At 46.0% G+C, this 72,089-nt stretch overlaps 1 long non-coding RNA gene, 1 other non-coding gene and 1 pseudogene across 2 annotated transcripts; 2 read left to right on the top strand and 1 right to left on the bottom strand.

Annotated features, from left to right (window-relative positions):
* Window positions 1-15,740: 15,740 nt before the first annotated feature.
* LOC103886503 lies at window positions 15,741-48,058 on the top strand. Its single transcript, XR_650182.4, has 4 exons — window positions 15,741-21,363; window positions 21,814-21,902; window positions 46,132-46,230; window positions 47,878-48,058. It is a non-coding gene; the product is annotated as an uncharacterized LOC103886503 (long non-coding RNA).
* LOC116276289 lies at window positions 41,377-41,592 on the bottom strand. The gene has a single exon (XR_004185706.1). It is a non-coding gene; the product is annotated as a small nucleolar RNA U3 (small nucleolar RNA).
* A 10,336-nt stretch (window positions 48,059-58,394) lies between the features above and the next one.
* Window positions 58,395-59,062, top strand: LOC101005861 (annotated as a pseudogene).
* The last annotated feature ends 13,027 nt before the right edge of the window (window positions 59,063-72,089 follow it).

The following is a 72,089-nucleotide window of genomic DNA, read 5'->3' as shown; positions in this document are numbered from 1 at the left end:
ATGCCTGCAATTCCAGCATTTTGAGAGGCTGAGGTGGGCAGATCACTCGAGACCAGGAGTTCAAGACCACCCTGGCCAAATGATGAAACCCCGTGTCTATTAAAAATGCAAAAAGTAGCCCAGCGTGGTAGTGCATGCCTGTAATCCCAGCTACTCAGGTGGCTGAGGCTGAAGAATCACTTGAACCCGGGAGGTGGAATTTGTAGTGAACCAAGATGGTGCCACTGCACTCCAGTGACAGAGTGAGACTTTGTCTCAAAAAAAAGAAAGGAAAAAAAAAAACTGTAAAAAGAGACAAAGAAGATCACTATATAATGTACAATGGTAAAGAGGTCATCCCATTAACAAGACATAAGAATTGTAAATAAATATGCATCCAATATCAAAGCACCTAAATATATAAAGCAAATTTTAATAGATCTGAAGGGAGAGAGAGACTACAGTCCAATATTAGCAGGGGACTTCAGTACCCCACTTTCCACAGTAAAAAGGTCATCTAGACGGAAAGTAAAAAAGGAAACATTGGATTTGAACTACATTTTAGACCATATGGACATAGCAGACATATACAGAACAGTCCATCTAACAGCAGCAGCGCACATATTCTTCTTAAGCACAAATGGAACATCCTCCAGGAGAGATTGTATGTCAGGCCACAAAACAAGTCTTAGCAAACTTAAGATGACTGAAATTATATCAGGTAATTATTCTAACCAAAATGGTATGAAGCTAGAAATCAAGAACAGGAGGAATTTTGGAAAATTCACCAATATGTGGAAATTAAAACAACATCTTCCTGAAGAACTAGTGGATCAAAGAAGAAATTAAAAGGTTAACATAGAAATATCTTGAGACAAACAAAAATAGAAACAGAACACACCAAAACTTACTGGATGCAGCAAAAGCAGTTCTAAGAGGGAAGTTTACGGCAATAAACACCTACATCAAAAAATAAGAAAGATCTTAGATAAACAACTTAACTATACCTCAAGGAATAAGAAAAAGAAGAAAAAAATAAGTCCAAAGTTAGAAGAAGGAACAAAATAATAAAGACCAGAAAAGAAATAAGTGAAATAGACTAGAAAAACAATAGCAAAGATTAAAAAACTAAATGTTTGGGTTTTTTTTTAAATGGACAAACCTTTAGCTAGATTAAGAAAAAAGAGTGAAGACTCAAAATCAGAAAGAAAGAGGAGACATTGCAACTGATTACACAAAAGTACAAAGGATTATAAGGGACTGCTATGAACAATTATAGGCCAACACACTGAATAAGCTAGAAGAAATGAACAAATTCCTAGTCACATACCATGACCAAGAGTAAATCATGAAGAAACAGAAAATGTGAACAGACTAATAACAAGATTGAATTAGTAATAAAAAATCTCTCAGCAAAGAAAAGCCCGAGATCTGATGGCTTCACTGCTGAATTCTGCCAAATATTTAAAGAACAATGAATACTAATCCTTCTCAAACTCTTCGAAAAAATTGAAGGGAAGGGAATATCTCCACACGCATTTTATGAGGTCAGCATTACTGTGATATCAAAGCCAGAGAAGGGCACTACAAGAAAATAAATTTACAGGCTAGTATCTCTGATAAACATTCTAAAAAAAATACTGAAAAATCTAATTCAACAGCAGATTAAAAGGGTCACCCACCATGAGCAAGTGGGATTTATCCCTGGGATGCAAGTATAGTTTAGCATTTATAAATCAATAAATATAGTATATCACATTAACAGAATGAAGGACAAAAACCATATCTCAACAGATGCATGAAAGACACCCAACAAAATCCAACATCCTTTCATGATTAAAAAAAAAAAAAAAAAAAAACTCTCAACAAATTAGATATAGAAGGTGATATGGTTTGGCTGTGTCTCTACCTAAATCTCATCTTGAACTGTAGCTCCCGTAATTCTCTCATGTTGTGGGAGGGACCCAGTGGACAATAATTGAATCACGGGGGTGGTATCCGCCATACTGTTCTCGTGGCAGTGGATAAGTCTCACAGACCTGATGGTTTGATAAGGGGAAACCCTTTTCATTTGGCTCTCTCATTCTCTCTCTTGCTGTTGCCATGTAAGATGTGCCTTTTACCTTCTGCCATGATTTTGAGGCCTTCCCAGCTACGTGGAACTGAGAGTCCATTAAACTTCATTTTCTTTGTAAATTAGCCAGTCTCGAGTATGTCTTTATCAGCAGCATGAAAACGAACTCATACAGAAGGACTGTACCTCAACACAATAAAGGCCATACACAATAATCCCAAAGCTAATATTATACGTAACTGTGAAAAGTTGAAATATTTTCCTTTATAATCAGGAACAAGAAAGGGATGCCCACTTTCACCACTTCTATTCAACATAATACTAGTAGTTCTAGTCGGAGCAATAAGGAAAGAGAGAGAAATAAAAGACATCCAAGTTGGAAGGAAAGAAGTAAAATTGTCTCTAGAGACATGTTCTTCTATATAGAAAACCTTCAAGAATTCACCAAAAAAAGCTGCTAAACCAATACACAAATTCAGTAAAGTGGCAGGATGCAACACTCAACATATAAAAATCAGCAGTATTTCCATACACTGGTAACAAACCATCTGGAAAAAATCAAGAAAATAATCCCATTTATGATAGCTACAAAAATACTAAAATACTTAGAAATAAACTTAAGCACATGAAAGATCTGTGTAGTAGCCCGTTTTCACACTGCTGTAAAGAAATACCCGAGACTGGGTAATTTATAAACAAAAAAGGTTTAATTGGCTCATAGTTCCACATGGCTGGGCAGGCCTCAGGAAACTTACAATCATAGTGGAAGGCGAAGTGGAAGCTGGCACCTTCTTCACAAGGCAGCTGGCACCTTCTTCACAAGGAGAGAGGAGAGCAGGGGAAACTACTATTTATAAAACCATCCAGTCTCATGAGAACTCACTCACTTTCATGATGACAGCAAGGGGGAAAACACTCCCATGATCCAATCACTTCCCATCAGGTTCCTCCCTCAACACCTGGGAATTACAATTCGGATTACAATTCAAGATGAGATTTGAGTGGGGACACAGGGCCAAGCCATATCATTCTGTACACTGAAAACTATACAATATTGATGAAGGAAATTGAAGAAGACACAAAGAAATAAAATGATAACTCTTGTTCATAGATTGGAAGACTTAATCTTGTTAAAATATTTATACTACCCAAAGCAATCTGCAGTTTCAATGCATTACCATATTAAAATTCCAATGTAATTTTTCACACAAAGAGAAAAAAATAATCCTAAAATCTGTATGAAACAACAGAAAAAACCAAATAGCCAAAGTAAGCTTGACCAAAAAGAACAAACACAGAGGCATTGCACTACCTCATTTTAAAATCTACTACAAAGCTATAGTAATTAGAACAGCATAGTACTGGCACACATAAAAAGATACATAGACGAGTGGAACAACATAAAGAGCCTAGAAATAAATCCACATAGTTACAGTCAATTCATTTTCAGCAAAGGTATCAAGAACCACAATGGGGAAATAACAGTCTCTTCAACAAAGGGTGTTGGGAAAACTGGATATCCACATGCAGAAGAAGGAAATTAAAGCCTCATCTCCCAGCATATCTAACAGTTTCCTGCACTATCGATATGCAGTATGATACTCCCTTAAGACACAGGCCAGTAACAGGGAGCTGTAGCTTCCAGTCAGCCACACAATCGCGTGGTTAAATAACCAATACTCTACTGGGTACTGTGTTGCCAGCGTTCGGAGGATAATAATGAAAAGAGGAAACAAAGTGTGCTGTCAGAATTTGGTGTCTTCCCATGGGACACTTATGCCTGCTAATCCATTGACAAGTATGGATGCCCCAGTACCTTCCCCCAGTTTGTCTTGAGCCCCAACAGAAGAGAGAGAAATGGATGATCCTATGGCTGTAGCATCCCCACCATGCAGCAATTAATTGTAGTTCCATGCTTCCCACATTCTTCAGGCCCAGTGTGCTTTCAGCTGTGAACGTTCATTGAGGAACCAACCGTACAACCATTCTGTTTGTCATTTTCAGCACAGCCTTCAATAAACTACATGAGATATAGAACGCTTTCCTGTAAAATGGGCTACGGGCCAATGTCAGTGTTTGGAATGTGTTTAAGGCAGGCTAGGCTAACCTGTGAGGTTTGGTAGGTTAGCTGTATTAAATGCAATTTTTATTTATGGCATTTTTCAACTTACAGTATTTTCAACTCTCAACTTACAATCAGGATGTAGTCCCATTGTAAGCCAAAGAGCATCCGTATAGCAAAACATCATGTTACACACCATAAACATGCAATTTGTATCAGACAATCAAAAATAATACATAAGTAAATAAACAAAGGAATCCTCCAGGAGGGCAGATGACTCCTGGCAGTAAGGGACCTTGGGCAGGTTGCCCTCCTCTTTAGGCCTCAGTCTACCCAGCCCTGGGTGAATTAGTCTAGATCCCCGTGTCTGATGGGTTGGTCACTGCCATGGCTAGAAGGGGATGGTAAGAAGCCCCTGGACGAGGCAGACGCTTGCCTCAAATTCACTCTCTGGCTGACTGCCAAGCAGCACTGCTGGGGGACCGACACAGAGCCTGTTTCCACCTCCAAATAACTGCAAACCTAGCTTGCCTGGCCTGCAGTGGGGTTGGGTGGCCAGACACTGGGATGGGATTCTTGCTTCTCAAGAGACTCAGTGCCTTACCCTTCAGTTTCCTTATCTGTACAATGGAGTGACTCTGGGATCTCAGCATCACCGTGAGCATGGTATGCAAGCACCATCTGCGGACCAGAGCTGGACACGCACCCAGGGTGCCCCTAGCGCTCCCAGGAAACAAACAAAGGAATGCAAGCACGAGCTCAACACCCATGTGCAGCTGGCACCCGAAGGTCACTTACTCCATCCTCACCCTGGTCAGCCAGTCGAAGCTCAGGGCTGGGTAGGACAGCCTTGCTCCCGGAGCACAGGGCTCCCTGGCCTGGGCCATGCCTCATCCATTCCAGCAGCCACCTGGCCTCAGGGTTGCCCAGCCTCCAGAGCGCCCTCTCTCCACTTTCTCTGAGGCCTTGTGTGATTTTGGTAGTTGCTTCTCCCGGAGCTGATGGTGGAGCTGCTGACTCCCCACGGCGGCCGCACGCCTATCCAGACCGTCTCCTGTGCGAGAAAGCAGAGAGGTTGTCTCACTGGCCCTGGGCCCCATGCCCTGGAATTGACAGTGTCATACCCTCCCGCCTGTTCTGCCATTCCCCGGGCCCTTATCAGGTCCTGGAGATAGGCCAGTGTGCCCAGAGAGGCCCGTGCACTCAGGACCTGCCAGACTGTCCCGCCAGGGTGTCACATTTGCCCAGCCCAGTGGAGAAAAGCACATTGGTCTCCCAGAAAGGAAGAATCCTGGGAAACCAGAGATCCGCAGGCGTGTGCTGGGTGCTCTTGAGGCTGAGGAATGAGACACTTTGGAACGAATGTTCTTCCAAAGGCTCGCCTCCTACTTCGCTGAGATCCTCATGAAGGATTTGAGGATCAGGGAAGGGGAATAGGGAACGGCGTGCACCGGGCCCCCATTCCTGTTGGGAATGCCACCTGCACTTAGTCCTTGCCAGGTAGGAGGAGGGTCGATGCTACAGCCCATTTTACAGATGAAGAAACGGAGGCTCAGAGATGGGAAGTGAGTGGCAGTTGGTCTGAGGGAAAGCCAGGCATCACCTAATATGAACTTGGGAGGTGAGGCTGGTTCTCTGCTTGGGCCAGGGGCTGGGAACCACCCTTTTTTGCCCTAAGAACCCTGCAGGGCCTTGGGCCATGATAAATTCCGGATGCTCCCTCTCTGCTTATCCCACACCTGAAGAGCGGCTTGAGCAAAGGCTTGGAGGTGGGACGGCCCCTGTTTGTTCTGGGACTAGCACAGAGATGAGGCTAGCTGGAGTGGTGGGGAGGATCCTAAGCGCTGGGAGCCCGTGTAGCTGTGGGAATCGGGATGTTTTCAGAAGCCACCTGGCTGAGCAAGAGGAAGGTGATGAGGCAGGTCAGAAGAGGAGCTGCAGCAGCGGGGAGAGCTGTGCACAGGAGGAGGGGCCTGGGTGTGCTGTGAAAAAAACGGCTTCTGTAAGTGGGGGACCAAGGGTCTCCAGTGCGGCTGTGACTGGTAAGAGGAGGCCAGGGAAGGTGCCGGTGGGGACCTTGATGACAGTGGTGTTGGTAGAGTGCAGGGGGTGACAATGGCCTGGTGGGCAGACGGGGGACTGGAGATCTAGGCCTTCCTCCAGAGGTGGCAGGAGAGGACCTAGGGTCAGTGGCAAGCTTGGGGGACAGGGGCTGAGTGTGCTCAGGGCTGTGAGGGAGGCTCCAGCCCCAGTTCCCATTTCTCAGATGAGGACAATGAGGACCAAGCTCAGGGCCAGAGAGGAGGCCGTGCTCCCTCGGGTGACAGACCTGTAGCTGAGACCCTTTTCCGGACCCTTTTGGAGGAAGGCAGCAGGTCTGGGGTGGGGCCTGGAATGAGCATTTCTAAGAAGTTCCCAGCAGGGAACCACTTTGGGTAGAACACACACACACACAATCACACCCCCACAATCACACACACACACAGAGATAGATAGAGACACAGAGAGACAGAAAGAGAGGAACAGGCAGAGAAGGGGACAGAGGACACCTCGATGAACAGTGCCCAGCTGGTCCCTCTGCTGGCACCTGTTTTTGGCCTGGCTGTGAATCAGGGGAGTGACGGGAAGCAGGAGGGCTGGGGATACCAGGGGCCGCAGCGTCAGGGCCTGGGACTGACATGGAGAACAGGCACCCTCCAATGCCACATGCCAGGGCCTAGTTTTCCTGACCTGGGATGGTGGGGTGCAGGTGCCCAGGCCCACCGTGTCTGCAGGGGACTCTGGCTGGTGGGGGACAAGCAGGGATGCTCCGTGCCACCAGCAGTGCTCGGATCGGCTGCTGGGTGACCGAGGATGTGCTCTTGGCAGGCCCGGAAAGGGCGTTTTGTAGTGCTGGCTTACTCTGCTCCCATGAGACACCCCGTTGGGCCCAGCAGCCTTAGTGCCACCAGGGCAGGGCAGTTTGCCCAGAAGTGCTGGTTCCACCGCCCTCCCACCTCTGTCACCAGGTCTGTGACAGAGGTGGGAGGTCCCCAGCAGAGCAGGGGGAGCTCTGCCCCAGGGCTTCTGGGCCTCAGCCTGGGCACACTTTCCCAGGCTGACCCTGGTGGCCCAGGGCCCTGTAGGTGGGCAGCAGTGACCCCAGCCCGCCCTGGGGAGGGTGCAGTCTCACGTCTCCCGTGTGGCCCAGTGGGCCCCCCTTGGTGTCTATAATTGGCAGGGCCACAAAGAGGGTTTTGTTGACCCCTCCACGAGGGCAGGCGCATGGAGGGTGGGGGCGGTGGCCCCTTTCATCTTCCAGGCCCCTAATTACCCCTTTCTCTGGCCTGGACCAAGATGCCTTTAAATAGCAACAGTCAAGGGGCCGCGGAGGCTGATAGGGGCTGAGGGGTGCGGGGCCTCTGAGGCTGCTCACAAAGGAGGGAACATTCGCTCCTGGAGATCAAAGAGCTGGTGCCCAAAAATACCCTGAGAGGTTCTGGCCTCACCTCCTGGCCTGGGACCCCCTGAGCCTCCTCTCTGAGTGCGAGGCCCCTCTGAGCCCCCACCCTTCCTCAGGCAGGCATTGACCTGCGGACGTTCTGGAAAAGCCTGCTCGGCCCCGGGGCAGTGGCCGCTGTGCAGTGGGCATCAGCCAGTGAGGCCCCCCCTCTTTGCCCTTGCCCTTGCCCTTGCCTGTGCCATTTCCTAGGCCTGGACCGCCTCCCCCCTTCCCCTTCCTCCTTCACTGAGGAGCCCATCTTTGTCTTTTCAGGGCTGGCTCTGATGCCACCTGTTCCAGCCTTCCCTTACCACCCAGGCTGAGTTGGGGCTGGGGCCTCTGCCTTCCCCCTGCCTGGGGGCCACGCCCTGATGTCTGTCACTGTCTCCCACCAGCCCAGCACTCCTGGATGGCAGGGCTGTTGTCTTTGAGCTCTTGGCCCCAGAACAGTGCCTGGCACTCAGAGACGGAAGAAGGGAATGAAGGAGGTCCCAACCCTAAACCCCCAGGGCCGCGCCCCAGCCTCACCTTCTCTTTCTCTCCATGCCGGCGCCTCCCCAGGTCTGCCCCCTCTTCCTTGGCCCTGTCTGTGTCCCCCACCTTCAATACATGCTCTGCAGTCCCCACCCCTGGGGATGGGGACACTTCCAGGGCTCAAGGGGGCCCATTCTGGAGCTTGCCATGGTGTCTGCTGTGGCTGTGAAGGAAGTGGCCTCTGGGGAAACCCACCCCTACAGGCCTGTGCCCCTCACGATGCTTCTGCAGGGATGGCAGGCTGTGCCGAGTCCCCTCCGGCTCCTCTTCAGGGAGCAGGGGGAGCACATGGACAGGGACAGGGCCTTTCAGGACTATAGGGGTCCCGGGAACTGCCTGGGAACATGGCCTGGAGGGAGGGGTCCCAGGCGTTTGTGCCTTGAAGTGGCACAGTCCCTGTGGCTCACGCACACCTGCATGCTCAGAGGACGTGCAGGCACTGGACATGCCCTGTGCTGGGTTCTAAAGCCACAACAGTAAAGTGGACACCGTCCCTGCCTTGGTGGCCTCGGGGGCTGGTGGATCCACCTGACAGTGCAGGCAGCTGAGGCCCCCTCAGGGTGGTGCAGGGACCTGGCGATAGGGTAAGGGAAGTTCCGAGGCCCTGGAGGGACAGTCCAGGAAGCAAGAAGGATGTGGACCCTGCAGGGGCCTGCAAGCCCAGGCAGGTGGGCAAGGGGGCTGGTCTGCTTGCCGGTGAGGATGGTGTGTTGACAGAGATGAGGTGGGTGGGGCTGCAAGCTCCTGAAAGCAGGCATTGAGCCTAGCAGAGGTGGTAGCTATCCACTGACACCCTCCAGCCCCCTTGGGACAGACCCCTGCCAGAAACTGGATTTGGGGAGGTGGGAGCAGGGCTGTGCCTTGGCCTCCTGAGGGCCTCAGTGGTCCTGGAGATTGATCTGGTGGGAACAGATAAGTCCAGGGCAGAAGCTCAGGGCTGGGCAGATGGGGCTACCATCTCCTCCATCCTTGGCATCACCGGTGGTCACAGAATAAACGTCCCCCCCAACCATGTCCACACCCTAGTCCCCGGGACCTGGACATGTGCCACCTCACGTGTGAAAAGAGACTCCAGATGGGACTCACAGTCAGGACCCTGAGATGGGAGGTCATCCTGCGTCATCCAGGTGGGCCTCATGTCATCACCAGGATCCTTGTAAGAGAGACAGAGGCCAGAGGAGGAGATGTGACAGGGGAGGCAGAGGTCCGAGGGATGAGGTCATTGGCCAAGGAGTGCAGGCGGCCTCTAGATGCTGAAGAAGGCAAGGAAAGGGACTCTCCCCTGAAGCCTCTGGGAGGAACCAGCCCTGCCCACACCTGGAACATAGCCCAGGGAGAGCCACTTTGCATGTCCGACCTCAGAAGTGTAAGATAAAAAATCTGTGTTGTTTTAAGCCACTAAGTTTGTGGCAATTTGTTACAGCAGCCAGAGGAAAGTCACCCATCATCCCTCAGACCCACTCAGGCCTTTCCGGGACACCAGACTCCCTACGCTGGTCCCCGGGTGAAGCCACCTGCACAGCCACTCTCGAAGGCCAGAGTTTTAGGCTCCCCATGGCCAGGCCCAAACTCCCCGCTGCAGATGATGGGGCCATTATCCCCTGCAGGGCGGGTCTGGAAGAGCCTTCAGCACCTCTCCTGGCAGCTCCAGGCAGGGTTCCGCCCACGGGGGCTGGAGGGTGTCGGTGGATGACTGAGGTCTACAATGCAGCAAGAGGGCCTGTGCCTGCAGACCGTATTCTTCAGGCCATCAATCACAGGAGAGGCGCTGACAGTGTTCTTGGGCCCCTTTCAAGCCCTAAACCACCAAAATCCAAACAACGCTGGCCTCCAGATTCCACCCTGAGGTCAGGTTGCCACTGCTCCCTGGAGCCCCCAGGTCCCGGAGGCCAGCTCCACCAGGAACCTTCGTGGGAGCCTTCCCAGGCAGACCCAGACGTGCTCCCGGCCCCTGTCCTTTCCAGGAGTCCTGGAGCCTGGCCATTGGCTTCCTTCTGGAGCTCTGGCCTCCAGCTGTAATACTCAAGGGAAATTCAAAGAGAATTCCCCAGAGAGGTCCTTGGGGAATAAATGTGGCCCCAAATGCATTTGGGGGCAGAGCAGCAAATTTGGGAGGAGAGAGTCGGGATCCAGGAAGGCCCCGCTTCAATTGGTGATTACCTCCTAAGAGAACAGAGCCTCCGACTGGACCCCGACATCTGTTTCTGCAGGTAAGACGTCTGCCACGTTGTAGGAGGCTTCATCCTGAGGTGTGGAGTCTGGGGGCAGTGCCAGACTGGGGAGCTGCAGGCCACGTCACCCCAGCACCCCCTGGACGGTTCACAGGGTGGTCTAGGAGTGGCCTCTGCCTCAGGCCTCCTGATTGCTGGGCAGGGCCATGCACCTCCTTCTCCATCTCTCCACGGCTTGGGGCTCAGTGGAGAAAGCATGGTTGGGGTGGGGAGATCGGACAGACCATGCTCCAGTCCTGGTTCCCCCTTGCCTGGGAGCTCATCACCCACCTCTCTCACAACATCCTTCCCAAACACCAGGCTGCAGCCAACATCCAGCTTTGCTGCCTGGAGTCCCTAGCGCCCGTTCAGGGCCCCAGACACACTTGTCATCCGTCGTCCCCCACCCATCGTCCCCACTGGATGGTGTTCCCGTGGCTGGGCATGGCTCACAGTCCCTGCTGAGTGGTCAGGGTTCCACAGTCACCTTCCACACTGGGTCCCTTCCCTTTCCTGCTCAACCTGTCCTCATTTCCTTCTGCATTCAGGATAAACCTGGATCCGGTGTCCAGGCCCACCCAAGCACCCACGGTTGCTCCATTCCACACCTCCTCCTGTTGTCATCCTGTGGCCACCCGACCTCCCATCCAGTCCACAGTCAACTGCCTCCCAGTCTCAGGCCTTTGTCCCCACTGTCCCTCCTGCTGGAACTGCGTTCCCCACGTTCTCCTTGCAAGGCTCCCTGAGACTCCTTCTGCATCTTGTTCTGACTCAGCCGAAGCACGGCTCCTGCAGGAGGCTCTGCCCACAGCGGGCTTGTGCAGGTGCGCCGCTGGTTTCGCTCACAGCACACTCACGTCTTTTGCAGCAACATGGATGGAACTGGAGGCCATTATCTTAAGTGAAATATTGCAGACGCAGAAGGTCAAAGACCGCATGTTCGCACTTATAAGTGGGAACTAAATAATGCATACACATGGACGTAGGGTGTGGAGTGAGAGGCACTGGAGACTTGGAAGGGTGGGAGGGGATGCAGGACGAGAAACTGCTTAAAGGATACGACTGTATACTGCTTGGGTGATGGCTACACTAACGGTACAGACCTCACCACTGTACAACATTAATGGAATGCCCTGGACCCCTAATTCTATTTTTTTGAAGTGTAATGGCCTTTTGTGTCTTCTCGTTCCTCTATGTGGTCCCCTGGAAAGAATATCATTCTTGAGGGAAGAAGTGTCCCAGTTTGCTCCCTCCCATCTCCTCGGTGCCCGGTGCCCCTGGGTGGGAGGCAGGTGCCCAGGCAGCATTAGCGGAATGGGGGACCATGGAGGAAGAGCCAGTGAGTGGGCGGACAGGGAGCCTCCCAGCTAGGGACCCTACAAACACCTCTGGGGAAAATCACAGACTGGCGTCTGCTGCAGGCAACCTGGGTCTTTCAGCAAACTAAAATAGTTACCAAGTTGGCTCGAATCAAGACCTGAGCTGTCTAGAGTAGAGAGTATAGATAATTTGGTGGACAGGTGCAAAAACTAAGGCCGTTTCTCTGACGCAACAACAGTCCCTAGGGGAGAAGAGAGGGCCAGCCTCTGCCTCCAGGGCCTGTTTCACTGTTGGGGCACTGTCCCCTCTCTTTCCAGGGCTGCGGGAGGCCATGAAAGAGGCAAGGGAGGCAGAGGTGTGGTCCAGGTCTCCCTCCTTGCTCTCAGCACTCAGTGGCGCCTTAAGCTGTTGGGGGTGGGGGTGTCTGCAGGTTTTGTTTATTGCACAGCAATCGGTCAGCTCGAGAGTTCTATGGAAGGTATTTCAGAGCTGCTTCCTGGGATCACCAACTCTTTGGAGTTCAAGGGTGCAGAGGCATCTAACATGTGGGAATCCTACTGACTTGCGAGATTTTCTTTTCTCAGCAAAGGAGCACGACAGCGGAAGACACGGATGGGATGATAAATTGCAGGAGATGAGCACACACTCACAGTGGCCCTGCCGGTCTGCACAGGCAGCTGCTCCAGGACCCAGTTCTGTCTACCACTCACGGACGGTGAGTGACCCTCAAGCCCCCCTCCCTTCCCACTCCGAGCACTCCAAGCTCAGCACACTTGCAGCGCTGGTGGAACTGAAGTCACATTTTCAGAAGAGTCACGGATTCTGATGCTGAGGACTGGGGCTTTATGTCTGTGCTGCTGCCACCATTGTGCGCAAACCTCCGGATCCCAAACCTCTCAGGACAGGCTTGCGGCACCGTCTGACCTGACGGTGGAATAGCATCAGCTCCTCGCCCACCTGCCCTCCAGGAGTGGGGAATTCACAGGCCCAGACAGCTCCAGAGCTCTGCATCTCAGGCAAGAATTCCAGTTCTCTCCAGCAATGCTGGGCTCCTTCTTTCCCACCAGACTGCACAAAAGGAAGCTGAGTGTGGCGTGCCACCCGCCACCGTGGGCCTCCAGCAAGCTTGGCTTCCTGAGGCCACAGATGGAACTTGTTGCGGGAGAGGGGCCAGAAGGCTCGACTCTCCAGGACCAGGTCCTGTCTATCACTTGCAATCTGACCTTGGGCAAACCCTTGCTCTCTGAATTCCGGTTCCCCGGTCAGATAAGCAGAGATGATGTTCATCTCCAAGTAGTTATAAGGGTTAAATGAGGGTGTGGATATGTTTTGCAAATTGGGAAGGAATAGAAAAATGATGGTTATGGTTGTCTTTGTAAGTGACTGCTTCTCAAAAGCACACAGAGGCTACCTTAAGAGATTTATTTTCCTTCCCTTTTATTTTGTGCATGACTTTGGAGGACTGAAAAAATTCAGAGCCAGAAGGATCTGTGGAGGTTATTAAGCCTGAACTAAAGCCTTGACAGGTTGTGGTTTTAAAATTGCCAGCCAGTGAACAGGCCCACTCTCCTTCCCTCCCCCTTTCTCCCTATCTTCATGCATATCTCCCTGCATTTATATAATCATCCATCCGTTCGTCCTTCCATCCATTTGGCCCATCATCCGTCCATCCAACTCTTCATGTGTCCATCCATCCACTTAGCCATTGTGCTTCTTCTCTCCTTCGATGAGCCGACGATCGATGCCGAGATGAGAGATTTTTGCCGATCGACGATCGATCGACGGATCGATCGATCGATCGATCGACGCTGGATCGATCGAGTAGGATCGATCGATCGACATCGAGATCGATCGATCGATCGATCGACGCTGAGGAAACGACGACGACATTGACGAGCCTAGGCGCGATTTTTCGATGATTCGATGATCGATGCCGAGAGATGAGATGTTTTTATCGATCGACGATGCGATCGATCGATCTATCGATCGACGATCGATCGTGACGGATCGACGACGCGAGAGAAACGATCTATCTAGGACGACCGACGACGAGTTTCCATTATTCGATCGACACGATGCCGGAGAGCATTGAGAGATGCCGGATCGACGATCGATCGATCGATCGATCGACGCACGTGACACGAATGACGATCTGTCTTAGGTCGACGATCCATCGGACCGAGTTTATTCCAGCTCTTTCCATATCTCCTATCGACCGCCGAGAGATCGAGAGATTTGTTTAACGACGCCGAGAGATCTTGCCGACGTGATCCATCCATCCATCCATCCATCTCTCCAATTATACATCTCCTTCCACCTCTCCTTCCAGCACTCACAAACACTGCCTTCATGTTTGGCACAGGGAAACCAGACTTAGATCCATCCCCCCTTGAACCTGGACGGCCATAGCACATAGGCTTCAACTAAACATGAAATCTCAGAATGGGGAGTGGTTGTGGGGGAACCCACAGGGGTTCAGAGAGGAACTTTAGCACCAGCCAGGGAGGGGCTATGGTCCTAGAAGAGTTAACTCTACTCTTCTTGCAGCTACCCAAAGAGCTAGATAATCTGAGCACGTCCCTCCTCCCCCGTCCCTGGCCCACCTTGGCGTCTTTCTGCTCTGCCAAGGCGAAAGCCGCCTTCACTCTGCAATTTAATCCCAGTTCCCATAGCTCTGCAAGTTTCCCAGACTCGAAGACAAAGATAAAAACATCATAATAACCACAGTGAGACAAAAAATAATAACAATCCCAGTGCTGGAAAAAATGAGATGCTGTCGCTTACATCTCGATAAACTGTAAAATTTATCTTCTTGTGCCCATCTTCCTTTCTCTATTTCATTTACAGTGGGTTTTTAATAAAAAAAGTTGATAAAAATCAAAGCAACATAATCAAAATAGAAAAGTTTGACATTTATAGATGTTGTTTATTACTATAGTGTTTTAAAGTATTAAAAAGGCACACCAAAATTAGTTTCTTATCAAATGTCAAATTTTCATCAAGTTCTCGCCTACAAACTATTTAAACTTTGTTCTTTGGAACGGAGTTGAGTGTCTCCATGAGCATGTGGGGGAGAGTCCCTGAAGACATGCAGTGATGTTTTTCCCCGCATCGTCGCTCCACTAAAAGAGTGAACACGACATGTTGTCTTCCTAATAAGCTTTAAGAAGGACTTTTTTTTCTTGTTCTTTTTCCCCTGCTTTAGAGGCAGATCTGTTGCTGTTTGTGTATCTTATACCCTAGAAGGAAACTGCAATGGTGGAAAGGCCTCCTGACCTTGGCCCAGTCCAGAACTGTCCCAAATGACACCCTCTTGACTCCGAACGAGCCCATCCCTTCCGCATGTACAGCTGTGCAAAGAAAGACGCTGTCTCCATGGAGCCAACAGCAGCTCTGGGCGGTACCAGGGGCAGGGTCTCAGGTTGGAGTTTGATTGCTTGGAACAGAGATCAGCTTTAATCAGCTTGAGCAAGGAGGGAGGAGGCCCTAGACAAGGACCAGGCCCAGGAGGGCACAGTGAACATGGGGCACCTGGGAGCTGAGAGCGAGCCCCAGGAGCATGAAGATAGCGGGGCGTGGCCACGATGTGATGGGGCTGGGCTTTTTCTTCTTAGACGCGGGGGCCGGATCGCCGGGAGGGGCCAGCTCCGACGCAGGAGGCCAGGGCTGCCATCCTTCTTGAACATATCCATGGCCACTGTGAAGGTGTGGTCAGGGGCAGAGTGGGGCAGTCAGAGGAGCTGGAGTTTGCATCCTTCTTGTACCACTCCACATGCATCCTGACCAGATCACTTTCCCCGCTGAGTCTTAGTTTCCCAACTACCTGAACTCCCTCAACCTCAGTTTTCACATCTGTCAAATGAACAGGATGATTCTCTGGCCCGAAAGGGGAGCAAGCATCGGGTATTCATTCTTCCTGCATCTTGGGTCTCCTCTCATTTGGGGAACTGCAAGCCCATGGTTGAGCGGGATGTGAATTCACACCCCTGCCCCCAAAGGAGTCTTTCTCCTCCCCCCACCTCCTGCTTCCCTGTCTTGCTCGGCAGGCAGCGTTGGGCTGCAGAGGTGAGTCCTGCTTCTCTCTCTCTCCCACACCGTGCTTCCCGTCAACCCCCAGCCCCAAGGAGAGGCAGCAGTCTACATTTCAGAACCTTCTGAAGGGGGTTGTGTCCTTCCTCCAGAGCCAGCTCTCTTGAGAGCGCTCTGAGCTGGACAGCTGGTGGGTGGAAGACAGGCAAGACAGCGATGCCAAGAGACACAGCATTTCCAGATGATTAGAGGAAAAGACGCAAAGGATGTTGCTCGTCTCAGAAAAATCTGTGCAAACAGCCGTCAGGGAAATAGCTTCCCATGAAAGTCCCACGAATGAAAAACAAGAGGAACGAGGCGTCCACTGATCCCAGAATAGACAGGGGGAGCACGGCAGAGACAATCAGGATCGATTAGCCCTGTCTCTCTTCTAAACAACCACCGGAAGACAGCCTGTGCTGGGCCCAAGGACTCAGTGATGGCCAGACCAGCCCTGACCCTGCGTGACCACCACGTGCGGCTCAGGGTGACAGTACTCAAACTGCAGGGAACCGGCAGGTGCGTGACATCCAGGAGGGAAAGCCATGCACCGCGGAGGTTTAAAGGAGGCAGCAATAAACTCTGTGACTTTGGGTTTAGAAAACACAGTGTATTCAGAGACAGCCAGAGATGATTTATAACATGCCATATTAGGGAACTTATAATAGCATCTAACAAGCGAAACCTCCGCATTTCAGTGGCTTCGTGTAACACCGTTAACTCTTGCTTCCTGAACAGCTCCATGTGGTGCTCCTGGTGGGCAGGTGGGCCTCCTCCTGGGTGACTCAGGGACCCCTGTGGCTCTGCTATTCAGGGGTAGTCAGAGCCCTCTGTGTGCAGCTGGCAGAGGAAGAAAGTGGCCAGGGGGACGGCCCAGCCCTGTCTCAGAAACCCCAGCCTGGCAGTGGCCCTTGTTCCTTCCACTCACAGTCCCTTTGAGAACAAGCTTCGTGCCTGGAAGCGAGGAGGGTTGGAAGTGGGGCCCTGCTGGGAAGCCCTGTGTCTGCAGAACTCTGTCCCATGGGGGCCGGGGGGGCACAGATTTTTGCAGCTCTCTGATGCTGAAGACTTTCTGGGGCTGGGATGACCCAATGCCCACTTGGACCGTGCACTTCCTGGTGACCCTCTGAGACAACTTCCTGGGCAGAGGTGATCATCGTGGAGTCAACGCAAGTCTGGGAACAGTGGCCCGAAACTGTGCCCCTCCGGTGTGTCGGTCAGCACCGTCCTCGCAGGGATCAGGGGAGGGCAGATGAGAAACCAGAAGATCCGCAGGGCAGGAGGCTCCACTGGAGGCCCAAGCCAGGGCCACCCAGAGGAACGGGCCCTGGCCGGGGCAGAAGCCTGCTGGTGTGGTCGCTGCATTTCCTTCCCCTTTGTCCTCCTGCTTTTCAATGGGTTTGAGGAAGTCTCAGGACTACATCAGCTGTGCTAGGGGAGCCCATGAGGGCAACTGGGCTGAAGCGAGCAGTGAACTCGAGAGCAAGTCCAGGACGAGAGGCCCTCTGTGCCGCTGAACAGGGCTCCCTCCCTGGCTGCCCTTCACTCGGGCCCCTCTGTCTGAGCTCTTCTCCACCAGACTCCACCATGACCTGCTGAACTCAGTTTTAGCAGAGAATCCTAAGGGAGCCAATTGCGAATCCCCTCCCCTTGACAAATGATTGAATTCCACGTCATCATTTTCCATCCACGGCCCCTCCCTTTGCCCATGGGCTGTCAATCCCCAGGTGTCCCCACTGTGTTCAGAGCTGAGTCCATCTCTGCCCCTGCTGTAATGCTCTTGAGTCAAGTCTTCCTTGCCATTTATAGCTGGTGCAGGGCACCCCACCGAGAGTAGGAGACAGTTCTCCCCGTCTAGGACATTCCTCTCAGGCCCAGGACCGGTCTTGCCTGCTGGGGGATAGGGGATGCCAAGAGGGGCTTTTCCAACACAGGCAGTGGCATAGGAGCTTGGGCAGGCATTTTGGGTGGGAACGGTGCTCACCTAAGGCTCCTTCTACCGAGCCCCTTCTGGCCTCTGCCAGGACGGGTGCGAGAGCCTGCATCTGTGCCCGGCTGCTCAGGGCAGAGTGGGGCAGGGCAGCGTCCCTGGGGAGCAGGCTCCCGGGCCTCGGCATGAGAGTGCTTCAGGGGCACCCGGGCACCCTTCTTTGAAGGTTCTTTCTGTGTTTCAGCCTCTTTTAAACTGCCCAAGTGCCAGCTGAGGCTATTTTGGGATGAGCCATTCATCCCAGGGCCGTCTGGCCCTTCTGAAAACTCTCATTAAATTGTTCATCGACAGGAACCAAATACTTGGCCCCAGGGCCTCCAGGCTTCCCCTGATGTGTGGCCTCCTGGGGTCCTTGCCCGAAAGGCTGAGGGGGAACCTGGCTGGCCACCAAGGTCTTGTAAGTATCTTCTCCCTTAGAAATCCAAGTCTGTCTTCCAAAACCCCCCCACCCCCGCCACTGAGTTCATGAATATTCCCTCTGTGGACACAATGCGAACTTGCGTGCACACGGCCCACCCACCACCTGAGGGAGGGACGGCTTCCAGTAAGTAATTACTCAACACAGCGATCCCAGGACATGACCTCAGAATGCGAGTGAGGAGGCCTTTGTTGGTCCGGAGCGAAGGGGGGTGTTCCCAGGGCTGGAGAACTCAGGTGGCCCCTCCAGCAGTTCTGCCTCCTCGGGATCCCATGAGCTCAGCCTCTCAAGCGCAAGTGTTATCCAGAAATCTCTGGAATAGGATGAGAGGTGGTGAGAGGTCATTCCAGGGCCTTCCTCCCTGAGACCCTGGAGGGGCCCAAAGGAGCCTGCGGTGGGACTGGGCCCTAGATAGATCAAGGCCAGCACTGGGACGGGGTGGGCCTGTCCCCAGGAGTCCTCCAGGGCTGCCCACCTGTCAGCACCCCTGGCCTCTCTCTTTGCAGCTCTCATGCCCTGAACTTCCAGCAGGGAGCCCTTCAGTGAGGAGTCCCCCAGTCTGGGTGGGGAGCCAGCCCAACCGGCTGATTCCTCCACTCTTGACGCTGTGAGCCTCAGATACTGAGAGCCTGGGAGGATGGACAGTGACTGCGGTCAGCAGGAGAATGGGAAGCAGACGGGAGAGGAAGAAGCTTGCCTTCGATGGGGACCAAGGGGACTGGGAGCCCAGGCCCATTCACTGTAACGTGTGTAGTAAATCCCATTATACTCATGCAAAGAATTCTAACAGCAAGGAAAAGGAAAGAGCTGTTGGCACGCCACAACACAGGTGGATCTCACAGACCTACTGCTGAGCTAAAGAAGGCGGCCACACAGATGTACATGCTGCATGGGGCCGTTTCTATCTGCCAGACCAGGCAAGAACCATCTATGCCAACAGCTTCATTGCTGCTGCTTCTGGAGTTGTTGACTGGAGGGGTGAGGGTACCCTCTTGGGTGTGGAAATGTTCTGTGATCAGATGGAGGTTTCCTACATGTCTGTGCATGTGAGATGCATCCAGCTGCACACTTAAGATGCATGCATTTTATTGTATATGTTATGCCTTGATTTTTAAAAGTCTTTAAATATTTAATCCTGAACAGCCCCATGAAACAAACAATAAAACAACCCGAGGCTCCTGATGTCTTGGCCAGGTCACCCACCACCCCCAGGCCTCTCCAAGAGTCAACATCTGGATGCCGATGCCTGCTTCCCCCTCCACACCTCACAGCCACCACCCAAGAGGGGCTGTAAGACTCCTCTCTGGCCGGCACTGGAGCCAGCTTTGAGCTGCCCGAGCCTGCTTCCTACGCAGGGTGCTTTAAATCTTCCAGATCACTGAGCCTTCATTTCAGAATACTTTATTGCTCATCTTCCTACCACGCAGGGCTGCTGCCTGTGTCAGCTCGCACGGAGGGAGGAAAATAATTATACCCCACAGCGCCAGTTGCATTGAAGGGTAGAGAGGCACCAGGCGCCTTCCCTTTCAGGATGCACAGAGCCAAGGGGAGTTCCAACCCTGCTCCTTGCTGACCTGGGCCTCTGCATCGTGACACTGACTGTCCCGCATATCTGGCTGCCGCCTCCTTGCCGTTAGCTCGTGTCTTCCTCTGCAGGCTCCCAGGCTGGGGTCCTGAGAGCTGGAGATGCTGCCTGCAGGTCAGGATCCAAGGGAAGCTCGGACATGACTGTGGCCCAGACAGAGCTCAGAGTCTACAAAAGCCCCACAGAGTCCACCTGTGCCTTGTGACTAGGCAAGGAGGTTATGCTGGCCCCACGTCCTCTGAATGCTGTTGTGCCTGAGCCCCTGGGCTGCCTCCCACCCTCCTGCTCTGGACTTTGCCTCCCAATGTCCTGCCCTAGATGTTTCTGTTGGGGGACCCCAGAGGGCTGGTGAGAACTGGAGGGTCCCTGTAGGGTGGAGAGGATCAGAAGTCACATATCAGTGTGGCAGACATGGCTGGTCCCAGAGTCCGGGGCTCCTATTCTAATGGGAGGACCCCAGTGAAAGCACCCACCTGCTTCTGGCAGGGTTACTTAACCCTCTTTCCAATAGAACCTCTAGAGAATCTAATAGGCCCATCCCAATGGGCCTCTGCAAGGCTCCCAGTCCAGCCGCAGTTCCCTTTGTGTCCCCACCACAGCCTCCTCCTGGATGACTGACAGTGGGAAGGGTTGTTACTGCCAGGGACAGATGCAGCCACCATTGTCTGCAGCAAGGATCCTTAGTCATAAGTAATACTGTGTGTGGACACCAACAGCCCAGCCCAAGAAGCATTGGCCACACTGGGTCCAGGGAACACCTTCCAGGATGAGCTGAAGAGAAGGTCAACCTGCTCATCTGGACGGACTTGCTCCAGCCCCAGTCCCTGGGCATCTGGGGAGATCATGGGACTGACACCCCCTTTCCCAGCACGCACAGACACACCCGCAGGCACGCTCGCAGGCACACACACACTCTCACACACACACATGCTTGTATACACACATTCACAGACAGAAACACACATCCTTACATACCGGCACTCAGACACACTCAGAGCCATGCACACGTGCCCTTACATGGGTACAAGTACTCGTGCTCCCCCACACCCACATACACCCTCCCCTTGGTGCACACACGTGTCCATCCACACATGCACAGCCATGCATGCACACACTGGTTTTCGGGTACAGGCCAGTTCTGTAACCTGGATCCAGTGACAACCTCCTGTAAGTCTGCAGAGGCGAAGTCTGGCCAATGCATGCAGCTGCCCTCCTGAACAGAAAGTCGTCAGCCTCAGCATCAGCATCGGGGTTCCCTCTTTACACAAGGGTCCCCCCTTATCAGCGGGAGATACATTCCAAGACCCCAGTGGAAGCTGAACCTCGGGTAGGACTGAACCTTATTCTACTATGTTTTTTCCTGTACCTGCATACCTCTGACAAAGTTTGTCAGTTAGGCACAGGAAGAGATTAACAACAAGAGCTAATAATCAGGTAGAACAATTATAACAATATGCCAGCACTGCTACTCCACACTTTGTGGCCATGATGAGGTAAGATAAGGGTGACTTGACCACCAGCACTGTGACATCATGACAGTCGACCTGGTCATCGAGAGGGCTCCTAGGTGACCAACAGGTAGGGAGGGCGCCTACAGTGTGGAGACGCTGGACAGAGGGGGAGGTGTGTCCAGGGTGGGAAGGTGAGAGATTTCATCAGACCATGCAGAACGACATGCAATTGAAAACTTAGGGATTGTTTCTTTCTAGGATTTCTGTTTAATATTTTTAGACTTCAGTTGACCACGGGTAGGGGACTCATATGCCCTGGTGTGTGAGGAGGGCCCCGTCTAGGGGGTGGCATGGCCTGAGGGGTGGGCCGGGGTGTGTGACCCTGCTGCGAGTCCCCTCTGCCCATCCTCCTCCTGTCCCCGGCCCAGTCACTGGTTCCCAAGGAAAACCTCTCTAAAGTAGTGGCCAGTGACACCACAGTGCCCTGCCAGGACCCGTCCCTGGACCCCTCCTGCCATCTCCCCACCCTCTGTCCAGGGACCCATGGCTCCTCCCCAGCTGCCCCTCAGCACCCGGGTCTGGGACACATCGGCTCTCCTCGAGGCCTCTTGTGACTGGTGCCTCCTCTGTCACCCTCCTAGACCATGAGGAAGAAACGAGCCCCAGGTGTCTGAAGCGTCTCGGAACCCGGTTGTGCTGCCCCCCATAAAGCCCCGCCAAGCGCCCTCAGGTGAGCAGAGGCAGCCCCAGCCTATCGCTGTGTGCCGAGGGCCAACCCCAGGGCAGAGATGGAGGCTGTGCTGGTGCCCTCGGCGGGGGGTGGGTGGGGCAGATCCTGTCTAGGAGGGAGACTGTCTTTGGCCCCAAAGCAGGAGCTTCCTCCCAGCACTTGGCTGGGGGCCGCACAGCGATGGACAGCCCCACAGGAAGACGGTTCCAGACGGCTGAAGTCATGTTTATTGTATACATGCCATAGATACTGTCCTGTGGTCAATTAGCCGCCAATGCGGTGAGGAGAATGAGAAGAGACAGGGCCTCCTCGGTTTCCAGGTTGGCCCTGAGCCCCAGGATTTCTGCTCTGGAAAGCAAAGGCTACCCGTGATCCTTGCAGGCCAGTCTCCGAGACCTCTTGCTTCCGCACGTACGGTGCAGGGATTGGTGCAGAGACAGCCAAAGCTATGTGTTCTCGGGACCCCTTGGTTCTCAGTTTGACGAGATGGGGCAGGCCGGCCACCAATGTTCCAAATTATTCCTTGAACACCATGGGCTTGAGAGAGCCTCGTTGTTCTGTGGAATTTGGGCATCAGAGAACGAAGAGGCCCTGGGAGCTTCTTGTGACCTCCTCATTTCTCAGACCAGGAAACAGAGGCCCAGAAGAAAGGGGCTTGTAGGATAGCACGCAGGGAGCCCCTGGCCTGGGCTCACAGCCCCCATAGCCCCTCCTTCAAGGCCAGGGTGCTGAGGCATCACAACCGGGCTACAGGTTCTGGGATGGGGAGCTCACCCTTTGGCAAGGCTGCCTGCCCTGTCCACTTTCGGGAGAAGAACTCCAGGTGTCAGGAAGTCCTTCATTACACCGGCCAAGGCCCCCTTGCCCCGGGGCCCCTACCTCTGCTCAGTTCTGTACTTTTCAGCTCTCCACCACTCTGCCACAATCGCCTAACGAGACCCTGGAGACAGTGATCTCAGCCCCTGCGGCCCCGCTCAGCCAACAGGCGCATGCCTCCAGCCCTCAGGCCTGGCCAGTGCTTGGACATGCTGGGTCACCTCCTATGACTGCTGGTTGTGGACCCTCAGCAAATCCCACAGTGGGGGAAAAACTCATCCTAACCATGGCCCTAGACAGCTAGGAGGTTCTCGTAAGCTGAGGTCATTCTCCAATCAAATGAGAGAAGAGCTGGGGAAACACTTCCCAAGCCCTAAAGATGTTATGGATGTTTATTAGATTATATACGTCCTGCCAGATGTCCACAGGAACATTCATCGTCAGATCTTATGTAACTAATCGTGTCAGTAACCATGTCCAGACTCACGCCCTCCCTAACCAGTCCCACATGTCAAGTGTACACACACTGGTAATGAGAGCTGACACATAGGGAGCCCTTCCACAGGCTGTCAGCCCGCTGTCAGTGTTAGCTCATTTAATGCCCACAATACCCCCAGACAGGGATTGCTGGGGTTTGTGTTCCCTAAGGCAAATACTGAGGCATGGAGACGCTGCCATTTTCTGTGCACGCACACACACACTGTACAACCATGTTAGACAAACTGCTGATGAAAGATCAAAAGGCACAGAGTCGTTGCATGCAGATAAGCATATGTTTGTATATAAATTTGCTCATTCATTTACTTATTTCAGAGAAGGATTTCAGGAAAGGTGTGCTCAAGGTGACCTAAGATGCACAAGTGGTGGCAAAGCCTGCAAGGTCCCTGCTGATGATATCTCTGTCCTCATCTCCTTCCTGCCTCCTCTCGCTGGCTCCAGTCATACAAACCTCCTTGTTATTTTCAGAACATTCATGGCCCTTTCCAGGCACGAGGCTCTGCCACCCTAACCACCACATCCAGCTCCTTCTCAGTAATCAATTCTCAGCTAAAATGTCACCTCCTCAGAGAGCTCTTCTTCGCTGTCCACACATCACCACTATTACAGAGAGGTCCTTGCCCAAGCCAGTTACTATCCCATGTTCCTGTTTGAGTCTCATCCCAGCACTTTTGGTCTTGTACATTGACTTGTTGCTTTTAAGCGTTGCTAGAGTATAATCTCCCTAAGCACCTTTGCACTTGGGTGTTGCTGTGATCCTAGCCCCTTGCCCAGTGTCTGGTATGATGTGGTGGTCGGTAAGGGAATGAATGAATGAATTACAGGAGAATAAAATGAGTAGATGAGGAAGGAAGGCATGGACAACAGCAGCAAGTGGAGTCAGATCTGAGGCCTGGCTCACAAAGTGCCTGCCTTGAAATCCTATTTACTGAGCTTCCTAGTAGCCACGATGAAAAAAGAAGCATGATCAGTCTACATGAGTGAAAGGACAACTAGATATGCCACACTAGTGGGTCAGGAGGCATGTGGCTCTTTTTGATACAGAGACCAGATGGCTGTTTTCCCCTGAGAGTCCTCCCAAAGAAGCAGCAGCCATGATCTCACAGCCACGTGCCCCCCGACCTCTTCGTGGTGCACACAGACACACTTAGGGGTACGGCTGACTTTCAACACAGCCTCTTGACGGCTGTTCTCACAGAAGAGCGGAGACAAGGAAGCTGCTTTCATGCCTAGCCCCACGGAGGGTGACCGTGCCCACATTCAGATGGGAAAGGCAGCTGCAGGGCCTGAGAAGAGTGGTGGATGGTGGATGTTCTGGCCAGCACGGGGCTGCAGCCTCTGCCTGGCGTGCCATCGCTCAGGATCAAACATGGAAGAGGCAGAGTGCCTCCTGTCCCACCTGCGGTAGAAATCATGATCTTAGGAAAGACAGTTCCCACGCACCCGGAGATTCCCGGCAGGTAGGATCCAGGGCAGGCTGCAGGGGTGTCGGGCTCCATGTGCAGTTCACTCGGCTCAGATGGTAACTAATCCCTCTCCAGAGAGGCAAAGGCGGAGGCGGTCGATACCAGCTGAATGCAGTCTGGAATGTTTTTGACAGGTTTCTCCTCAAGGTGGTAAAAAGTCTTAACAGGGTCTGCAGAGTCTTGGCCATGTCAAAACCCATCTGCAAAAAGCAAGGGGCTCCTGCGGGGCTCATGTTTGCCGAGTGGAGGCATAACTCCTGGGCTCTGCTCGGTCTATCGAAGTTGGCTGGCCCCCGTGGACTCCTGTTGCTCTCTGCCTCCCCCGGGCCTGTGTGTGTGGCAGGAAGCAGCAGCTACAGAAGGCATTGAAGCAGGCAGAGGACCTCGGCAGGGCCGGGCACAGGAAAAGCCCCACTGAACCCAAAGAGTTCCACTGCAGTCACTGTCCATGTCTACAGGAGGCTGCAGGGCTGGGGGAATGCATATGTGCAAAGTCCCCTAACATTAAAATGACAATCGAAGCAAGAGACGTGTATTAATTTACACTTTCAACTCACAACATTGAAGTCAGGGAAGTGAATAAAAAGGAAAGTAATTAATTAGAAGAGAATATAGCGAAGTCCAGAAGACATTCTTGCTTCAGCGAACGGGGCCAGGGGGAAAACTGGCGTCTAAGAGATAATGAAATCTCATCTTGTGTCTAATCCATGTTCTCGGCCTCTGAGCAGATCAAATGGTATAAAAAATAGAAATTGACAATGGGTCTAAAATTGCTTATTGATGAAACCGTGGAATTACGTGATAGAAGAAATCAATTAAGTACTAAGAGGTGAGGCCCCTGTGGAAAGAAGAGGCTTGGAAATTAACAAAGGAAATTGAGTTGGGTGGTGAGAAAAGGGCTAGAAATTATCTTGCCAAAGGAAAAGTAAAAATAGAAGGCCACTTTGAAAGACTATATCATTAAAAGAAGTATGATGGAAGAGAGACTTGAAAATTGCATTCACCAGGGAAAGAAGCCTTCTCAAAATAGAAAGAAAACAGGGAACAATTTGCTGACCGAGCTCAAAAGCATCAAAAGCAATAAAACCCACAGAAAACAACAGCTCAAAGAAGAACATCAGGTCTACTTTGATGTTTTCCAGATGGGGAAACTGAGGCCCCAGGAGGGGCAGGTTCTGCGGAGGAGATACTTGTCTGCTATCCCTCCATCCCTCCTTCCTTCCATTCAGGAGGAGAAAGAGACAAGGGAGGAGGTGGGGAGAGAATGAGAGAGAGAATGACAGAGATTTAGAGAGAATGAGAGAGAGACAGAATGAGAGAGAATGAGAGAATGACAGAAAGAGAATGAGAGAGAATGACAGAGAGAGAGAATGAGAGAGAGAATGAGAGATAGAATGAGAGAGAGAGAATGACAGAGAGAATGGCAGAAAGAATGAGAGAGAGAGAATGGCAGAGAGAATGAGAGAGAGAATGACAGAAAGAGAATGAGAGAGAGAGAATGAGAGAGAGAGAGAGAGAGAGAGAGAGAGAGAGAGAGAGAGAGAGAGAGAGAAAGAGAGAGAGAGAGAGAGAGAGAGAGAGAGAGAGAGAGAGAGAGAGAGAATGAGAGAGAGAGAATGACAGAGAGAGAATGACAGAGAGAGAGAATGACAGAGAGAATGGATAGAAAGAATGGAGAGGAATGGAATGAAAGAAATGAGAATGATAGAAAGAGAATGAGAATGGAATGAAAGAGAATGGACAGAGAAATGATGGAAGGAATGATAGAATGGATAGAATGAGAGGAATGGACAGAGAGAGGAATGAGAGAAATGGAATGACAGAGAGACAGAGAATGACAGAAAGAGAGAATGACAGAGAGAGAGAATGAGAGAGAGAGAATGACAGAGAGAGAATGAGAGAGAGAGAATGACAGAGAGAGAATGAGAGAGATGAGAATGAGACACAGAGAGGGAGAGAGACCCCACATGGCCATCTAGAGCTCGGTGGGAGACAGCTCAGTTGGTGCTGAGTGTCCAACACAGGGGCTGCAATTTGCTGGATTCGAGTCCCCACGTCCAGCCCACACACTGGAAGGGAGGAGGACCAAACCTCCAAATTCCCAAATCACCATGTTCCAGACTTGAGAGGACAAAAACAGAGACTCCCTCTATGTTCCTGCTGCTCCCCAGCTTTCTGGCTGCGGCCCCCAGCAGTGCCATCCACCCCGTGCTCAGACCAGAGCCCAGGGACCTCCCAGCCAGCTCCGTCCCTGCCGCCAGCAAGTCCTGTGGGTCCTGCCAGCCCTGACTCCAAATCATGGCCCCTGGCTGGGGCAGCCGTGTGGGGCTTTACCCAGCTGTCTCCTCCTCAGCGAGCCCCTCCTTCTGAACCCCCATCTAGAGGAGCCCTGTCCCCATCAGCCATAGCCACACCCACTCACCCAGTCCCTGTTTTGTCTTTGTACAGCATGATTGTGGCCTGGTGTTACCTGACATGTTCATTTGTTTGCTCCTCTCTTGCCTCCTACCCACTGGAATGTCAGCTCCTGGAAGCTAAGGACCTTGTCCGCTGCTGCTGCTTGCCTAGAAAGCTTGGCGCAGAGAAGACACTCAATAAATGTTTGTTGAATGAATAAGTAACAGCCTCTGGCCAGAGCCAGATGCCCGTTGTCAGAGCTCCCACTGTAGCCTGCATTCTGTCCCCGTCCCCTGCCCTGTGAATCCCGTATCAGAGGTATCACTCCTGTGAGACTCCACCCTCCAGGCCGGCCTGGATCAGAGCCCCAGCACCTGGGACAGAGCAGGTGCCCCAGGCGTTTTGTCGAGTGGCTGATACACTCAGCTCAGAGCTGGCTGGGGGGCTTCGAGTCAGATTTCAGAACTCAGAGCTTCATGCAGCTCCTGCATTTTCAGACAAGGAAACAGATCCACAGAGCTCATGGTGTGTGCTCCCAGGAACCTCAGGGCCAGCTGTGTCGGCCAGCACCTGTCTGCTCAGTTGGGCTGGGAGATGGGCAGCCCATACCTTTTGGGCACAGCTGAGATAAGAGGGCGGTGCTGGGCCCCTCAGGAAGCAGCATCTCCTCCTCCCTCCTCCTACTTCTGCTCAGGTGAAAATTGGATCTTCCCACCAGGAGGCTCAACCAATTTCTAGCCCCTGCAGGGGCTGTTCTGCTAATAATGTGTGGCAAGGATGGCCAGTCACAGACCCGGCTGCTGTCCCCGGGAGCTTCTGTGTCCAAAGCTCCAGGTACGCAGGCACATGATCTTTCTGAGTCAGAAGGAGACAGGCTTCCCGGGGCAGGGCAGGTGCTGCAGGGTGGGACACCCCAGGGCTCCCCATGCCCCACTCTGCCCCCGATGCGCTGGTCCACACCGAGCCCGGTGCTTACTGCCTGCTGTATGCCCGAGAGGGCAGCAAGTCAGGGAGTCGCCTTGTTCACGGAACCTCTGTTCTGGACCAGACCCTGCACCAGGGCCCAAAGCTGTGTAACTGTGATTCAGCCCCCTGCAGCTGCTTGCCAGGCTCGGGGTGGGTCCCTGCATCCTGGCTGGCATCTTCTGTTGAACGTAAGACACGCATTTGAGGCCCACATGGGACCTCTGTAGGTGGAGTCGAGGCCTGGGGTGGGAAACCCCAATCCTCATTGCAGGTCTGTGCAGGGTCTGGGAGGGGTTACCAGAACCTCAGACTTCCTGTCTGAAGGATGAGTGACGGCTTCCAGCTGGGGTCTCCCGGCTGTGCCTGTGATGGCCCCACCTGCTTTGTAGTGTGAGCCCAGACACCACCATCTGGGGGAAGCTAGGATCCCCAGGCAGAGTCTCCCCAGCTCCCGGCACACTGGGTCTGGTGGACATGGGGCACAGGCAGGCAGGGACTGACCCATGACTGCTGGGTACCTCTGCCCTCTCACCTCCCTGGAGACAGACTTGGCCTGTGCCTCTCCACAGGGCAGCCCCCCACCCACCTGCTCAGCCAAATGTTCTCTCCAGGCACCGTGCCTCAAAAGCCCACCCAAGGGGCCAAGGGGCCCCCACACCCTGTCCTCATCACCCATGAAAGGGAGAGGTTGTGGACCCAATGGTATGGAATAGATACATAGATCAAATGGAAGGAAAAGGAATGTGTGCACCAGAATGAAAACTACAAAGCAATGTGGAATGAATGGATTAAATCGTTATTTTATGCCATAAGAATGATCGTATTTTCTGTGCTCCATAAGAAGGCTCTGCAATCAGATCACCCTCTGACATTTACAAAACAAGTTCATCGTTCGTTCTCATTCAGTGAAAACCATCCAGGCTAGGTGCTTTCCGCTTGCTGTATAGGAAAGGACGCCAGAGCTCCAAGCAGCGAAGAGACACAGGCTCCGAGTCTCCAGCCCACTGGTGTCATCTTTGAGGGCTTTGGTCCAGGCCTGGCTGGTCTGGCCTCAGCCACGGCCCCAGGGGGCCCACCTCAAAGTCTCTAGAACCTGTATCTGACCGGCAGGTTTCAGATGGCCTTGGGAGGTGAACTTGGGGCAGAGGAAAGGAGCTTTCATTTCTGGTAAGACCCAGAGTCGCCACACCTGGACAGTCCCTTGATATCTGTGGGTATCTGATATTTGCAGCCCAGTTTCTCTGGGGCACAAAAGTCACCACAATTCCAGACAGTTTTTTCACGTTTGTTTTTAATGTTGGGAAACCGCATGACCAAATTCATTTTACAAAGATCACTCTTGCTCACGTAAAGAAGACTGATTCAAAGGACAAATTGAAGGACAATTTGTAGTACATAAGAATTTTAAAACATGGGTATTCCTTAACCAAACAATAGTATTTCTAAGAATTCACTCAATAAGAATAATCACACAAATGTGTATGCAAAGACCTATGAACAAGAATGTTTGCTGTAACTTTATTTGTAAGAGCAAAAATAAAAATTCTTCAGCAGAGAAATCACAAAACAAAACAATACTTCATACAATGAAATATTATGCAGCCAATAAAAATGTGATACATCTATATGTGCCAACATGACAGTATGTCCAGGAGTGAAACAAAGTCATGGCAGAACAATACTAAACAACTTTTTGGAGAAAATGTCCACCTATACATGTCAATGCAAAGAAAAAGGTCTGGAATACAGACCATTACCATGGATTTCCAAGATAAATGATCTCATTTTTTTGCAACAACAAAGGAAAAAGAAAGCACCAAACCCTAGGTTTCACTTAGTGCCTGATGGGCGCCCTCATCTCTGTGACAGAGCCTGGTGCTGAGGGTGCTGGGCCAGGTATGTGGAATTTGAGATTTTGTGCATTTGTGCATGCATACATGTGGATTTTCCTACTATTTAATGACAATTCTGGAAGCGTGGAAGGCACAAGGCAGTTAAGAGAGAAGCTCAGGCTGCCACCCCAAGAACATTCTTCTTGAGGAAGCGTCAAGACGAGATGAAGCCCCAAGGTCCCTCCCAACCCCGTCTGCAGCGCAGTCCCAAGGTGACGGGTGCCCAGACAGCTGGCAGCGGATGCGGAGGTGAATGTGGAGGCGAATGTTTGCAGCTGAAATCTTGCAGACATCTCTGATAATGGGAGGCTGATCAGAAATGGATCTGGGAGCTATCAAATGAAAGACAGGCCTTGCTTTGCCTTCAAATTTGTTGATTTTTTTTTTTTAAAGCCCCAACCACAAAGCATGAGCTCATGTGGGCATTTGCCGGAAAGGTGGCGGGCAGCCCCTGGGAGTTAGGCTTGCAGACATGGATGTTTCCACCGTGCCCTTCTAAACGAACACTGGGACCCTTCAGTGGGGCTGCGTGCGGGAGCATAGTGGGGTGGGGTGGACCCAAAAGGATGGAATGGATAAAATAAATAAAACAGAAAGGAATGGAACGTATACACTAGAATGGAAACTTTAAACCAGGATGGAATAAATGGACAAAATAGGTCAAAGTCGATAAAATAGAGTGGGCTACACTAGGAGGTAGAAAGGAATGGATAGAACCAACTAGAATAAACAAACAACATAAATTAGGTTGGAACTGAATAGCCAGAGGGAAATGGAGTAGAATGGGGAAAGTAAGGGGCTGGATTCTTAGGGTGGGAGGGGACTTTGGTCACTTTGCAGAAGAGGTCAGTTTGCACTGACATCTGGAGACACGGCTGGCCTCCCTTGATCAGCACTGCCAGGAACATTGGCAGGGCCCGTGGTTGAAGTTTGCAGGGTTTCCCTCGGAGGTAAGGCGGTCTATGTGCAGACCCCAGAGAGAGCCCTGGGTGAGTCCAGGACCCTGCACCCCGCTCCGGCCCTGTAATTGACTTGGAGTAAGCCCCATCCCTCAGCCGTTGTTTCTATCATGTTCAACGAGAAGGTTTGCTAAGATAACTTTGAAGAGTCCTCAAATCTAAGGTCCTTTATTTCACAGTTACCGAACAGTTTCCTGAAGCCAAAGGAAACCGCAGAAATATGAATCCTGTCTTTCCTGCCTCTAGTCACAATTTTGATCTTTTGTCATGGATATCTTTGAGTTAATTTTGATTTTTAAATAGATTGTGCTAAAATATTATTTATCTCAATTACTGAGGATTTTTGCACATACACCACCCGCCCCCCGCCCCCAACTGAAGGTTGTGCTTCCAATAAGTGCTTCACTTGCCTTACCCTAGTCCCATATTTTTGGTAGATACCATGACGACTTCGTTCCACAGAAGACAAAACAGAGGTTCAGAGAGGTTCTCTGATTACAAGATGCTGCAAACACTTATAGGAGGGGCCGCTCACTCTGTGAGAAAAAAAAGTGATGATGACTGTGCTCGGTGAACTCACAAGTGTGGCTCTTTCTGGGGCCAGGGGTTTCAGGAGACCTCTTACCAGGGACTAAGAGGGGACAGGCAGCCCCATGAGAAGAAGGACCTGCACATGCAAAGGGGTGGTGAGTTCAGCTGGAGCACAAGTCAGTGTGACTGAATTGGGGGCTCAAGGGAGATCCAGGTGGGGACTTTGGGGGCCAGTTCTGGTCCATGCGCAGACAATCTGCGTCTCCTACATGTATGCCCTGGCTAGTGCTACCAGGCGTGTGTGGGTGACAGAGTGACAGGCACCTGTCGGCAGCTTCTGGCAGGGGTTGAGGCAAAAGGCCCGAGTGGTGATGAGCACGCTAAGGGAAGCTGCTTTCTGTGCACTCACGGTCCATCCCCTTGGGGAGAAAGACCTTTCCCAGCCTCAGCCTCCAGGGGGGTTTATTTGGAATGTATAGGATTTACATGAATCCTTGCCAAGTGCTAAGCACCGGAACCTGAACAGATTTGAGCCACATGTTCCTGATGCAGATTTGGGAAGAGATCGTGGAGTGATATTGGAACCCCTGCTTCTGCTCACTCTCTGGCCACTCACCAGCCTTGGGGACAGCCCCCTCCCAGCCCCCACCTGCACAGCCACCCCTTTCTTTGCTGAGAATCTTCAAGAATCAGGCAAAGCCACTGCTGAAGGCAGCTGGTGCCAAGATTTGCTTCGCGCTGGGGACACAGGACTGGGCTTGTGTCCCTGGGGAGCTCACTGTGCCAAAGGCCTGGCCCCTGTCCTGAGAGAGTTGCGAGTCCAAAAGGAGCTCCCAGCTGCTGATCCTGTCTGGAGTTTGCCCAGAGCTTGAAGCCAGGGCCCTGTCTGTGGGAGCTCATGGCCCTGAGGCCCCAGTCTATTTGGCCTTGTCCTGGGGCAGCTCCCACCTTCACAGTTGTGATAGGCCTCTCCTGAGGGCTATCCAGAGATAGCCCTGATACTGAGTTTCTCTATAGCCCTCTCCTGAGGGCTTTCACAATATAATTTCACAATTACAGTGCGAAAACCATGACCCTGTCCTGAGGGAGCCCTTGGCCTTAAGCCATGGACTTGCCCTAAAACATGACCTCATCCTGAAGGAGCTCAGCATCCTAAAGACTTTATCCTGTCCTGCTGGAGAACATAGCCCTGGCAACATGGCCATGAGAGACTGAATATATAAACCGAATATGGCTAGGCCATGGATGAAAACAGAACTCTGACCTACAACCTGCCCAGGAAACCAACACAAATCTACAATAACAACTCAGGAAGCAAACCTACGGTGAGTTAGACTTGCAGGCCACATGGCCATCTTTAGCAACAATCTAAACCCTGGCTTCTGTAACAGTTGGCTCCAAATAACCTGGACGTGGTTGATAACTGATTGATAACAGACAACTTCTCTAATTTGGCATGCACGTTAATGACTGCCCATGTCCCCAGACCCTTCAGTCTTAAGAAGCAAAAGCCTTACACTGCTGGTGGAGGGATAGTGAAATCTGCAACCCCAGGGCACAGGCAAAAGCCCATTGTTTCTGGAGAGAAGGGCACAAGAAAAAACACTTTGCCCTGGGAGTAAAGCGGAAATGCACCTTGGGCCCTGCTGGATCTGACCCTGATGCTAAACAGAAGCTGCAGCTGCTACAGAGGTACAGAGAACTCCCCAGCAAGACCAATCACAGGCACAAGTCCAAGTTATCAGGGTAGGAAGGCAGGCAACATCCCACCCCTGAAACCAGGTGCAGAGAACCTGCCCCAGACTGAGACTAGACCAGGACAACAGAGACGGCCTCAGACTTCCAGCATGAGCCTGGCATCAAGCAGCAAACAGGAGCACTGTATGTGTGTGGTGTGAGGTAAGGGCCCAACAGCATCTCTTTGCATGGATATCCAGTTATCCCAGCACTGTTTGTTGGAAAAGTTTTGGCAATGAATTGCTTTAGCGTCTTTGTTAAAAGTCAGTTGACCATAAATATAAGGATTTATATCTGGACTGTCAAATTCTGTTCTGTTTATCTTTACAACAGTGTCTTATTGCCTTGATAAGTGCAGCTTTATAGTAAGTTGTGAAGTTGGGATCTGAACACTCTCTATAACAGAATGGTGGCCTCCAAGAAGATATGTCCACATCCTAATCTCTGGAAACTGTGAATTCAATTTTATTTGGAGAAAGAGTCTTTGCAGATGCAATTAAGTGAAATATTTTAAGATGAGATGGTGCTGGATTATCAGAGTGGGCTCTAAATCTAATAACAAATGTTCCTATGAGAGATGCACAGAGGAGAAAATAGAGCAGAAGAGCATGCCAGGCTGCAGGCAGAGAGCAGGGCGATGTGGCCACAGCCAAGGAATGCCAAGAGCCACCAGAAGCCCAGAAGCTGGAAGGGAACAGAGACAAAATCTCGACTGAACCTCTGATAGGCGTGCAGCCCTGCTGACACCTAATTGCAGACTTCTGGCCACCAAAACTGTGGGAGAACACATTCTGCTGTTTTAAGTGACCTAGTCTGTGATACTTTGTTCAGGCAACCCTAGCTGACTAACACAGTATCCTCCAACTCTGTTCTTACTCAAGATTGCTGTGGTTGGCCAGGCACAGTGACACACGCTTGTAATCCCAGCACTTTGAGAGGTCAAGGTGGGTGGATCACTTGAGGTCAGGAGCTCAAGACCAGCCTGGCCAACATGGCAAAACCCCATCTCTACTAAAAATACAAAAATTAGCCCAGCATGGTGGCATATGCCTGTAATCCCAGCTACTTGGGAGGCCAAGGCAGTAGAATTACTTGAATCCAGGAGGTGGAGGTTGCAGTGAGCCATGATCGCACTATTGCTTTCCAGCCTGGGCAAAAGAGAGCAACTCCATCTCAAAACAAAACCAAAAACAACCCAAAAAAGCAAACAAAGATTGCTGTGGTCATTCTGAGTCTTTTGAATTTCCATACAGTTTTTTAGATCGGCTTCTCAGTTTCTGGAGAAAAAAAAATTCTGGAATGGTGATAAGGATTCCGTTAAAACTGTAAATCAATTTGGGGAGAACTGTCATCTTAACAATGTTGAGTCCTCCAATTCATGAACATGGAGCATATATCTATTTAAATAGTTCTTTAATTTCCATAAGCAATGTTTCGTCATTTTCCATCTATGAGCCTAGTACCTCTTTGTTAAATTTACTCTGAAGTATTTTATGTTTTTGATGATAACGTGAAAGTATTGTATTCTTAAATTTTTATTTCAGATTACTTATTGCTAGTGTATAGAAAAAAACTGACTTTTGTATGTTGACTCTAACTTTGTTGTATTTGTTTATTAGTTCTAATAGGACTTTTTGTGGATTCTTTTAGTTCTTTTAGTTTCTATTGGTTCTAATAGGATTCTTTGCGGATGCAAAAGATAATGTTATCTGCAAACAGAGACAATTTTACCTCTTTCTTTGTAATTTGGACGTCTTTTATTTCTTTTTCTTACTACATTTCTCTGGCTAGAACCTCCAATAAAATATCAGGTAGAAGTGATGAAAGCACTTGTCTTGTAACTTGACCTTAGGAGGAAAGCATACAATCTTTCACCACTAAGTTTGATCTTTGCTATAGATTTTTCCTAGATACTCTTTATTAAGTTGGGAAATTTACTTTCTATTCCAATTTTACTGGCAGTTTTTTCTTTTTAATCATGAATAAGTATTGGATTTTGTTATATGCTTTTTCAGCATCTATTGAGATGATTGTATGATTTTTATCCTTTCTTCTATTGAATCATATTTTATTAATTTATTTTTGGTTAACCAGCCTTTCCTGGGAGAAATTCCACTTGGTCATGGTGTATAGTTATTTTTATTTATATGCTACTGGATTCAGTTTGCTAGTATTTTGTTGAGGATTTTTGCATCTATATTTACAAGGAATATTGGTTTCCTTTTCTTGTGATGTCTTCGTGTGATTTGGTATCAGGACAATATTGACTGCATAGAATGAGTTGGAAAGTGTTCTCACATCTTCACTTTTTTGATTTGCTTTGGACAAAAGTTAACTTTTCTCCAAACATTTGTTAGAGTTCACCAATGAGACCAGCTGGACGTTGGCTTTTCTTTGTGGGAAATTTCCAGATTACTAATGAAATCTCTTCACTTGATATAGGTATTAATATAATTCAGATTTTCTATTTCTTCAGTTTTGGTCATTTGTGATTTATAGAAAATAATTTAATTTAGATTATCTAATTACTTGGCCACAGTAGTCTCTTATAATACATTTTATTTCTATAAGACTGGTAGTAATGTCCCCTTTCTCCTGATTTTAGTAGTTTGAGGTTTTTTTTTGCTCTTAGTCTACAAAAGGTTTGTCAATTTTGTTGATCTTTTCAAAGAACCAGCTTTTGTTTTTTTAATCTTCTTGATTGTTTTTCTATTATTTTTTGTTAATTTCTACTTTACGCTTTACAGTTCCTCTCCTTATACTGGTTTGGGTTTAGTTAGTTTGTTTTTTCTAGTTTTTTTAGGGTGGAGGTTTAGGCTGTGGATCTGAAATTTTTCTTCTTTTTTTAACGTAGGCATAAATTTTCCTTTGAGCCACTGCTTCTCTACATACCACAGTTTTGGTATCTTCTGTTTCTGTTTTCATTCCTATCAACATACCTTCTAATTTCCCTTGCAATTTACCCTTTGATCCTTTGTTATGTAGGTGCGTGTTGCTTAATTCCACGTATGTGTAAATTTCCCAAATTTACTTCTGTCTTTGACTCCTGATTTCATCCCATGTGGTCAGAGAACATATTTTGCTGATCTCAGTTCTTTTAAATTTATTGAGACTGGTTTTATGGCCTAACATATGGTCTATCCTGGAGGAATGTCCAGTGTGCACTTGAGAAGAATACATATTCTGCTGTTGTTGAGTGAAATGTTCTATAGATGTCTGTTAGGTTTAGTCGATTTGTGGTGTTGTTCAAGTCTTCTTTTTCCTTATTTTGTCTAACTGCTGCATACATTAGTGAAAGTGAGGTATTGACATCTCTAACTATTTTAGTTGAATTGCCTATTTTTATCTTTAATTCTGAGTTTTGTCTTCATGTCTCTTAGGACTATGTTGTTAGGTGCATACATGTTTGTGATTGCTATATCCTCTTGATGGATTGACACTTTCATCATTATAAAATGTCATCTCTGTTTCTAGTAAATTTTTGTCTTAAAATTCATTTTGTCTGGTATCAATATAGCCACTCTAACTCTGTTTATATTTTCATGGTACATCTGTTTCCATTTATCAATATTTTCTACCTGTTTGTGTCTTTGCATCTACATTATGTCTCTTATAGATTGCATATAGTTGGATCATACTTTTTATTCATTCTGCCAATCCTTGTATTTTAACTGGAGTTTTAATCCAATTGATATGATATTTCATGTCATTATTATTATTATTTTCTTCAACTTTTATTTTAAGTTTGGGGTACATGTGCAGGATGTGCACGTTTGTTACATAGGTAATCAGGTACCATGCTGGTTTCCAGCACAGATCATGTCCTTATTGATAAGGTAGGATTTGTTCATCATTTTGCTGTCTGTTTTCTATGTCTCATGCCCTTTTTGTTCCTATTTTCCACCATTACTGACTTATTTTGTTTTAAATGGATATTTTCTAGTGTACCATTTTTAAACTTTTCCATTTCTTTTACTATGTATTTTTGAGTTATTCTCTTCATTGTTGCATGTAGATTACAATTATTATCTCTATTTATAACAATTTAGTCTAGATTAATACAAAGTTAATTTTACTACTACACAAAATCTTTGCTTTCCTCTAGCTCTATGTCTTCTCCACTCTTTTATGTTGTTATTGTCATACAAAATACAACCATATACATTGTTTTCTCATCAACATAGATTTATAATTATTGGTTTGTAAAGTTTTCTTTTAAATTAGAGAGGAGAAAAAAATTACAGAGATACATTCATATTTTTTTTGGATTTACCTATATAGTTACATTTACCAGTGCTCTTTGTTTCTTTATGTAGATTTGAGTTACTATCTAATGCCCTTTCTTTTCAGCATGAAGAATTCCTACAGTATTTTTTGTATGGCTGATATTATGGTAATAGGTTTTTTTCAGTTTTTGTTTATCTGAAAATATATTTATTTCTTCTTTATTTTAAGGATAGTTTTGCTGGCTATAAAACTATTGGTTGACAGTCTTTGCTATTAACCCTTTCAGATGCTATGTCACTTTTTTCTGGCCTCCACAGTTTCTGAGGAGAAGTCAGCAGTTAGTCTTATTTGAAAACCATTGTTTTTTATAAGTAATTTTCTCTTACTGCTTTCAATATGTTCTTTTTGTCTTCAACTTTTATCAGTTTGACTATAATGTGTTTAGGTGTGGATCTCTTTGAGTTTAATCTACTGGGATTTTGTCAAGCCTCTTGGATGTGTATATTAAAGCTTTTCATCCAACTTGGGAACCTTTTAGTCATTATTTCTTCAATTATTTTCTGCCTCATTCTCTTTTTCATTTGGGGGTTCTGATTATGCATATGTTAGTACATGTGATGATTTTTACAGATATCTGAGATGCTGTCCATTTTATCTTCATTCTTTTACTTCTGTTCCCTATACTCAATGATCTCTATTGGTCTATTTTTAAGTTTACCAATTTCCTTTTTTTCTCTCTCTCTGCCACCACTGAGAGAGAGAGAGAGAGAGAGAGAGAGAGAGAGAGTGAGAGAGAGAGTTTTTATTAGAGTAACATTCAAAACAGTTGATCATTCCATCCTTTTAATTTTATTATTATTATTTTTTATTATTCTTTAAGTTCTGGGATACATGTGCAGAATGTGCAGATTTGTTACATAGGTATACATGTGCCATGAGGGTTTGCTGCACCCATCAACCCATCATCTAAGGTATTTCTCGTAATGCTATCCCTCCCCTAGCGCCCCACCCCATGACAGGCCTTGGTGTGTGACGTTCCCCTTCCTGTGTCCATGTGTTCTCATTGCTCAATTCCCACTTATGAGTGAGAATATGTGGTGTTTGGTTTTCTTTTCCTGTGTTAGTTTCCTGAGAATGATGGTTTCCAGCTTCATCTATGTCCCTGCAAAGGACATGAACTCATTCTTTTTTATGGCTGCATAGTATTCCATGGTGTATATGTGCCACATTTTCTTTACCCAGTCTATCATTGATGGGCATTTGGGTTGGTTCCAAGTCTTTGTTATTTTGAACAGTGCTGCAATAAACACACGTGTGAATGTGCCTTTATAGTAGAATGATTTATAATCCCTTGGGTATATACTTAGTAATGGGATTGCTGGGTCAAATGGTATTTCTGGTTCTAGATCCTTGAGGAATCGCCACACTGTCTTCCACAATGGTTGAACTAATTTACACTCCCACCAACAGTGTAAAAGTGTTCCTATTTCTCCACATCCTCCCCAGCATCTGTTGTTTTCTTACTTTTTAATGATTGCCATTCTAACTGGTGTGAGATGGGATCTCATTGTGGTTTTGATTTGTATTTCTCTAATGACCAGCGATGATGACCTTTTTTTCATATGTTTGTTGGCCTCACAAATGTCTTCTTTTGAGAAGTGTCTGTTCATATCCTTCACCCACTTTTTGATGGAGTTGTTTATTTTTTCTTGTAAATTTGTTCAAGTTCTTTATAGTTTCTGGATATTAGCCCTTTGTCGGATGGATAGATTGCAAAAATTTTCTCCCATTCTGTAGGTTGCCTGTTCACTATGATGGTGGTTTCTTTTGCTGTGCAGAAGCTCTTGAGTTTAATTAGATCCCATTTGTCAATTTTGGCTTTTGTTGCCATTGCTTTTGGTGTTTTATTCATGAAGTCTTTGCCTATGTCTATGTCCTGTATGGTATTGCCTAGGTTTTCTTCTAAGGTTTTTATGGTTTTAGGTCTTATGTTTAAGTCTTTAATCCATCTTGAGTTAATTTTTGTGTAAGGTGTAAGGAAGGGGTCCAGTTTCAGTTTTCTTGCATATGGCTAGCCAGTTTTCCCAACACCATTTATTAAATAGGGAATCCTTTCCCCATTGCTTGTTTTTGTCAGGTTTGTCAAAGATCAGATTGTTGATAAAGGGGAGATCACCACTGATCCCACAGAAATACAAACTACCATCAGAGAATACTATAAACACCTCTATGCAAATAAATTAGAAAATCTATAAAATAAAATAAAATAAAATAAATTCCTCTAATTTTTTGGCCAAATAATATTCCATTATATGGATATACCACTTTGTTTATCCATTCATTAGTTGATGGGCATTTGGATTATTTCCACCTTTTGGCTATTAAAATTTTTATCAGGTACATGCACTCTCCCAAGACTAAACTAGGAAGAAGTTGAATCCCTCAATAGACCAATAACAAGTTCTGAATTTGAGGCAGTGATTAATAGCCTACCAACCAAAAAAAGCCCAAGACCAGACGGATTCATAGCCAAATTCTACCAGAGGTACCAAGAGGAGCTGATGCCATTCCTTTTGAAACTATTCCAAACAATAGAAAAAGAGAGACTCCTCCCTAAGTCATTTTATTAGGCCAGCATCATCCTGATACCAAAACCTGGCAGAGACACAACAAAAAAAGAAAATTTCAGGCCAGTACCCCCGATGAACATCAATGCGAAAATCCTCAGTAAAATACTGCCAAACCGAATCCAGCAGCACATCAAAAAGCTTATCCACCATGATCAAATCGGCTTCATCCCTGGGATGCAAGCCTGGTTCAACATACACAAATCAATAAATGTAATCCATCACATAAACAGAACCAATGACATGATTATCTCAATAGATGCAGAAAAGGCCTTTGATAAAATTCAGCACCGCTTCATGCTAAAAACTTTCAATAAACTAGGTACTGATGGGACATATCTCAAAATAAGAGCTATTTATGACAAACTCACAGCCAATATCATACTGAATGGGCAAAAACTGGAAGCATTCCCTTTGAAAACCAGCACAAGACAAGGATGCCCTCTCTCACCACTCCTATTCAACATAATATTGGAAGTTCTGGCCAGGGGAATCAGGCAAGAGAAAGAAATAAAGGGTATTCAAATAGGAAGAGAGAAAGTCAAATTGTCTCTGCAGATGACATGATTGTATACTTAGAAAACCACATCATCTCAGCCCCAAATCTCCTTAAGCTGATAAGCAACTTCAGCAAAGTCTCAGGATACAAAATTAATGTGCAAAAACCACAAGCATTCATATACACCAGTAACAGAGAACCAAATTATGAGTGAACTGCCATTCACAATTGCTACAAGGAGAATAAAATACCTAGGAATACCATTAGGAATACCATTTACAAGCAATGTGAAGGATCTCTCCAAAGAGAACTACAAAACACTGCTCAATGAAATGAGAGGACACAAATGGAAAAACATTCAATGTTTATGGATAGAAAAAAATCAATATTGCGAATGGCCATACTACCCAAAGTAATTTATAGATTCAATGCTATCCCTATCAAACTACCATTGGCTTTCTTCACAGAATTAGAAAAAAACTATTTTAAATTCCATGTGGAATCAAAACAGAGCCCATATAGCCAAGACAATGCTAAGCAAAAAGAACAAAGCTGGAGGCATCATGCTACCTGACTTCAAACTATACTACAAGGCTACAGTAACCAAAACAGCATGGTACTGGTACCAAAATGGATATATAGACCATGGAACAGAACAGAGGCCTCAGAAATAATGCCACACATCTACATCCATCTTCTTTTAAAAAAATAGTTTTATTGAGATATACTTCACATAATGTAAAATGTATCCATTAAAAAAGTTCAGGTTCAGTTGTCTTTAATATACTTACAAATAAGTGCAACCAGCACCACAATAAACTTCAGAATTTTTTTTTTTTTTTTTTTTGGTAAAACAAGAACCACTCAGACTGCATTGTCTTTCTCTTACTCTCCAAGAGGAAGACAAGAACGATCACCAATGGTAAATGGCAGCTGCAGCAAAGCAACACCAAGCGCCAGCTTCGTGCTCAGAAGAGAACTCTGTGCCTCCTCCTCATAGTTTCTGGTGCTCTACACATTCAGAGAAACTTCTCTAGTAATGAACTGTAGAAATGATCCCTGAAAGTATAGTCTTCAGAACATTTTTATTACTTCAGAAAGAAACTTGTATTCTTTAACTATCATCCTCCTACTTTCCATATGCTCTTCCTCCCAGGCCTAAGCAACTACTAATGTACTATCTGTCTCTATAAATTTTCCAATTGTGGACATTTCATATAAATGGAATTATATAATTTGTGACCTCTTGTGAGGCTTTCTTTACTTAGCATACTTTTTTTCAAGGTTTACCCATATCATAGCATGTATCAATACTTAATTTCCTTTTATGGCCAAATAATATTCCATTATATGGATATACCACATTTTGTTTATCCATTCATTAGTTGACAGCCATTTGGATTGTTTCCACCTTTTGGCTATTAAAATTTTTATCAGGTATATGATTTGCAAATATTTTCTACCATTCTGTGGGTTGTCTTTTCGCTTCCTTAATAGCACCCTTTGGAAAAAAAAAAAACCAAAATGAAACAAAACAAACAAACAAAAACAACTGAACCAAAAAAAAAAACCATTGATGAAGTCTGATATGTCTGGTTTTACTTTGGTTGCTTGTGCTTTTGATGTTATATCTAAGATCCATTGCCAAATCAAAGATTATGAAGATTTTACCCCCTTTGTTTCCTTCTAGAATTCTGTAGTTTCAGTTTTTACATTTAGAAGTTCGATCCATTTTGAGTTAACTTTTATATACAGTGTAAGGTAAGGGTCCAACTTCATTCTTTTGCATGTGGATATCTAGTTGTCTCAGCACCATTTGTCAAAAGACCATTCTTTCTCCAATGGGTGGACTTGGATTCTTGTCAAAAATCAGTTTACCATAGAAACATGGGTTTATTTCTAGACTGTCAATTCTATTCCATTAATCTATTCATCTACCCTTCTCCCAGTACTGTACTATAGCGATTATTCTTGCTTTGTAGTAGGTTTTGAAGTCAGGAAGTGTGAGCCTTTCTACTTTGGTTTTCTTTTTAAAGAGTATTTTTGCTATTTTGAATCTCTTGAATTGCATATGAATTTTAGAACCAGCTTGTCAGTTTCTACAAAAAAAAAAAAAAAAGAAAGAAAGAAAAAAAAAGCTGAGATTCTGAGATTCTGACAGGGATTGTGTTGAATTCATAGATCAATTTGGGGAGTATAGCCATCTTAACAATATTAAGTCTTTCAATACAGGAACATGGGATGTTTTCCCATATATTTAGAGTTGTATTAATTTTCTTTCAACAATGTTTTGTGGTTTTCAGAGTATAAGCTTTGCAATTCTTTTGTTAAGCTTAGTCCTATTTCATTTTTATTATGCTTTTGTAAATGCAATTATTTTCTTAATTTCATTTTTAGATTGTTTATTGCAAGTGTATAGAAATACAAGTAATTTTTATGTATTGGTCTTATATCCTAAAACCTTACTGAATTTGTTTACAAGTTCTAATAGTTTTTTAAAGTGGGTTATTCATAATCTATCTATCTATCTATCTATCTATCTATCTATCTATCTATATGTTGTATATACATTATATATACACATTATACATATATACACACACAAGATCATGACATATGTAAATAGAGATAGTTTTACCTTTTTTCCCCCAATCTAAATGTCTTTCGTTTTCTTTCCTTGCTAATTGCTCTGGTTGGAAACCCCAATACGATGCTGAATAGAAATAAGGAGAACAGACATTCTTGTCTTGGTCTTGATCTTATAGAGAAAGAATCCAGTCTTTCACCATTAAATATGATGTTAGCTGTAAGTTTTTCTAAGATGCCCTTTGTCAGTTTCGGAAAAAAATATCTTATATTCCTAGCTTTTTGCGTGTTTTCATCATAATGTTTATTGGGTTTTGTCATGTAGTTTTTCTGCATAGAGATGATCATGTAGTTTTTGTTTTTTAATTCTATTGATATAGTGTGTTGTATTAACTGATTTTTGTATGTTAAACCAACTTTGTATTCTTGGGATAAATCTCACTTGGTCATGGTGTAGAATTATTTTTATATGTTGCTGGATATAGTTTGCCACTATTTTGTTGAGGATTTTACATGCATAGTAATAAGAGATACTGGTCTGTAGTTTTCTCTTCTTGTGATGTCTTTCTTTGGTTTTGGTATCAGGGTAATACTGGTCTCAGAATATTCATAATTTTTGAAGTGATTCCTCTTCTTCTACTTCTTGGAAGAGTTTGTGAAGAATTGGTATTCATTCTTTAAAAATGTTTGGACTCTGATTCTTTCTTATGTGAGTTCAAATTCATTCTCGATCTCTCTAGTGAATTTTTTATTTTAGGTGTTGTACTTTTAAGCTCCCAAATGTATGCATTTATTTAAATTATTTGTCTCCCAAATCTAACATCTAGGTGCCTTTAGGGACATTTTCTGTTGGTTGGTCTTTTTCCTTTGAATGGGCTCTGTGTTTCCATTTTTTTGCATATGCCATAATTGCTTGTTGAAAACTGGACATTTTAGATAACACGCTGTAACAATCTGTCATTAGTTTCTCCCCTTCCAGGAATTGTTCTTGATAGGTCTTTCTTTTCTCTTTTTGCTTGCTTTTGTTTTTATTTTTGCTGCCTGTTTGTTTAGTGGCTTTCCTGGCATAACTCTGTTTCCTGTACTATGCAGCCACTAAATTCCTTGTTCCCCACCTTTTTATCAGTTTGTTTATATCTTTAAGCCTGGCCTCCTAGGGTTCAGTCCTCTGTCAATACAATTTATTGCTCAGCAAGCGATCGATCAGATTTTCTTAACTGCCTTGAGCATCGGTTCTCCATCCTTTGCCAAAGTTACCTGTGTGGGAATGTACATACTTTCAAACTTCAAGTAGTTTAAAAACCCTCTCGTTTCCACTTCCTGCTTCTGTAGGGCCTCAAGGTCAGCAGTGAGTGACAGGGCCTCCTCCTTCCCCAGGTCTTTCTTGGACATGTATGTAGCCCTGCGCACGTAGGAATACAGAGCTCTTCAAGTTCCCTGTGGCTTTCTAGTTCTATAGGTCTCCGTTTTCAATTTTTGGCCAGGCTCTCCTTAGCCCCAACTGAAATCACAGCCTTAGGCCACAGCAATGTTGCCAGCAGATTCTTACCGTTTTCAGTAGTGCCCTGGGCACGAAGTTTTATTTGCAGAGCTGAGTTCACAGACAAGTCACATAGCAACAACATCACAGGAATAGAGATTTTCTAGGCAGCTTCTGGTTGAGTTAAACTACTGACTGTTCTCTGAGTACAGGCCCTTTTTAAAAAAAATTTTTTTGAGGCAGGGTCTCACTCTGTTGCCCAGGCTGGAGTGCAGTGGCCCGATCATGGCTCACTGCAGCCTCGACCTCCTGGGCTCAAGTGATCCTCCCACCTCAGCCTCCTGAGTAAGTGGGATCACAGGTGCATATCACCGTGCCTAGCTAATTCTTAAAAACTTTTTGGTAGAGACAGGATCTTGCTATGCTGCCAGGGCTAGTCCCAAACTCCTAGGCTCAAGTGATCTTTCTGCCTCAGTCTCCCAAAGTACTGGGATTGCAGGGGTGATCCACTGTGCCTGACAAAATAAAAATTACTTTTAACTGACACATAGTGATTGTGTGTGTGTGTGTGTGTGTGTATACATATACAGATGTTTCAATGCATGCAATGTTAATGATCAGATCATGGTAATTAGAATAGCCATCATCTCAAACATTTATTATTTCTCTGTGTTGGGAACATTCAATATCCTCTCTTCCAGCTACAGGGTTTTAAAGCGGTCAGTCCTCTTTTGGCTGCGAGAATGTTGGCTTTTCACCACCACTGCACCTCTGAGCTGGAGCGTGAGAGAGTGTGAGAATAGCCCCAAGTTAAATACGCCACAGACCCACGGGTATTAAGGTTCAGTAATTGGTAATTGGTGTTTTTCAGCTTGTTCTTGTGTGTAGTTAATTTCCAGAATTCTAAAATGGTCAAACGTTATTGTTTTGCAAGTATTTTTGCTGCTTTTGGGGGAGAGCGGGTTTATGGAATTTCCTAGTCACGTCATGTTCAGCACAACACTTTTCAGTTTCATCACGTTCCACATATCCGTAGTTTGTTTATATTTTCGAGTACAAGTCCATTTTATGGATCTACTTCAGTCTGTTTGCGCGTTTCATTGGTTAAATAAAATTTGTGTTATTTCCAATTTTTGGTGATTATGAATAAAACCACCGCAAACTTATACATTTAAGTGTTTGTGTGAACATAACATCTTTTCACTTTCTCTGGGTAAATACCTTGAAGGAGGATTGCTGGGTTGTGGGGTAAGTGTGTCTAAAGCGATAAGAAACTGCAATTGCAATCTTGTTTTCAAAGCAGTTGTAATATTTTGCATTCCAATCAGCAAAAATGAAAAAGAGTATCTCAATCGCTCCACACCCTCATTATCACCATGGTATTCTTGTTTTTTCTTCTTAAAAGAAAGGATGCCTCGGTGGCCCCCACCTTGCTGAGCAGGAGCCAAGTTGGCTCTTGGTTGTCAGCAGCAGAATCTGCAAGGGTCAAGCTTCTTTTAATCAAATCTAGAAGTTTGCTTACCAGCGTGGTTGTCTAAACTTCCCCAGGGAAGATACTGTCTGAGCTCTGCATCGAGTCTGCTCCCATCTGGATCCAAGGAGCTCACAAGACCCTCCGAGGCCCCAGCAGGGCCACTCAGGCTGCAGGTGAGCCATTCCCAGGTGAACCACTGCCTTCTCCTGCTCTCCGCTGCAGGTGTGGGCTGCAGGTGTGGGCAAATCCCCCCGTTCTGTCTCCATGGGTGTCTCCTGCGTCAGGAGGGAGAGGCCCCTTGGTCTTGGAGTGCCTAGGAGGGGTGGGGGCCAGCTCCAGCTGCAGCTACCCTTTCCAGGGCTTCTCAGGAATAAGCCATGAGCAAAAGCAGTTATCTCAGCTTGGAGGAACTTTGAGTCATCTGGATCAGTCCAGTTAAGTCACAGAACTGCACACTGAGGCACAAGCTCCAGAGGGAGCAAGGTCTATGAAGAAAGAAAGCTCAACACTGGTGTGGTCTGGGACAAGTCACTTCCCCTCTGTCTGGGGCTTCAGTCTCCCTGAGGCGAGTGGGTGACCCTGTTGCCCTCCAAGTTGCCTTCTGTCTGTGACATTCCAAGTCTGGGGTCTCCTGCCCCGCATCTGACCTAGAGTTAAACTGGATCACAATAAGTCTGGAATCATTGGAGAGTTTCTGGTTGCATGGCTGAGCCTCAAGGTTATAAAATGGAAATAATCCCTGCACCAAAGATACTGCTGTCCCTCTCTTACCCCCTACCCCTTCCCTTCCCTGCCCTGCCCTGCCCTACCCTATTTCTTCCTTCCTTCCCTCCCTCCCTTCTTCCCTCGCTCCCTTCCTCCCTCCTTCCCTTCTTCCCACCCTCTTTCCCTCCTTCCCCCTCCTCTCTTCTCTCCTCCCCTCCCCTTCCCTTCTCTTCATTCCCTCTTCCCTCCCTCCCTTCTTTTTCTCTCTGTGCCTCTCCCTCTCTGTCTCTGTTGTAAGGAGTTATCCTCCCCCTGTCCTTTCTTTCTGTGCCTCTCCCTCTCTGTCTCCATTGTAAGGAGTTTTACCTGCGACTGAGGGAGACTGATTTTAATTCTCCTCCTCTCCTGTGTCATTCACCTCAATTCTCCACTTACCTTCCCTTTCCTGCCTCCATGGCTGACTGCAGCACCTCCACCTGGGAGTCCCAATTGGTCTCTGCCAGAGGAAAGGACTGGGTCCCCATGAACCCTGGGCTTTGACACCACCGTGGAATTGAAGAACTGTAGACATGGAATTGCCCCAGGCGCTCAGGGAGGCCGCTGCAGACCTGGGATTCCTGATAGCCTGGGCTGCAAATGCTCACCCATCTTGCCATAGGGAAAGGGTTGCTGCAGTCCCGGGGGAAGAGCAGGCAGTAGGAAGGCAGGGACTGGGAAGGGTTTCAGCCTAACAGCAACCTGACACCCACTGTGTATCACCTGAGGCCGGCGCGGGGAGGACTTGGGACTGACCACGCTGCTTCCTTTGAGTCCTTGGCAAGGGATTCTGATGGAGGGGAGGCCAGACTGGGCTGGAGTGGGGCAGAGTGAGTCATGGCAGCGCCACCCACCTCACCGGGTGAGGTCGGAGTGTGGGCTCTTGCCTGAACACTCCTGGGCTTGCTGCCCTGGACTCCTGGCTGAGGGGCAAGAAGCTGGGGTCCCGCTCCCACTCGGGGTCTCTGCCTCCCTCCCAGTGCCCACTCCCTCACTCCCTCCTGCAGCTCCCCCTCTTCCGCCCCACCTCCCTCCACCTCCCTGCCTTGCTCACCATTTCCCATGGCGTCCATCACCAGGGGCAGTGGGGATGGAGTGGAGCCTGTGCCCAGACGGCCCTCCCGCCTTGGACCTCATCACGCCTTCCAAATGGAGCGGAGCGGTGGGATTCAAAGCTTCGCTGAGACTGCCAGGGAGGTGGGCTTTCAAAGAAACAGCAAATAAATGACCGCGGAAGTTGTGGCCCCTGAATAGGTTGCCACCAGCAGGCGTGAACACGGCTAGTGTCTTTGCCAGCACCCCCCAAAAAATCTTCCCCCCCCCTTTTTTTTTTTTTTTTTTTCCTGAAAGCCAGTTGGAACCTGGAAATCTGCTTTGGCGAGTTCTCGCCGCTTAGCAAAGCTCCTCAGCAAAGCAAACCTCGGGCAGTGCAGCTATGTTCATAGCGCCTTGCCAGGGGCGGCGTGCAGGGCCAAGTCCTTCCGAATTAAGTGACCCTGGGTTGTTCCAAGGCTCCCCCTCCGTAGTCTCACTGCTGGAGGGAGAGAGGAGCAGGTCTTGGGGTGGACCCCAAGGCAAGGAGAAACGGGGGTTAGTTATGAACGTGCTGTCATCAAGGTGTGGTATCTGGAACTGCGTTTCAAAATGACTTGGATGTCCTCATTGGGAAAAGGAAGAATCTTAGGCCGAGTGATGGAATTCACAGGTGCCATTTGCAGACACCTCCGAGGAAGTGAAAGGCTGGTCTCCCGGGGCTTGATTCCTAGACAGGCAGCGGCCAGCCTGGGATGCATCTCATGGGTGCACCAGGAGAATCAGGGGTATGTGAGGGCCTCAGAGACCTGACCTAGGACCTCACCTCCGCCCCCGGACAACCTCGTGAGCAATGTAGAGGAGCGTGGCTCACCCCACAGTCATCTCAGGAGCCGCTTATGAATATTGGAATGTTCTTCCTTAGATTAAGCCAAATTTGCCTCTCTGCACTTCACACAGGACAGTCACAGGCTTTTTCTGTTAAGCTGGTGGAGATTTTGCATAGCATCGGTTTAATCCTCCTCATTTCAAAGATGGAGAAACTGAGGCCCAGAAAGGGACAGTGACTTGCTCGGGGTTGAACAGTGGCAAAGCCAGGTCAATGCTCTTACATCAGCCCCACCCCTGGCCCTAGCTCTGGCCTCCAAGACCACTTGGCTGAGCTGTCCCATTCTCAGGGGGATGACCTCTCCCTGAGCTCTGTGACTCTGGCCTGGGCACAGACCTTCAGCCCCCTCCCAGTTCCAGCCCACACCCTGACCATCCTTGCTCAGGCACTTCCAGAAAAATCTCCAAGTCCATTGGTCAGCAGCCCTCAGACACTCAGGGTTCCTGGGCTCCCAACCCTCTCGCCAGGTCTAGAACTGCCCCCTGAGCCCCTCCCCTAGGCCTCCCTCCAGGCCCACTTTGCTGCCCCATTGTCCTTCTTACCCCAGACCCAGAGCTCACGTTGACCTTGGTGGGGTCTGGTTCTTCAGTGCCCTGGGGGCACTTCCTGCTGCTGTGTGCACCTGGCCACGAGGCCCTTTCAGGAGTCTTCCCTTCTCCTTCCTCTCTGCTGGGGAATCCTAGAGACATTGCCTTGGGACAAGCCTAGTGCTGAACATAATGGGAGATTCCTGCTTCGCTCTATGGGAGAAGATGCTTGGCTAACCCGGATGTGAGGTGTGCAGCCTCCCCCGCACCCTATCAGAGCAGAGGAAGAGCTCAGATAACTTTTACATCTGAGGTCTTTCTTCCTATTCCAGGGAATGTGAGGTGGGAACTCAGCCTTGCAGATGGGCCAACTCCCTTTCCAGGGCCTGTGGGACCCATGCTGGGGAGGGGGTCACCCCTCTGGGTCCCTGCCTACTGCCTCTGACACCCTGGTGTCTCAAGTCAGTAAGATTCAGACTCTTTATTTTAATTAATTTAATATATTATTTTAATATGGAAGCCCCAGTCCTCTTCCTTCTTCTTCTTCTTCTTTTTTTTTTTTTTTTTTGCAATTTTTACAATGGAAGTAGAATCAATATACAATAAAATAGATCTCAAATAAACAGCTTGATGAGTTTTGAAAATGCAGGCACCCATGTCCTTAGCCCACAAATCAAGACACAGAACATGTCCGTCACCCTAGAAAGCCCACCTCATCTCCAGTCAATGCACCCCTCCCCTCTAGAGGCCGACGCTGCTCTGACTCAATCGCCATGGGTTGCCTTTGCCTGCCCTAGACCCTTCACAAGAACAGAATCATTTTCTGTGTGTCTGACAGCTTTCACCAAGTAAGAGTTTTCTCCAAAGGGCTCCCTCCTTGGCTCGGCTTGTGGATGGCTGCCTTTCGCTGCATCCTTACAGCACCTGTCGGTGTGTGCACATACCCCTGATGTCTCTTCCTCTTCCTGTAAGGTTTCCAGTCATATAGGATTAGGACTCCACCCATACAATCTCATTTAACCTTAATCACCTAACCTTAATCACCAAAGGTCCTATTTCCAAATACTGTCACATTCTAAGATACTGGGGATTGGGCTTTAACATGTGAGTTTTGGAGGGATGCAATTTAGTTCATAACAGAGTGATATGGTTTGGCTGTGTCTCCACCAAAATCTCATCTTGAATTGAAGCTCCCATAATCCCCACATGTCACGGGAGGGATGCAGAGGGAGGTAATTGAATTGTGGGGGTGGAGTTTTCCCATGCTGTTCTTGTGATAGTGAATAAGTCTCACGAGAGCTGATGGTTTTATAAAAGGGCATTCCCTGCACACACTTTCTTGCCTGCTGCCATGTAAGATGTGACTTTTCTCCTCTTCCACCTTCTGCCGTGATTGTGAGGTCTCCCCAGCCACGTGGAACTCTGAGTCCATTAAGCCTCTTTCCTTTATAAATTACCCAGTCTCAGGTGCGTCTTTATTAGCAGTGTGAGAACAGATAAATACACACAAACATTTAGAAACTGTTAATTTCTAAATGTCTTTCCTCAAGGATAGTTTTTGATGATTTTCTAACTTCATCTTTCCTTCCATATTTATTAGTTTTAATTCTTCTGAAGGAAGAACTTTCCCTTCCCCACATTTATTTCTTTATTCATTTCAGCATACATGTGGATTTCTCTTATATTCAATGGGTTGAAACCCATTACTATCATTTATTTTTGTGCTCTAATTATCCTGAATTTGGCCAGTGGTAGCTCCTTTCATCTGGTTCCTGTTTTTTTGGCATGTGCTCATTTTTTTTTTCCATAGATTTTATTTTTTAGAGCCGTTTTAGACTCATTGCAAAATTGAGTTGGAAGCTCTGAGTTCCCATATACCCCTGGCCCCCATACACATAATCTCCCTGCCCATTATCAACATTCTGCACCACATGGCCATGATTTCTGAGCACTTCCTCCAAATATTTGTGCTTGTTTTTATTCCCCAGTACCTTTAAAATTCTTTATTATGTCCAGGTTTTACAATTGTTTTCTGTAGGGTGAGTGTAGGGGTGGGAGTCTTTCAGTAGGGTATTGCCTCACCAGGCCTGAAAGCAGAAATCCTACACCTTTCTTTTAGTATCTGGATTGGAAATATTTCCTTTTAATTAGGGGGTTTAGTCTACTTGCAGTTAGTAAAACTATTGATACGGTTGGGTTCAAGTCTGCTATCTCACTGCTTGTTTTCTATTTACCTCCTTTTATTTATTCTTTCCTTTCTTCTTTCATACCTTCTTTTGAGTTAATTGGGTTTTTTTTGTATTCCATTTTATTTCCTTTTATGGGTTTTCAGCTATATTTCTTTGTATTAGTTTTACTTGTTTCTACAGGATTACAATATGCATTCTTAACACATAACAGTCCAATGGGAATGAATGTTGTACCATCTCATGTATAAGCTAAGATGCAGCAGTATAATTCCATTTCTTCCCTCCCATCCTCTGAATTATTGCTGCCATAAATTTTACTTCAATAAGTTACAAGCCCTATTGTTCACCCATTGAACAATCAATGGTCTTTTAAGGAATTAGAAAAATACAATTTTCCATTGATGCACGTAGTAACGATTTCCAACGCTCTGCATGCCTCCCTGCACAGCACAACTTTCACTCATTATCATGTCCCTGCAGACTGAAGAAATTCCTTTAGCATTTCTTGTAGTGCAAGTCTGTTGGCAAAGAATCTTCTTGTGTTTCATTTCCCCAAGAATGTCATTATTTCTCTCTCATGTTTATTAGACCTGACTTTTTTTTTAGAGCAGTTTTAGTTTCACAGGAAAATTGAGCAGACGGTACAGAGATGGTACATACACCTCCTGAGCGCCCCTCACATGCCCAGCCTCCCATATTATCAGCATCCTCCACCAGAGCGGTCCACTTGTTTCAGCTGATGAACCTACAGTGACACATCATTCCACCCATAGTGTACATTATGGTACACTCATGATGTTGTACATTCTATGCATTTGGGCAAATTTATAATAACACTATAGTATATAATAACCACTATAGTATCATACTGAACATTCACTGCCCTAAAAATCCTCTGTGCCTCACCCACTCATCTCCCTCTCTCCTACCCCTGCTATTTATACTGTCTCCATAGTTTGCCCTTCCCAGGGTGTCATACAGTTAGAATCACACAGTATGTAGCCTTTTCAGTGGATTTACTTCTTTCACTTAGTAATATGCATTTAAGGTTCCTCCATGTCTTTTTATGATAGCTCATTTCTTTTTAGCACTAAATAATATTCCATTGTCTGAATATACCACAGTTTACTTATCCATTCACCTCCTGAAGGACATCTTAGCTGCTCTCGAGTTTTAGTAATATGAATAAACAGTCTATAAACATCCATGTGAAGGTTTGGCATAGACATAACTTTTCAACTTCTGTGAGTAAATTCAACGTGATTGCTGAATTGTATGGTAAGAGTGTGTTTAGCATTGTAAGAAAGTGCCAGACTGTCTTCCAGAATGACTGCAGCATTTTGCATTCCCGCAGCAATGAATGAGAGTTCCTGTTGCTCCACATCCTCACCAGCACGTGCTATTGTCAGTGTTCTGGATTTTGGCCATTTTAATAGGCGTGTAGAAGTATCTGGTTGTGGTTTTAATCTGCACTTATCTGACAATGTATGATGTTGAGCATCAGTTTATTATGCTTATTTGCCAACTGTATATCTTCTTTGGTGAGGTGTCTATTAAGGTCTTTGGCCCATTTAAAAAATAAAGTTGTTCATTTTCTTATTATTGAGTTTTGAGAGTTCTTTGTATATTTTGAATAAAAGACATTTATCAGATATATCTTTTGAAAATATTTTCTCCCAGTCTGTGGCTTTTCTTTTTATTCTCTTGAGAATGCCTTTTGCAAAGCAGAAATTTTTTATTTTTATTTTTTTGAGACAGGGTCTCAGTCTGTCATCCAGGCTGCAGTGCAGTGCTGCATTCATAGCTCACTGCAGCCTTTAACCCCTGGGTTCAAGTGATCCTCCTGTCTTAGCCTCCTGGGACTTCACGCATACACCACCATGCCTGGCTAATTTAAAAAATTTTAAGAGATGTAGTCTCACTATGTTGCCCAAGCTGGGAATTTTTTTATTTTAGTGAAGTCCAACTTATGAATTTTTTCTCTCATGGGCCATGCTTTTGGGGTCATATCTAAAAAGTCATCACCAAACCTAAGGTTATTGAAGTTTTCTCCTGTGTCATTTCTAGTAGTTTTATAGTTTTGCATTTTACACTTAAGTCTGTGACCATTTTGAGTTAATTTTTGTGAAGGATGTAGATCTGTATCTCGATTCATTATTTTGCATGTGGAAATTCGGATGTTTCAGCACCATTTGTTGAAAGAATTATTTTTCTTCATTATATTGCTCTTGCTTATTTCAAAGATCAGTTGACTACATTTGTATGGGTCTGCTTCTGGGCTCTCTATTCTGTTTCACTAATTGACTTGTCTATTCTTTTACCAATGCCACACTGTCTTGATTACTATAGCTTTATAATAAATCTTGAAGTCAGGTAGTATCATTCCTCCAACTACATTATTCTCCTTTAACATCATGTTGGCTATCTTGATCTGTTGCTTTTCCACATAAACTTTAGATTCAATTTGTTGATACCCACAAAATAACCTGCTAGGATTTTTAATGGGATAACATTAAAACTACAGATCAGTTTGGGAAGAACTGACAATATTGAGTCTCCCTATCCATGAACATGGAATATCTCTCCATTATTGGGTTATTATTTTTTTATTTATTATTATTTTTTTGAGACAGATTCTCACTCTGTCACTCAGGCTGGAGTGCAGGGGTGCAATCTCAGCTCACTGCAACTTCTGCCTCCCAGGTTCAAGTGATTCTCCTGCTTCAGCCTCTCAAATTGCTGAGACTATAAGCATGTGCCAACAAGCCCAGCTAATTTTTGTATTTTTAGTAGAGATGGTATTTCACCATGTTGACCAGGCTGGTCTTGAACTCCTGACCTCATATGATCCACCTTCCTCAGCCTCTCAAATTGCTGGGATTATAGGTGTGAGCTACCATGCCTGGCCATTCTTTGATTTCTTTCATCTGAGTCTTGTAATTTTCTTCATATAGATCTTGTACATATTTTGTGAGATTTATACCTGAGTATTTCATGTTCAGGGTGCTAAATTTCAAATTTCACTTGTTTATTGCTGGTGTATTGGAAAGCAGCTGATTTGGGGTATTAACTTTGTATCCTGCAACCTTGCTATAATTGCTTATTATGCCTAGGAGGATTTTTTTCTATTCTTTTTGATTTTCTATAGAGACAATCATGTCTTTTGCAAACAAAAACAGTTTTATTTCTTCCTTCCCAAACTTTACACTTTTAATTTCATTTTCTTGTGTTGCATTAGCTAGAACTTCCAGCATGATGCTGAAAAGCAGTGGTGATAGGGACAACCTTGACTTATTCCCAATCTTAGCAGGAAAGCTTCAAATTTCTCACCATTAAATATGATAGCTGTAGGGTTTTTGCAGATATTCTTTATTAAGGAAGTTCCTCTCTATTTCTAGTTTACTGAGAGTTTTAAAAATCACTAATAGGTGTTAAATTTTGTCAAATGGTTTTTCTGCATCTATTGATATGATCACATAATTTTTTTAACCTGTTAATATGATGGATTACATTTGATTGATTTTTTAATGTTGAATCAGCCTTGCATACCTGGGATAAATGCCACTTGGTTGTGGTATATACTTCTTTTTATACATTGTTGCATTTGATTTGCCAGTATGGTTTAGGATTTTTGTATCTCTGTTCATGAGCAATATTGGTCTGTAGTTTTCTTTTCTTGCAATGTCTTTGAATTGGTAGTGCAGTAATGCTGGCCTCACGGAATGATTTAGGAGGTATTCTTACTGTTTCTATCTTCTGAAAGAGACTGTAGATAACTGTTAGAAGTTCTCCTTTGAATGACTGGTAGAATTCACAGGTGAACCCATCTGGACCTAGTGCTTTCCGTTTTAGAGGGTTATTATTTATTTATTTAATTTCCATAATAGATATAGGCCTATCAGGTTATCTGTTTCTTGTTATGTGAGTTTTGGCAGAGTATTTTTCAAGGAATTGGTTCATTTCCTCTTGATTATTAAATTTATAGGTATAGAGTTGTTATAGCATTCCTTTTTTGTTCTTTTCATTTTCATGGGATCAGTAGTGATGGCTTCTGTTTCATTTCTGATGTTAGTAATTTGTGTCTTCTTTCTTAGTTAACCAGGCTAGAGATTTACCAATTCTATTGATTTTTTTTTTTTTTTTCTCAAAGAACCAGTTTTTGGACTTAGGTATTTCCCTTCCTCCATGTAGAAGGATAGAGCTGGATGAAAATAGGTATTTCCCTTTCCCCAGGTTAGTTAGGCTCTGATAAAACCCCAGCAAGTTAAGCTCTGGTCAAACAGTTTCTCCTGAGGGCAGACCTTGTTAAGAAAAATATAATGCTCTCGTATATATGTCAAAATGGTTCCCTTTCCCCTTTCCTTACCAGAAGCAGGAGGGAATTTTTCTCCAGTATTCACTATGAGGACCTGATAGAGGTTCTCGAGGTAAAACTCACAAAATAGTTCCCTCCTGCTCCCATAACTGGGTCTTTCTGGAATTTTTAACTCTCAGATTTGTCCAGACTAAGCCTCCAGCAATTTTTTTATTACACTTTAGGTTTTTCTATGCTGGCACTGGTTCACATGAGGTTTCAGTGAATGCGTTTCTGTTCCAGTAAGTTTTGAATATCTGAATTTGCCTATCAATCTTTCCAAATCAGGGGGCAAGAGGAGGGCCCTGTATCTCACTTCTTGTACAGATGTAAGAAGATTGTTGATTTTCAAACAAGTTGTTGGTTTTGAAAGCAGTTTTTCAGTTTTTTTACATGTTGGGATAGAGTGGCAACTTCTAAGCTTCTTACATGCCTGACTAGAAACTGAAAGTCTCCTTTATTTTTGAAAGATATTTTTGCTGGAGACAGAATTCTGGAAGGTCATATTTTTCTTTTAGCACTTTAAAGATGTTTTTCTATTGTTATGTGAAGGATTCTCCCCCGGGCCTGAAAGTTTGAAGGGATGAGTAACTCCCCCCTTTTCAGGCCCAGTCCCAAGGTGCAAGGCCGCTTGCTCCAGCAGCGAACGTCAGCAAGATAGCAGAAGCAGGAAGAGAGCTCACCTGAAGACACCTACCCTGGCCGGAAGACAGGTACCCCTGAAGATCGAGAAAGAGGCCGTCTGGATACTACCTAGCAGTCACGTGAGACTGGGACACTTCCTGATTGCAGAGGTCTATAAAATCCCTGCCCCTTCCTCATTTGGGGCTGACGCTGTTTTAGGCCTCAGCCTCCCTGAACCCAGGGGCTCATTAAAACAGCGTGTTGCTCCACACCACCTCGTATTGTCTGTTGGTACACTCTGGAGGTTGGAACCGATACAAGAACCTTTCATTATGACCTCTATTATTTCTAACAAGAAGTCCATTTTTATTATTATCATTGTCTACCTTGTATGTAACGCACCATTTTTCTTTGACTACTTTTAAGATTTTTCTTATCTTCAGTTTTCCCCATTTTACTGTGGTATATCTAGGTGTGGTTTTCTTTGTATGTGTCTTGTTTAGACCCACAGAGATTCTCAGATTTGTGTATTAGTGTTTTTACTTAAATTTAGATTTTGGGGAGGCTATTAATACTTCACATATTTTTCTGTTTCATTTTCTCTTTTTTTCTTCTAGGAATCCAATCACATATATATTAGATTTCTTAACATTGTCTCACGTTGAGTTCTGTTTGAAGTTTTAACTTCTTTTCTAGGTTTCAATTTGATTAATTTCTCTTGACCTATTTTCAAGTTCACTGATGCTTTCTTCTGGAGTCTCCAGTCTGCCATCTAATACGGTATTCATTTCAGATACTGGATTGTCCAGTTTCCAAAGTATTATTTGATTCATTTTTTCTTTTTTATTTCTCTTCTGATATTTCTCATTACAGTGAGAATATACATAATATATCCATCTTTTTCCTGTAAAAAATTTACTTAAACTTTTTGTCAACTAACTCAAATATCTGGGTCATCTGTTAGTTTGCTTCTTTTGACTGGCTTTTTTCTTTTGATTATGAGTCACATTTTTCTGCTGCTTTGCATGCCTACTTTTGACCCCAAAAAAGCCAAACTCTGTAAAATATTTAAAGAAGTTTCTTCTGAGTCTCATATTTGAGTGCCCATGTCCTGTGGTGCAGCCTCAGGAGGTCCTAAGAACATGTGCCCAAGGTGGTTGGGTTACAGCTTGGTTTTATACATTTTAGGGAGACAGAAGTTATAGGCAAAGATACACATCGGTATATGTAAAGTATATATTGGTTCAGCCTGGAAAGGCAGGACTTCTTGAAGTGAAGAAGGGTGGGGGTAGCTCACAAGTCATAGCTGGATTCTAAGATTTCCTGATTGTTGATTGGTTGAAAAAGTTAAACTTTGCCTGAAGAGTTGAAGTCAGAATAAAGAAATGCTTTAGTTAAGATAAGGGGGATTGCAGAAGCCAAGGTTATTGTTATGTAGGTGAAGCCTCCAAGTAACAGGCTTCAGAGAGAATAGATGGTAAGTGTCTACAGGACCTTAAAAGGGGTCAGACTCTCTGGAAAAGACCTAGTAAGGAAAAGAGATTCTCCACAGAATGAACATTTCCCCTACAAAAGATGGCTTTGCAGGGGGCATTTCAAAATATGTTAAAGAAAATATATTTTGGGGTAAAATACTTTGGTTTCCTTCAGGGTCTATTATCTGTCATGGGAGGCTATACCAGAGTCAGGTTGGAGTGGGTACAAAGAGTCTGTTTTGTTTTTCTTATGATCTCCATTGTAATGTTAATGCTGATCCATTGTGCCTTAATTCCAAAGGGGGAAGGGTATAATGGGCCATGTCTGATCTCCACTTGCTGTCATGGCCTAAACTAGTTTTTCAGATTTCTTTGGGATCCCCTTGGCCAAGAGAGGAGTCCATTCAGTTGGTTGGGGAACACATAGAATTTTATGTTTGGTTTACACTATTAATTTTTGACCATACAGAGGTGTCTCGCTAACCCTGTGCCCGACTAGCGGGCCTCTGGGAACTTGGCAGATGCAGATTAGAAATACCAGCGAGCATCATTGTTGTCTTTCTGGGAACTCATTCCCATGAGATCAGAACCTCTTCGAAAGAAGAAGAAGGTAGATCCTAAAAAAGACCAAGCAGCAAAGGAGCGCTTGAAAAGAAGGATCCGAAAACTGGAAAAGGCTAGTCAAGAGCTAATTCCTATTGAAGATTTTATTACCCCTCTAAAGTTCTTGGATAAAGCAAGACAGCGGCCTCAGGTGGAGCTCACCTTTAAGGATACTGAGAGGAGAGCTCTGCTTCTGAAGAAGTGGTCCTTGTACAAGCAGCAAGAGCATAAGATGGAGAGGGACACCATCAGGGCCATGCTAGAAGCCCAGCAGGAAGCTCTGGAGGAACTGTGACTCGAGTCCCCGAAGCTCCATGCTGAGGCCATCAAGCGGGATCCCAACCTGTTCCCCTTTGAGAGGGAAGGGCCATGTTACACACCACCGATCCCTAACTACCAGCCCCGTGAAGGCAAGTACAGTGACGTCACCAAGGTGTACACACAAGTGGAGTTTAAGAGAGAGACTTGCAGGCTGCTATCCTTAACATGCTGCCCCTGAGAGTAGGAATGACCAGGGTTCAAGTCTGCTTTCCGCAGAATCAGGCATGCTGTTAATAAATACTGGTTTAATAAAAAAAAAAAAAATTTTTTTTGACCATACAATAGACATTATAGGCGATACATCATAGAAGCTCTGGATTCTATTACTTTCCTTTAAAGAGTGTTTCCCTCTTTTCTGGCAGGCAAATAAATCAGTGGCAGTCATTACTTTGGTCTGGGAGAAGCTTGCTTTAAGATTTTCAAAGGGCAAGTTCCTTCCCATTTTTCCCTTAGTCCTAGAGTGTGGTCCTTAGTCCTGGAACACGGTCCCTATACACAAGGTGTGGCTCTTCTTTGGCTTCAGTTAAGGGGATAACGTTTCAAAAATGGAACTTCAAGTTCTATCTCTCCTGAACCGGGCAGCTGATTAAATCTCTGCTTGGATGTTTCAGACTTCTAGGTGCTGCTTTTCACTGAGATTTTTAGAGTCTTTACTTATACATAAGCAGTTTAGGAGTTAGCCAATATTTTGTAAGAGGCATTTGTATGCAGATTTGGGGATACTTCCTTCCACGCCATGACTCTCTCCTTTCTTCCCTCACTTTCAGCTTCTGTGGTTTCTCTGAACTCAGGCGTCTGATTCAGCAGCCTCTTTAGACTGTCACTCTCTGCTTGAGCTTATTCCTGCATGTGATACACACTGGATAGTGTCTCTCGGGGAAACATCATTTAAACATACATCTCATCTAATGTTTCCTTGTTTTAGGTGTCACGTCCTCTTAAGTTTTAGCCTGTTTCAGGTTGTTCTTAAATGTTCATTCAAATGGCTGTTTTTATATTTTGTCCAGAGTGTAATTATTGTCAGGAGAAAACAGAGTCTGTTACAAGCTATTCTGCCATTATTGGAGTACTCAGACTTTTACTTTAACTTAAAAAATAATTATAGACTCACAGGAGTCTGTAGGAAATTGCAAAAATAGAACACAGACTCCAATATACCCTTTTCCCAGTTGCCCTTAATGGTGCTAACTCTAGTACAGTATCAAAACAAGGGGATTGACATTGGTGCAATGCTGTTAACTAGACTACAGACCTTATTCAATTTTCACAGGCATTTATTTGTGTATATGTATGTGTATGCAGTTCTGTGCAATTTGATTCCATACACAAATTTGTGTAATCACCGATTATACAAAGAAGCTCTCTTGTGCTGCCCCTTTCATACAACCGACTCACGTAACTATTCACTATTCAAGCAGTTTGCACAACCCATTCCATTTCTGTCTGCTGGGAAGCACTAGCAAGTTCTCCATTTCTATATCTTTGTTATTGTTAAGTGTTACATAAAAGGAATCATATAGTATGAAGATTTTGAGATTGACTTTTTACATAAAATACAATGCTCTGGACATCCATTCTGGTTGGTGTATGTACCAACAGTTCATTCCTTTCTTTCTTTCTCTTCTCTTTTTGAAATTTTTGAATTTCTAACAATAAACTTTGAATTTTAGAACAGTTTTAGATTTACAGAATTATTCTAAAGATAGTACAGAGAGTTGCCATATACCCACACCCAATTTCCCCATGTTTTTGACATCTTATATTAGTATGATATTAATGAATCACTATTGATATGTTATTTTATTTATTTATTTATTTGTTTGTTTGTTTATTTAAAGACAGAATTTCACTCTTGTTGCCCAGGCTGGAGTGCATTGGTGTGATCTCAGCTCACTGCAACCAGGTTCAAGTGTTTCTCCTGCCTCGGACTCCCGAGTAGCTGGGGTTACAGGTGTGCGCCAACACACCTGGCTAATTTTGTATTTTTAGCAGAGACAGGGTTTCACCATGTTGGCCAAGCTGGTCTCAAACTTCTGACTTCAGGTGATCCACCTGCCTCGGCCTCCCAAAGTGCTGGGATTCCAGGCGTGAGCCACCGCACCTGGCCTGATATGCTATTGTTGATTCGAGTCTGTAGTTTATTTGTATGCTTTCTATTTAAAAGTGAGCTTTCTTCACTTTCTCCCGGATATCCTTTTCCTGTCCCAGGATTCTGTTTCATGTAGTCATCATGTCTCCTTAGGCTCTTCTTGATTGTAACAGTTTCTCAGGCTCTGTTTTTATTTTTTGATAACCTGGAGGGTTTTGAGGAGTGCACACGAGGTGTTTTGTAGACTTTCCTTCAGTTGAGATTGATCTGATGTTCTTGTCATGATAAGAATGAGGTAATGTGTTTGGGGGAGGAAGATCACAGAAGTAAAGTGCTATTCTCGTTATATCACGTCAAGGGTATGTATTACCAATGTAACTTATCACTGCTCATGTTGACCTTGATCACCTCATTTGAAGTAGGGCTTGTGAGGTTTCTCCACTGCAAAGTGACTATGTTCATCTCCCTTTCCATATTGTAATCTTTGGGAAAAAGTCACTATGTGCAGCCTACACTGAAGGAGTTGGTAGCGCTGTTCTACCTCCTTGAGGGCACGATACCCACATCATTATTTAGAATTCTGCACAGGAGATTGTAGTCATTTATTTATGTATTCAATCATTTATTTAGATCAGTATTTATTGTATATTTTTGGCTATAACCCAATACTACATTTATTTTATCACTCATTGTTTTAGCTTTGACTGTCAGAAGCTCTTTCAGTTGGTTCCTTTAACCCATTGACATATCTCGTATCACTGTGAGTTCCCTATTTGAGGTTTTTTTTTCATTTTGTTTTTGGTTTGCACTTTGTTTCTTCCTGGCACTACAAGATACTCCAGGCCCATCTTGCACTTTCCTGACCCAGTCCTAGAATCAATCATTGTTCCAAGAATTCCTGGTTCCTTTTATTGGAGAATGGTGTTAGCAACCAAGATCTGGGTGAAAGATGTGCTTATTGCTACTGTAGTGTCATTGCTTCTAGGCCTTCTTAGCTGATGGAGCAAGGTGATATGTTTGTTTATACTAAATCATGTATGTACACATCTTTACATATTTCTGTATGTAACTATATGTATTTACATTATTCTAAATATGAATTTATACTGATGTCAACTCTAATCCATTGCTACATGTATCATTTTAGACTCCTGGCTTATCTGTAATTTACTACTTAACAATAAAAAACTTGGCTCCCATCCTCTGTCATGTTTACTTAATTGTTTCTTCCAGTGTACATCTATAGCAGTTTCATGTCAACCTCTACACTCTGTGGGAACAACTTTATCAACTAGAATGCAGTGTTTAGGTACAGTTCTTTTGCCTTTAGTGTTCAGACTCTACTATGTTCAAAGCTACTTAAGTGAGCACCTTATCCTCCCATTCCCTTCAGTTAGGCTGTTTTATACATCTGTAATGCATTTAGATGATTTTTTCACCAACTGCATTCCATTCTGGGCTGTCCCAACCTCCTAAATGATTTTTAAATTTGCATATATGGAAAAAAATTATGTGTTAATGTTGTGCTGTAAAACTTCATTGATTTTGACAAATGTATGTATCATGTAGCCAGCATTACAGTGTAACACAAGATAGTTTTCCCGCCCTGAAATATCTCTTGTGATTCACCTATTCAATTGTACCCCCAGTCCCCTGGAAATGATAGTTTTTTATTGTCTCAATACTTTTGCTTTTCTCAGAATGCCATATAATTGGAAACTTACAGAATGTAGCCTTTTCAAACTGGTTTCTTTCATTTAGCAATATGCTTAACAGTAGTCTTTCACTTAGAAATGAGTAATATTTATCCATGTCTTTTTGTGACTTGATAGGTCATTTTTTTAATTGCTGAATAATATTCCATTGTATGGATGAACCACAGTTTGTTTATCCGTTCTATGAAGGACATCTTGGTTATCTCCAGTTTTTGGCAATTATGAATAAAGCTGATATAAACATTTATATGCAGGTTTTTGTGTGGACATAAGTTTTCAACTCAGTTGGGTAAATACTGAGGAGCATGATTGATGGATCATATGGTAAGATTATATTTAGCTTTGTAAGAAACTGCCAAACTGTCTCCCAAAGTGGCTGTGCCATTTTGTATTCCAACCAGAAATGAGTGAGAGTTCCTGTTGCTCTGCATCCTCACCAGCAATTGGTATTGGATTTTAACCAACCTAATAGGTGTGTATTGGTATCTCATTATTGTTTTAATTTGCACATTGCTAATGACAAATGATTTTGAGCTCCTTCCATATACTTATTTGCTATGTATATATCTTCTTTGGATGAGGAGTCCATGAAGATCTTTTCCCTATTTTTAAATTAGGTTGTGTGTTTTCTTACTGCTAAATTTTAATAATTCTTTAAAAATTTTTTGGATACAAGTTCTTTAACAGGTATGCATTTTGCAAATATTTACCCCAAATATGTGGTTTTTATTTTTCTCCTCTTATTGTCTTTTACAGTACACAGGATTCTAATTTTAATAACATCCAATTTATCATCATTTTCTTTCATGGATCATGCTGTTGATGTTGTATCTAAAAATTTATCAGCAAACCCAAAGTCAAGTAGAATTCCTTCTGTGTTTTCTTCTAGGAGTTTTATAGTTTTACATTTTACATTTAGGTTTATGACCTGTTTTGAGTTAATTTTTGTGAAAGGTGTAAAGTCTGTGTTCAGAATCATTTGTTTGCATATGGATGTCCAATGATTCCAGCACTATATTTTGAAAAGATTACTCTTTCTCCATTGGACTGCCATTGCTCTGTTGTCAAAGACCAATCAGGTAGAACTGTGTAGGTCCAATTCTGCATTCTGTATTCTGTTTCACTGACCTTTGTGTTTATTTTCTGCCAATACCACATTATCTTGATTTTTGTAGCCTGATTACTATACTTGAAATCAGGTAGTGTGAGTCCTTCAATTTTGTTCTTCTTCAGTATCGTGTTGGCTATTTTGTGCCTTTTCTCTTTACATATAAACTTTAAATAAGTTTGCTGATATCAACAAATAATTTTCTGGCAAATTGATTGGGATTGCATTAAATCTATAGATTAACAATATTGAATCTTCCAATCCACAAACATGGAATATCTATTTATTTAGGTCTTTAAAAGATTTCAGCCAGATGCAGAGGCTCATGCCGGTAGTCCCAGCACTTTGGGAGGCAGAGACGAGTGGATCACCTGGGATCAGGAGTTCGAGACCAGCCTGGCCAACCTGGTGAAAACCCGTCTCTACTAAAAATACAAAAATTAGCTGGGCATGGTGGTGGGTACCTACAGTCCCAGCTACTTGGGAGGCTGAGGCAGGAGAATCACTTGAACCCAGAAGGAGGAGGTTGCAGTGAGCCAAGATCACACTGTTGCACTCCAGCCTGGGTGACAGAGTGAGACTCCGTCTCGGAAAAAAAAAAGAAAAAAAAAAAGATTTCATCAAAGTATATTTCCCCTTTATTACTGAAGAATTTTTTTTTCAGGATATAGAATTTGAGAGTTAACAGTTCCATTTGTTCAGAACTTGGAAAATGTTGTGCCACTTCCTCCTGGCCCTCATGGTTTCAGATGCAAAATCGGCTGTCATTTGGATTGGTGTTCCCCTAAGCACAACACAGTCACGCATCAGTTAATGGTGAGGATACATTTTGATAAATTAGTCAGTAGGTAATTTTGTCATCATGCAAATATCCTAGAGTGTGCTTACACAAACCTAGCCTACTACACACATGGACTGTCTGGTATAGCACATACTACACAACTGTATAGCATGACACTGTACTGAATATTGTAGGCAACTGTAATACTTTGGTAAGGGTTTTTGTATCTAAATCTATCTAAATGTAGAAAAGCTGCAGTAAAAATATGGTATTATAATCTTATGAGATCACCATCACGTATGCGGTTTGTTGATTAAAACATCATATGCAGCACATGACTATATGTCATTTTTCTCTGGCTGCCTTCACGAATTTTTCTTTGTCTTTGTCTTTAATTGTCAGAAATTTGATTATGATGTTTCTTGGCAAGGATTTCTTTGAGTTCATCCTGTTTGGGGTTCTCTTCATGTCTTGGATCTATAATCTTATGCTTTTGACAACTTATTAAGGCCAAGGTGGGAAGACCACTAGAGGCCAGGAGTTTGAGACCAGCCTGGGCAACATAGCAAGACTCCTTGTCTCTCAAAAAAAAAAAAAAAAAAAGGCAAATTTTCAGTCTTTATTTACTCAGATCCTTTTAAAGTCTCACCTTACTTTCACTCTCCTTCTAGGACTACAGTGATATGAATGTCAGAACCTTTGTAATAGTCCCAGAGTCTCTGTTCATTTTCTTCAGTCTGTTTTCTCTCTGTGGCTCAGATTGGTCTGTCTTTCAATTCTATTGATCTATCTTTGAGTTCACCACTTCTTTCCTCTGCCATCTCTAATTTACTACTGAACCCATCTAGTGAGTTTTTTTTTTTTAAATTAATTACTATACTTTTTCAGCTCTGAAATTTCCCTGTGTTTTTTTTAAATATCTTCTATTTTTTTTTGCTGAGATTTTCTATTTTTCCATTTGTTTCAAGCATGTTCACAATTGCTGCTAAAGCATTCTTAAGATTGCTGCTTTATAATTCTTATCAGATAATTCCAACATCTGATTCATCTCTATGTTGGCATCTGTTGACTTCCTCATTCAAGCTGTGATTGCACCGGTTCTTGGTACAATATGGCTTTTTTATTGTGTTCTGGATATTTTGAGTACTGTGTCAGGAGACTCTGTACCCTATTTAATCTTCCTCTTTAACAGGCAGTCATGCTGCTCAGGTGTAGTGTTCAGGCCTGGGTGAAGGTTTTACTCTGCACCTTGCTCTTTTAAAACCATTCCAGCTGGCCAGGTGCAGTGGCTCACACCTGTTAATCCCAGCACTTTGGGAAACTGAGGTGGGCAGATCACGAGGTCAAGAGATCAAGACCATCCTGGCCAACATGGTGAAACCCCATCTCTACTAAAAATACAAAAATTAGCTGGGCTTGGTGGTGCGTGCCTGTAGTTGCAGCTACTTGGGAGGCTGAGGCAGGAGGATCCTTTGAACCTGGGAGGCAGAGCTTGCAGTGAGCCGAGATCATGTCACTGCACTCCAGCCTGGCAACAGAGCGAGACTCCATCTAAAACAACAACAACAACAACAACCCAGCTACAGCAATTCCCTGACTCATCCCACCTCATTGCTGAAGGGCGAGGCTGAAAGTTGACCCTGCTCTCGAAAGCAGAGCACTAAACTTGTATTGCCTGTTTGCTGCTGAGTGGGAGTGGAAGTATGGCTCTCTGTTAAACCCCTTGACATCAGCAGGATCCGGCAAAGCTTCAGCTAGCACTGCCTCATTCAGCCTTATGCTGCCTCACAGGTTCTGGGTAGGGAGGATATACTCAGCTCTCAGCCAGACCTCACCAACACCACTGGCTGATGGTACCAAAATGCACGTGCGTGGGCTGCTTGCTCTGCCTTGCTGCTGCTGGGTGGGTGGGGATGGAGGTTGAGCTTCCTGATTGGTCCGTCTGGCAGGGAGGCAATCGTTTCATTGGTTTGGCTGCAGCAGGATGGGTATTTTAAAAAAGGTTTTCTGTTCTGCTAAGCTGCCATTTTATCTTTGGCTACAGGAAACAGTCTTCTCTTATGGTTTTTTATTTTGTTGTTTTTGTTTTTTTCGTTCTGTGCCTGTTGGTGTTTGGGGTGGCAGCTTCTCTAGCACCCAGTACAGGAGATATAGGAGGTAAAAAGAAAAGCCGGGCACTCACTGCCATGCTGTTCCTATAGTTTTGAGGTCCCTGGGCCATCCATCTCCTTCTTCCCGTCTTTCAGAACCTTACCAAGCTTGTTTGTTATGTCCAGAATTGTTGGGATATTTTTAATCAAAAAAGAAACTAGAGAAGAAGGGGGGCCACTTTATCTTGCCTGGAACCGGAAGTTTCTACCTTTAATTTTTTCCCCAACCCTTTAACAAGGAAACAAAATTCTCAAAGATCTCCCAAATTACATCAGTGAACGCTCTCAGGGACTACAGTCCTCAGCGTGGAAGACACTGAATAAATCACCGCAAAGAGTTTTCCCTGTATAACTAGTAAAAATCTTTTCAGATTTTTATTAAAAAGAAAACATACGTCAAAAATGTCCTCAGAGAATTTTCAAACTCCTGAAGCTCCATGCCCAGTCCCAGAGATCTCAGTTTTGGTTAAGGAGCAAAATGTGAGTCCTGGCCCGTGTTCCAGTGCCCCTCACCTCCTCCCTCCAGTTGCTGGCGTTTTGAACCTGATGCTCCTTCTCCTTCTGGTTGCTGACCTTTAGCTCTTCTCAGTGGGGCCAAATGGGTGACAAAGAGCTGGGTTCAGTTCCTGGTCTTGCCACTCACTGGCTGAGTAATGCTGGGGTAGTTTCTTAACTGTTCTGTACCTGGGTTTGTTCCTCTGTGAAAATGGGATAAGAGCCGTACAAACCTTATGGGGTAGCTGTGATGATTCAGCTAAAAAAATGTATGTAAAGATGAGAATGTAAGGGCAAATAGTGGGTTCTCAAGAAATGTTTTTTGAATGGATGAAAAAAGAGCCCAGCACAGTGGCAGGGCTATAGCCATCACTCAATAGTGCATGATGTCATTTCTGCCTGGATAGACCCTTCTCATGATTGTAGACTCTTCTCTAGCAGCCATTCCTTAGCTGCCCCTGGGGTCCCCTTGACTCTAGCTTTCTGGACTGCATCAGGGCTTTGAACAAATCCTTCAGGTTTTCCTTGACTGTGCCCACACTTCAACACATTTGGTAGACATTTATTGAGCATCTACTGCACACCTGATTGTCTTTGTCTATTTCAGGCTGAATACCATAACCTGGGTGGCTTATCCACAGCAGAAATGGATTTCTCCCAGTTCTAGCAGCTGGGACATCTAAGATCAAGGTACCAGCAGTGCTGAATTTGCTGGGGTTCTGCTTTCTGGTGCATAGACAGCTGTCTTCTCTCTGTGTCTTCACATGGCAGAATGGACAAGAGAGCTCTCTGGGGTCTCTTTATCAGGCTCTAATCTCATTCATGAGAGCTCTGCCCTCCTGACCTAATCACCTGCCAAAGGTTAACACCTAATACCATCACTCCGAGGATGAGATTTCAACCAGAATTTTGGAGGGACATGAATATTCAGTCTATCGCATCCTTTCCGTGCCCCCCACAAGTTCATGTCCTTCTCACATGCAAAATACATTCATTATATCCTAACAACCCTCAAAGCCTTAATTTGTTTCAGCACCAACTCTGAAGTCTAAAATCTAAAGTCTCATCTAAACAGCATCTAAATCTGATATGGGTGAAACTCAAGGTACAACTGCCCAGAGGCCAATCTCTCTCCACCTGTGAACCGACCAAGCCAAATGAGTTATGTGTTTCCAAGACCCAGTGGTGGGACAGGCATAGGATAGGCATTCCCATTGCAAAAGGAAGAAATAGGAAAGAAGGAAGAGATGATAGATCCAAGCAAGCTCAACAGTCCATTCCCAGCAGCATCTGTTTTTCTAGCACCTACCTTCTGTCCTCTGTCCATGACCCAGTTCTACATTTTTAAGGATTTTGGTGCAGCAGCACCCTGTTTTTTGCTACCATTTTCTGTATTAGTCTATTCAGGCTGTGATAACAAAACTACCGTAGATTGGGAGGTTTCGATACAACAGAAATTTCTCTCCCAGTTCTGGAGGTTGCAGGTCCAAGATCTAGGCGCTGGTAGAGTCTGGTGAAGGTCCACTCCTGGTTCACAGATGTGCCTTCTCACTGTGTTCACACATGGCAGAGGGGCCAATGTGTTCTCTGGGGCCCCTTTTGTAAGGGCACTAATCAATTCTGTTTGTGAAATATCCATGACCTGATCACCTTTCCAAGGCCCCACCTCCTATTGCCATCGTCGTGGGGATTAGGATTTCAGCCTATGACTCTTGTGTTAGGCCGTTCTTGTGTTGCTGTAAAGAAATGCTCGAAGGCTGGGCGAGGTGGCTCACGCCTGTAATCCTAGCACTTTGGGAAGCTGAGGTGGGTGGATCACCAGAGGCCAGGAGTTCAAGACCAGCCTGGCCAACATGGTGAAACACCATCTCTAGTAAAAATACAAAAATTAGCTGGGCGTGGTGGCAAGTGCCTGCAATCCCAGCTACTCAGGAGGCTGAGGCAGGAGAATCACTTGAACCCAGAAGGTGGAGGTTGCAATGAGCCAAGATGATGCTACTGCTTTCCAGCCTGGGTCACAAGAGTAGAAAAAAAAGGAAAGAAAAAAGAAAGAAGAAAAGATAAGACAAGACTCGAGTCAGGTAATTTATAAAGAAAAGAAGTTTAATTAGCTCGTGGTTCTGCAGGCTATACAAGCAGGTGCTGACATCTGCTCCACTTCTGGAGGGGCCTCGGGGGGCTTTTGCTGATCGTGGATGGTGAACTGAGAGCAGGAACATCAATTGGTGAGAGAGGAAGCAAGGGTGTGGGGTAGGTGCCACACACTTGTAAACAACCAGGTCTTGCAAGAACTCACGTATGATCGTGAGGACAGCACCAAGGAGATGGTGCTAAACCATTCATGAGAAACCCACCCCCAAGGTTCATTCCATCACCTCCCATCTGGTTTCACCTCCAACACTGAGGATTACAATCTAATAGATTTGCAGGGGACATAACTTCAAATCTGTATTAGTCCATTGTCATACTGCTATGAAGAAATAGCCAAGACTGGGTAATTTATAAAGAAAGAGGTTTAATGCACTCACAGTTCCACATGGCTGGGGAGGCCTCACAATCATGGGGGAAGGCGAAAGGGCATGTCTTACATAGCGGAAGGCAAGAGAGCTTGTGCAGGAGAATGCCCATTTATAAAACCATGGCTCTCATGAGACTTACTCATGACCATGAGAACAGTTTGGGGGAAACTGCCCCCATGATTCAAGTATCTCCCACTGATCCTGCCCTTGACACAAGGGGATTATTACAATTCAAGGTGAGATTTGGGAGGGGACATGGAGCCAAACCATATCAAAACCACATCAGCTAAGGTGGGGGATACATGTGTTTAGTCTATAGCACTTGTGGATTCTTTTCCTATTGCTCCCGTAATCAACTTCCATAAATGTAGCATCTGAAATAATACAAATTGGTCTTACAACGCTGGAGGCCAAAGGGCTGACACAGCGTTGAAACCAAGGTGTGGGCTGGGTTTCCTTCCACCTGGAGGCTGTTTCCTTGTCTTTTTCAACTCTAGAGGCTGCCCACATTCCTCGGCTTGTGGTCTCATCACTGCAACACCTGCTCCATGGTCACCACTCCTCCTCTGACTCCAACCCTCTTGCTTTTCTCTTTCCTTTATAAGGACCCTTGCAATTACATTGGGCCCTGCAGGTACTCCAGAGAGGCCTTTCCATTTCCAAATCCTTAATTAAATCTGCCAAGTCTTCGAGCCAGGTAGTGTCACACAGTCATAGGTTCTGGGTACTGGACACCTTTAGGGGTCATGATTGTACTGCCCACACCCAGCTGCTGCTCACCACCATGTGTGATGTGGCCCTTGCATGACCTCAGTCCTCTGAGAGAAAACTGAATTGGCCAGCCTGCCAGCAGACTCTTGGGGGTTCCTGGCACGGAGCCACCCTTCTGATGGGGCCTCAAGGTGCCTGCAATGTCCATACCCCTGAGGGCCTGGGCATCGCCTGCCCTGCAGACAGGAGGTGGCAGGAGCTCTTCCCCTCACCAGATTCCCACGGGCAATGGAATTTTATGGGGTGTGCTCACTGCAGGCCTCATGTAATTACTAAGTGAGGTTACAAGTTTCTTGTTGCTGTAAAATTTAATAAGTTGGAGTCCACTTATAAAAAAAAGGAGCACTTCCCCATGCAGATGTGCATGCCCCAGGCAGGGACCTCATCTTCTGGGCTGCAGCCTCCCCCACCCCCACCCTGGGCCTCCGTTCTAAGAGCTCCAGGAAGTCTGGCACAGGGCAGTTTGCAGACGAGGCCCAGAGAGGGCAAGGGGCTTTCCTGAGCTCCTGCCTGACTCAGGACATGGCTGGCACCCCACTTGGCCTGTGTCACCCCTGTCCAACGCTCAAGCTCCCCTCATCCCCCAGCCCACTCCCCAGGACTCTCTCATGAAGAGGGAAAGAGAACATCTCCAATTTCACTTTTTTTCCAAAATACCGGTCAGCCACACCGAGGCGGCAGGAGGCCAGCGCCACTGGAGGCCACACACTGGGCTGGCTTTGGAAAAGGCAAATATAAAATACACACCGGGCAGCTGCCTTGCCAGCCTGCAGGTGGAGGCCGGCGATGGCTGATGCGTGGGCTGGCGCATGTCTGAGTGAGGGCTCACGGGGACAGGAGAGGCCAGCGGAGAGCTCAAGCGCTTGCCGTCACGGCCCACAGCTCCCCTCTGCCACCACAGGCTCTGGTTTCTGTGTTCCCCGCGGTGGTGAGGGTGGCAGGGCTGGCATTGCACAGTGACCCCTCGGGTTCTGTTGCCTGCACTTTCCCGCAGGTCTCTTCCAGGCCCTGGCACAGGAGGCTCATTGCCGCTCTGTTGTTTTAAAGAAAGAAGGCAATTTTTTTTTTTTTTTTTTTTTTTTACAAAACAGCACGAGTTTGGGGAGAGAGAGGAAAGGCAGATGTGGAGATGCTGGCTTCTGCTGAGTCTCCTCTGCTGGGCCCCAGCCGATCCTTCCCTCGATTCCCCTGCCACCAGGACCACAGTCTCAGAGAGAGTCCCCTCCTGGGTGGCACTGTCTCCCTTGTACAGGTGAGGACGCTGGGCCCTGCCCAGTCCATCCACTTCCACTTCACTGCAGGGACAACGTGGGCGCAGAGAGGGTGAGTGATGTCCCTCATGTCACAAAGCAGGTGGAGTGGGGCAGATCCAAACAGAAGGCTCTGCCTGGCAGGTGTGGGCAGGAGGCCGGAGGTGTGGGCAGGAGGCCGGAGGTGTGGGCAGGATGCGTACCTCGCTAAAGACATGCCTGCAGGTCTGCACTCCACGTGGGCTCCTGGGTCAGAGTCAGGCAATATACGTGCAGGTGAGAGGTAAGGCTCACTCAGGGCTCTCCGCACCTCCCTCCCACAGAACCCAGCCCCTCCCCAGTGCTGCATGCCCCCGACAAGGCACCATCACTAGAGGAACCTCAGATGGCAGCAGGAAG

The sequence above is a fragment of the Papio anubis genome, chromosome 7 (genome assembly GCF_008728515.1).
Source record: "Papio anubis isolate 15944 chromosome 7, Panubis1.0, whole genome shotgun sequence".
Lineage (NCBI taxonomy): Eukaryota > Metazoa > Chordata > Mammalia > Primates > Cercopithecidae > Papio > Papio anubis.
This window is presented reverse-complemented; position numbering and strand designations above follow the sequence as displayed.